Raw genomic sequence first — 72,089 nt, forward strand, 5'->3', positions numbered from 1 at the left:
TCTGTGTTACATCGTTGATTTGAAGGACCAAGTTATACAGTAAACCTGGAATGGGGCATCGGAATCTAATACTGCTGTCCCAGGAAAGGCTAAAAACACTTACTATTAGAAGAGTTACCTCTCTTGTAAATTAGTCAACATTTTGACTTTTGTATTCAATATCGATGCAATTTCTGTGTTTCATCGTTGATTGGAAGATCCAAGGGATACAGTAAACCTGCAATAATGCATCGGAATCTAATACTGCTGTCCCAGGAAAGGCTAAAAGCACGAACTATTAGAAGAGATACTCCTCTTATAAGTAAGTTGACATTTTGATTCTTGTATTCAATATCGATGCAATTTCTGTGTTTCATCGTTGATTTGAAGGTCCAAGGGATACAGTAAACCTGCAATGGTGCATCGGAATCTAATACTGCTATCCCAGGAAATGCTAAAAGCACGAACTACTAGAAGAGTTACTCCTCTTGTAATTAAGTCGACATTTTGCCTTTTGTATTCAATATCGATGCAAATTCTGAGTTTCATCGTTGATTTGAAGGTCCAAGGGATACAGTAAACCTGCATTGGTGCATCGGAATTTAATACTGCTGTCCCAGGAAAGGCTCAAAGCACAAACTATTAGAAGAGTTACTCCTCTTATAAATAAGTCAACGTTTTGCCTTTTGTATTCAATATCGATGCAATTTCTGTGTTTCATCGTTGATTTGAAGGTCCAAGGGAAACAGTAAACCTGCAATGGTGCATCGAAATCTAATACTGCTGTCCCAGGAAAGGCTCAAACACGAACTATTAGAAGAGTTATTCTTCTTATAAATAAGTCGACATTTTGCCTTTTGTATTCAATATCGATGCAATTTCTGTGTTTCATCGTTGATTTGAAGGTCCAAGGGATACAGTAAACCTGCAATGGTGCATCGGAATCTAATACTGCTGTCCCAGGAATGGCTCAAAGCACGAACTATTAGAAGAGTTACTCCTCTTGTAAATAAGTTGACATTTTGCCTTTTGTTTTCAATATCGATGTAATTTCTGTGTTTCATCGTTGATTTGAAGGTCCAAGGGATACAGTAAACCTTCAATGGTGCATCGGAATCCTATAATGCTGTCCCAGGAAAGGCTAAAAGCACGAAGTATTAGAAGAGTTACTCCTCTTATAAATATGTAGTCATTTTGCATTTTGTATTCAATATCGATGCAATTTCTGTGTTTCATCGTTGATTTGAAGGTCCAAGGGATACAGTAAACCTGCAATGGTGCATCGGAATCTAATACTGCTGTCCCAGGAAAGGGTCAAATCACGAACTATTAGAAGAGTTACTCCTCTTAGAAATTGCATCGATATTGAATACAAAAGTCAAAATGTTGACTAATTTACGTGTTTCATCGTTGATTGGAAGATCCAAGGGATACAGTAAACCTGCAATGGTGCATCGGAATCTAATACTGCCGTCCCAGGAAAGGCTCAAATCACGAATTATTAGAAGAGGTGCTCCTCTTATAAATAAGTCGACATTTTGGCTTTTGCATTCAATATTGATGCAATTTCTGTGTTTCATCGTTGATTTGAAGGTCCAAGGGATACAGTAAACCTGCAATGGTGCATCGGCATCTAATACTGCTGTCCCAGGAAAGGCTAACACACGAACTATTAGAAGAGTTACTCCTCTTGCAAAGAAGTCGACATTTTGCCTTTTGTATTCATTATCGATGCAATTTCTGTGTTTCATCGTTGATTTGAAGGTCCAAGGGATACAGTAAACCTGCAATGGTGCATCGGAATCTAATACTGCTGTCATAGGAAAGGCTCAAAACACGAACTATTAGAAGAGCTTCTCCTCTTATAAATATGTCGACATTTTGCCTTTTGTATTCAATATCGATGCAATTTCTGTGTTTCATCGTTGATTTGAAGGTACAAGGGATACAGTAAACCTGCAATGGTGCATCGGAATTTAATACTGCTGTCCCAGGAAAGTCTCAAAACACGATCTATTAGAAGAGTTACTCCTCTTATAAATAAGTCGTCATTTTGCCTTTTGTATTCAATATCGATGAAATTTCTGTGTGTCAGCGTTGTTTTGAAGGTCCAAGGGGTACAGTAAACCTGCAATGGTGCATCGGAATCTAATACTGCTGTTCCAGGAATGGCTCAAAGCACGAACTATTAGAAGAGTTACTCCTCTTGTAAATAAGTCGACATTTTGCCTTTTGCATAAATATCGATGCAATTTCTGTGTTTCATCGTTGATTTGAAGGTCCAAGGGATACAGTAAACCTGCAATAGTGCATCGGAATCTAATACTGCTGTCCCAGGAAAGGCTAAAAGCACGAACTATAAGAAGAGTTACTCCTCTTAAAAATAAGTAGACATTTTGATTCTTGTATTCAATATCGATGCAATTTCTGGGTTTCATCTTTGATTTGAAGGTCCAAGGGATACAGTAAGCCTGCAATGGGGCATCGGAATCTAATACTGCTGTCCCAGGAATGGCTAAAATTACGAACTATTAGAAGGGTTACTCCTCTTATAAATAAGTCGACATTTTGCATTTTGTATTCAATATCGATGCAATTTCTGTGTTACATCGTTGATTTGAAGGTCCAAGGGATACAGTAAACCTGCAATGCTGCATCGGCATCTAATACTGCTGTCCCAGGAAAGGCTCAAAGCACGAACTATTAGAAGAGTTACTTGTCTTGTAAAGAAGTCGACATTTTGCCTTTTGTATTCAATATCGATGCAATTTCTGTGTTACATCGTTGATTTGAAGGACCAAGTTATACAGTAAACCTGGAATGGGGCATCGGAATCTAATACTGCTGTCCCAGGAAAGGCTAAAAACACTTACTATTAGAAGAGTTACCTCTCTTGTAAATTAGTCAACATTTTGACTTTTGTATTCAATATCGATGCAATTTCTGTGTTTCATCGTTGATTGGAAGATCCAAGGGATACAGTAAACCTGCAATGGTGCATCGGAATCTAATACTGCTGTCCCAGGAAATGCTAAAAGCACGAACTATTAGAAGAGTTAGTCCTCTTGTAAATTAGTCGACATTTTGCCTTTTGTATTCAATATCGAAGCAATTTCTGTGTTTTATCGTTGATTTGAAGGTCCAAGGGATACAGTAAACCTGCAATAATGCATCGGAATCTAATACTGCTGTCCCAGGAAAGGCTAAAAGCATGAACTATTAGAAGAGATACCCCTCTTATAAGTAAGTTGACATTTTGATTCTTGTATTCAATATCGATGCAATTTCTGTGTTTCATCGTTGATTTGAAGGTCCAAGGGATACAGTAAACCTGCAATGGTGCATCGGAATCTAATACTGCTATCCCAGGAAATGCTAAAAGCACGAACTACTAGAAGAGTTACTCCTCTTGTAATTAAGTCGACATTTTGCCTTTTGTATTCAATATCGATGCAAATTCTGAGTTTCATCGTTGATTTGAAGGTCCAAGGGATACAGTAAACCTGCATTGGTGCATCGGAATTTAATACTGCTGTCCCAGGAAAGGCTCAAAGCACAAACTATTAGAAGAGTTACTCCTCTTATAAATAAGTCAACGTTTTGCCTTTTGTATTCAATATCGATGCAATTTCTGTGTTTCATCGTTGATTTGAAGGTCCAAGGGAAACAGTAAACCTGCAATGGTGCATCGAAATCTAATACTGAGGTCCCAGGAAAGGCTCAAGCACGAACTATTAGAAGAGTTATTCTTCTTATAAATAAGTCGACATTTTGCCTTTTGTATTCAATATCGATGCAATTTCTGTGTTTCATCGTTGATTTGAAGGTCCAAGGGATACAGTAAACCTGCAATGGTGCATCGGAATCTAATACTGCTGTCCCAGGAATGGCTCAAAGCACGAACTATTAGAAGAGTTACTCCTCTTGTAAATAAGTTGACATTTTGCCTTTTGTTTTCAATATCGATGTAATTTCTGTGTTTCATCGTTGATTTGAAGGTCCAAGGGATACAGTAAACCTTCAATGGTGCATCGGAATCCTATAATGCTGTCCCAGGAAAGGCTAAAAGCACGAAGTATTAGAAGAGTTACTCCTCTTATAAATATGTAGTCATTTTGCATTTTGTATTCAATATCGATGCAATTTCTGTGTTTCATCGTTGATTTGAAGGTCCAAGGGATACAGTAAACCTGCAATGGTGCATCGGAATCTAATACTGCTGTCCCAGGAAAGGGTCAAATCACGAACTATTAGAAGAGTTACTCCTCTTAGAAATTGCATCGATATTGAATACAAAAGTCAAAATGTTGACTAATTTACGTGTTTCATCGTTGATTGGAAGATCCAAGGGATACAGTAAACCTGCAATGGTGCATCGGAATCTAATACTGCTGTCCCAGGAAATGCTAAAAGCAAAACTATTAGAAGAGTTACTCCTCTTGTATATTAGTCGACATTTTGCCTTTTGTATTAAATATCGATGCAATTTCTGTGTTTCATCGTTGATTTGAAGGTCCAAGGGATACAGTAAACATGAAATGGTGCATCGGAATCTAATACTGCTGTCCCAGGAAAGGATCAAAGCATGAACTATTAGAAGAGTTTCTCCTCTTATAAATATGTCGACATTTTGCCTTTTGTATTCAATATCGATGCAATTTCTTTGTTTCACAGTTGTTTTGAAGGTACAAGGGATACAGTAAACCTGCAATGGTGCATCGGAATCTAATACTGCTGTCCCAGGAATTTCTCAAAGAACGAACTATTAGAAGAGTTACTCCTCTTATAAATAAGTCTACATTTTGCCTATTGTATTCAATATCGATGCAATTTCTGTGTTTCATCGTTGATTTGAAGGTCCAAGGGATACAGTAAACCTGCAATGGTGCATCGGAATCTAATACTGCCGTCCCAGGAAAGGCTCAAAACACGAATTATTAGAAGAGGTACTCCTCTTATAAATAAGTCGACATTTTGGCTTTTGCATTCAATATTGATGCAATTTCTGTGTTTCATCGTTGATTTGAAGGTCCAAGGGATACAGTAAACCTGCAATGGTGCATCGGCATCTAATACTGCTGTCCCAGGAAAGGCTAACACACGAACTATTAGAAGAGATACTCCTCTTGTAAAGAAGTCGACATTTTGCCTTTTGTATTCATTATCGATGCAATTTCTGTGTTTCATCGTTGATTTGAAGGTCCAAGGGATACAGTAAACCTGCAATGGTGCATCGGAATCTAATACTGCTGTCATAGGAAAGGCTCAAAACACGAACTATTAGAAGAGCTGCTCCTCTTATAAATATGTCGACATTTTGCCTTTTGTATTCAATATCGATGCAATTTCTGTGTTTCATCGTTAATTTGAAGGTACAAGGGATACAGTAAACCTGCAATGGTGCATCGGAATCTAATACTGCTGTCCCAGGAAAGTCTCAAAACACGATCTATTAGAAGAGTTACTCCTCTTATAAATAAGTCGACATTTTGCCTTTTGTATTCAATATCGATGCAATTTCTGTGTGTCATCGTTGTTTTGAAGGTCCAAGGGATACAGTATACCTGCAATGGTGCATCGGAATCTAATACTGCTGTCCCAGGAAAGGCTCAAAGCACGAACTATTAGAAGAGTTACTCCTCATGTAAATAAGTCGACATTTTGCCTTTTGCATAAATATCGATGCAATTTCTGTGTTTCATCGTTGATTTGAAGGTACAAGGGATACAGTAAACCTACAATGGTGCATCGGTATCTAATACTGCTGTCCCAGGAAAGTCTCAAATCACGAACTATTAGAAGAGTTTCTCCTCTTATAAATATGTCGACATTTTGCCTTTTGTATTCAATATCGATGCAATTTCTGTGTTTCATCGTTGATTTGAAGGTCCAAGGGATACAGTAATCCTGCAATGGTGCATCGGAATCCAATACTGCTGTCCCAGGAAAGACTAAAAGCACGAACTGTTAGAAGAGTTACTCCTCTTATAAATAAGTCGACATTTTGATTATTGTATTTAATATCGATGCAATTTCTGTGTTTCATCGTTGATATGAATGTCCAAGGGATACAGTAAACCTCCAATGGTGCATCGGAATCTAATACTGCTGTCCCAGGAAAGGCTAAAAGCACGAACTATTAGAATAGTTAATCCTTTTATAAATAAGTCGACATTTTGCCTTTTGTATTAAATATCGATGCAATTTCATTGTTTCATCGTTGATTTGAAGGTAGAAGGGATACAGTATATCCGCAATGGTGCATCGGAATCTAATACCGCTGTCCCAGGAAAGGCTAAATGCACGAACTATTAGAAGAGTTACTCCTCTTGTAAATTAGTCGACATTTTGCCTTTTGTATTCAATATCGATGCAATTTCTGTGTTTCATCGTTGATTTGAAGATCGAAGGGATACAGTAAACCTGCAATAATGCATCGGAATCTAATACTGCTGTCCCAGGAATGGCTAAAACACGAACTATTAGAAGAGTTACTCCTCTTATAAATAAGTCGACATTTTGATTCTTGTATTCAATATCGATGCAATTTCTGTGTTTCATCGTTGATTTGAAGGTCCAAGGGATACAGTAAACCTCCAATGGTGCAACGGAATCGAATACTGCTGTCCAAGGAAAGGCTCAAAGCACGAACTATTAGAAGAGTTTCTCCTCTTATAAACATGTCGACATTTTGCATTTTGTATTCAATATCGATGCAATATCTGTGTTTCATCGTTGATTTGAAGATCCAAGGGATACAGTAAACCTGCAATGGTGCATCGGAATGTAATACTGCTGTCCCAGGAAAGTCTCAAAACACGAACTATTAGAAGAGTTACTCCTCTTATAAATAAGTGGACATATTGCCTTTTGTATCCATATCGATGCATTTTCTGTGTGTCATCGTTGTTTTGAAGGTCCAAGGGATACAGTATACCTGCAATGGTGCATCGGAATTTAATACTGCTGTCCCAGGAAAGGCTCAAAGCACGAACTATTAGAGGAGTTACTCCTCTTGCAAATAAGTCGACATTTTGCCTTTTGTATTCAATATCGATGCAATTTCTGTGTTCCATCGTTGATTTTAAGGTCCAAGGGATACAGTAAACCTGCAATGGTGCATCGGAATCTAATACTGCTGTCCCAGGAAAGGCTCAAAACACGAACTATTAGAAGAGTTACGCCTCTTGTAAATAAGTCGACATTTTGCTTTTTGTATTCAATATCAATGCAATTTCTGTGTTTTATTGTTTATTTGAAGGTCCAAGGGATACAGTACACCTGCAATGGTGCATCGGAATCTAATACTGCTGTCCCAGGAAAGGCTCAAAGCATGAACTATTAGAAGAGTTACTCCTCTTGTAAATAAGTCGACATTTTGCCTTTTGAATTCAATATCGATGCAATTTCTGTGTTTCATCGTTGATTTGAAGGTACAAGGGATACAGTTAACCTGAAATGGTGCATCGGAAACTAATACTGCTGTCCCAGGAAAGTCTCAAAACACGAACTATTAGAAGAGTTACTCCTATTGTAAATAAGTCGAGATTTTGCCTTTTGTATTCAATATCGATGCACATTCTGTGCTTCATCCTTGATTTGAAGGTCCAAGGGATACAGTAAACCTGCAATGGTGCATCGTAATCTATTACTGCTGTCCCAGGAAAGGCTCAAAGCACGAACTATTAGAAGAGTTATTCCTCTTGTAAATAAGTCGACATTTTGCCTTTTGTATTCAATATCAATGCAATTTCTGTGTTTCATCGTTTATTTGAAGGTCCAAGGGATACAGTACACCTGCAATGGTGCATCGGAATATAATTCTGCTGTCCCAGGATATGCTAAAAGCACGAACTATTAGAACAGTTACCCCTCTTGTAAATTAGTCGACTTTTAGCCTTTTGTATTCAATATCGATACAAATTCTGTGTTTCATCGTTGATTTGAAGGTCGAAGGGATACAGTAAACCTGCAATGGTGCATCGGAATCTAATACTGCTGTCCCAGGATATGCTAAAAGCACGAACTATTAGAACAGTTACTCCTCTTATAAATAAGTCGACATTTTGATTCTTTTATTCAATATCGATGCAATTTCTGTGTTTCATCGTTGATTTGAATGTCCAAGGGATACAGTAAACCTGCAATGGTGCATCGGAATCTAATACTGCTATCCCAGTAAAGGCTAAAACACGAACTATTAGAATAGTTACTCCTCTTGTAAATAAGTTGACAATTTTTCTTTTGTATTCAATGTCGATGCAATTTTTGTGTTTCATCGTTGATTTGAAGGTCCAAGGGATACAGTAACCTGCAATGGTCCATCGGAATGAAATACTGCTGTCCCAGGAATGGCTAAAAGCACGAACTATTAGAAGAGTTATTCCTCTTTTAAATAAGTCGGCATTTTGCGTTTTGTATTCAATATCGATGCAATTTCTATGTTTCATCGTTGATTTGAAGGTCCAAGGGATACAGTAAACGTGCAATGGTGCATCGGAATCTAATACTGCTGTCCCAGGAAAGGCTAAAAGCACGAACTATTAGTAGAGTTATTCCTCTCATAAATAAATAATTGACATTTGGCATTTTGTATTCAAATCGATGCAGTTTCTGTGTTTCATTGTTGATTTGAAGGTCCAAGGGATACAGTAAACCTGAAATGGTGCATCGGAATCTAATACTGCTGTCCCAGGAAACGCTCAAAGCACGAACTATTAGAAGATGTTCTCCTCTTATAATTAAGTCGACATTTTGCCTTTTGTATTCAATATCGATGCAATTTCTGTGTTTCATCGTTGATTTGAAGGTCCAAGGGATACAGTAAACCTGAAATGGTCCATCGGAATCAAATACTGCTGTCCCAGGAAAGGCTAAAAGCACAAACTATTAGAAGAGTTACTCCTCTTGTTAATAAGTCGATATTTTGCGTTTTGTATTCAATATCGATGCAATTTCTGTGTTTCATCGTTGATTTGAAGGTCCAAGGGATACAGTATACCTGCAATGGTGCATCAGAATGTAATACTGCTATCCCAGGAAAGGCTCAAAGCATGAAGTATTAGATGAGTTACTCCTCTTATAAATAAGTCGACATTTTGCCTTTTGTATTCCATATCGATGCAATTTCTGTGTTTCATCGTTGATTTGAAGGTCCAAGGGATACAGTAAACCTGAAATGGTCCATCGGAATCAAATACTGCCGTCCCAGGAAAGGCTATAAGCACAAACTATTAGAAGAGTTACTCCTCTTGTAAATAAGTCGATATTTTGCGTTTTGTATTCAATATCGATGCAATTTCTGTGTTTCATCGTTGATTTGAAGGTCCAAGGGATACAGTAAACCTGCAATGGTGCATCGGAATCTAATACTGCTGTCCCAGGAAAGGCTAAAATCACGAACTATTAGAAGAGTTACTCCTCTTGTAAATAAGTCGACATTTGCCCTTTTGTATTCAATATCGATGCAATTTCTGTGTTTCATCGTTGATTTGAAGGTCCAAGGGATACAGTAAACCTGCAATGGTGCATCGGAATCTAATACTGCTGTCTCAGGAACGTCTCAAAGCACGAACTATTAGAAGAGTTACTCCTCTTATAAATAAGTCTACATTTTGCCTTTTGTATTCAATATCGATGCGATTTCTGTGTGTCATCGTTGTTTTGAAGGTCCAAGGGATACAGTAAACCTGCAATGGTGCATCGAAATCTAATACTGCTGTCCCAGGAAATGCTAAAAGCACGAACTATTAGAAGAGTTACTCCTCTTGTAGATTAGTCTACATTTTGCGTTTTGTATTCAATATCGATGCAATTTCTGTGTGTTATCTTTATTTTTGAAGGTCCAAGGGATACAGTAAACCTGCAATGGTGCACCGGAATCTAATACTGCTGTCCCAGGAAAGGCTAAAAGCCCGAACTATTAAAAGGGTTACTCCTCTTATAAATAAGTCGACATTTTGCCTTTTGTATTCAATATCGATGCAATTTCTGTGTTTCATCGTTGATTTGAAGGTCCAAGGGATACAGTAAACCTGCAATGGTGCATCGGAATTTAATACTGCTGTCCAAGGAAAGGCTAAAAGCACGAACTGTTAGAAGAGTTACTCCCCTTATAAATAAGTCGACATTTTGCATTTTGTGTTCAATATCGATGCAATTTCTGTGTTTCATCGTTGATTTGAAGGTCCAAGGGATACAGTAAACCTGAAATGGTGCATCGGAATCTAATACTGCTGTCCCAGCAAAGGCTAAAGCACGAACTATTAGAAGAGTTACTCCTCTTATAAATAAGTTGACATTTTGCCATTTGTATTCAATTTCGATGCGATTTGCTTGTTTCATCGTTGATTTGAAGGTCCAAGGGATACTGTAAACCTGCAATGGTGCATCGGAATCTAATACTGCTGTCCAAGGAAAGGCTCAAAGCACGAACTATTAGAAGAGTTACTCCTCTTGTAAATAAGTCGACAATTTTCTTTTGTATTCAATATCGATGGAATTTCTGTGTTTCATCGTTGATTTGAAAGTTCAAGGGATACAATAAACCTGCAATGGTCCATCGGAATCAAATACTGCTGTCCCAGGAAAGGCTAAATGTACGAACTATTAAAAGAGTTACTCCTTATGTAAATAAGTCGACATTTTGCGTTTTGTATTCAATATCGATGCAATTTCTGCGTTTCATCGTTGATTTGAAGGTCCAAGGGATACAGTAAACCTGAAATGGTGCATCGGAATCTAATACTGCTGTCCCAGGAAACGCTCAAAGCACGAACTATTAGAAGATGTTCTCCTCTTATAATTAAGTCGACAATTTTGCCTTTTGTATTCAATATCGATGCAATTTCTGTGTTTCATCGTTGATTTGAAGGTCCAAGGGATACGGTAAACCTGCAATGGTGCATCGGAATCTAATACTGCTGTCACAGGAAAGTCTCAAAGCACGAACTATTACAAGAGTTACTCCTCTTATAAATAAGTCGACATTTTGCCTTTTGTATTCAATATCGATGCAAATTGTGTGTGTCATCGTTGTTTTGAAGGTCAAAGGGATACAGTATACCTGCAATGGTCCATCAGAATCTAATACTGCTATCCCAGGAAAGGCTCATAGCACGAAGTATTAGAAGAGTTACTCCTCTTATAAATAAGTCGACATTTTGCTTTTTGTATTCAATATCGATGCAATATCTGTGTTTCATCGTTGATTTGAAGATCCAAGGGATACAGTAAACCTGCAATGGTGCATCGGAATGTAATACTGCTGTCCCAGGAAAGGCTCAAAGCACGAACTATTAGAAGAGTTACTCCTCTTGTAAATAAGTCGATATTTTGCCTTTTGTATTCAATATCGATGCAATTTCTGTGTTTCATCGTTGATTTGATGGTCCAAGGGGTATAGTAAACCTGCAATGGTGCATTGAAATCGAATCTGCTGTCCCAGGAAAGGCTCAAAGCACGAACTATTGGAAGAAATACTCCTCTTGTAAATAAGTCGATATTTTGCCTTTTGTATTCAATATCGATGCAAATTCTGTGTTTCATCGTTGATTTGAAGGTCCAAGGGATACAGTAATCCTGCAATGGTGCATCGGACCTAATACTGCTGTCCCAGAAAAGGCTCAAAGCACGAACTATTAGAAGAGTTTCTCCTCTTGTAAATAAGTCGACATTTTGCTTTTTGTATTCAATATCGATGCAATTTCTGTGTTCCATCGTTGATTTGAAGCTCCAAGGGATACAGTAAACATGCATTGGTGCATTGGTGCATCGGAATCTAATACTGCTGTCCCTGGAAAGGCTCAAAGCACGAACTATTAGAAGAGTTACTCCTCTTATAAATAAGTCAACGTTTTGCCTTTTGTATTCAATATCGACGCAATTTCTGTGTTTCATCGTTGATTTGAAGGTCCAAGGGATACAGTAAACCTGAAATGGTCCATCGGAATCAAATACTGCTGTCCCAGGAAAGGCTAAAAGCACAAACTATTAGAAGAGTTACTCCTCTTGTTAATAAGTTGATATTTTGCGTTTTGTATTCAATATCGATGCAATTTCTGTGTTTCATCGTTGATTTGAAGGTCCAAGGGATACAGTATACCTGCAATGGTGCATCAGAATGTAATACTGCTATCCCAGGAAAGGCTCAAAGCATGAAGTATTAGATGAGTTACTCCTCTTATAAATAAGTCGACATTTTGCCTTTTGTATTCCATATCGATGCAATTTCTGTGTTTCATCGTTGATTTGAAGGTCCAAGGGATACAGTAAACCTGAAATGGTCCATCGGAATCAAATACTGCCGTCCCAGGAAAGGCTAAAGCACAAACTATTAGAAGAGTTATTCCTCTTGTAAATAAGTCGATATTTTGCGTTTTGTATTCAATATCGATGCAATTTCTGTGTTTCATCGTTGATTTGAAGGTCCAAGGGATACAGTAAACCTGCAATGGTGCATCGGAATCTAATACTGCTGTCCCAGGAAAGGCTAAAATCACGAACTATTAGAAGAGTTACTCCTCTTGTAAATAAGTCGACATTTGCCCTTTTGTATTCAATATCGATGCAATTTCTGTGTTTCATCGTTGATTTGAAGGTCCAAGGGATACAGTAAACCTGCAATGGTGCATCGGAATCTAATACTGCTGTCTCAGGAACGTCTCAAAGCACGAACTATTAGAAGAGTTACTCCTCTTATAAATAAGTCTACATTTTGCCTTTTGTATTCAATATCGATGCGATTTCTGTGTGTCATCGTTGTTTTGAAGGTCCAAGGGATACAGTAAACCTGCAATGGTGCATCGAAATCTAATACTGCTGTCCCAGGAAATGCTAAAAGCACGAACTATTAGAAGAGTTACTCCTCTTGTAGATTAGTCTACATTTTGCGTTTTGTATTCAATATCGATGCAATTTATGTGTGTTATCTTTATTTTTGAAGGTCCAAGGGATACAGTAAACCTGCAATGGTGCATCGAAATCCAATACTGCTGTCCCAGGAAAGGCTAAAAGCACGAACTATTAGAAGAAATACTCCTCTTGTAAATAAGTCTACATTTTGCGTTTTGTATTCAATATCGATGCAATTTCTGTGTTTCATCGTTGATTTGAAGGTCCAAGGGATACAGTAAACCTGCAATGGTGCATCGGAATCTAATACTGCTGTCCCAGGAAAGGCTAAAAGCACGAACTATTAAAAGAGTTACTCCTCTTATAAATAAGTCGACATTTTACCTTTTGTATTCAATATCGATGCAATTTCTGTGTTTCATCGTTGATTTGAAGGTCCAAGGGATACAGTAAACCTGCAATGGTGCATCGGAATTTAATACTGCTGTCCAAGGAAAGGCTAAAAGCACGAACTATTAGAAGAGTTACTCCTCTCATAAATAAGTTGACATTTTGCCATTTGTATTCAATTTCGATGCGATTTGTTTGTTTCATCGTTGATTTGAAGGTCCAAGGGATACTGTAAACCTGCAATGGTGCATCGGAATCTAATACTGCTGTCCAAGGAAAGGCTCAAAGCACGAACTATTAGAAGAGTTACTCCTCTTGTAAATAAGTCGACAATTTTCTTTTGTATTCAATATCGATGGAATTTCTGTGTTTCATCGTTGATTTGAAGGTTCAAGGGATACAATAAACCTGCAATGGTCCATCGGAATCAAATACTGCTGTCCCAGGAAAGGCTAAAAGCACGAACTATTAAAAGAGTTACTCCTTATGTAAATAAGTCGACATTTTGCGTTTTGTATTCAATATCGATGCAATTTCTGCGTTTCATCGTTGATTTGAAGGTCCAAGGGATACAGTAAACCTGAAATGGTGCATCGGAATCTAATACTGCTGTCCCAGGAAAGTCTCAAAGCACGAACTATTAGAAGAGTTACTCCTCTTATAAATAAGTCGACATTTTGCCTTTTGCATTCAATATCGATGCAATTTCTGTGTTTCATCGTTGATTTGAAGGTCCAAGGGATACAGTAAACCTGCAATGGTGCAATGTAATCTAATACTGCTGTCCCAGGAAAGGCTCAAAGCACGAACTATTAAAAGAGTTACTCCTCTTGTAAATAAGTCGACATTTTGCCTTTTATATTCAATATCGATGCAATTTCTGTGTTTCATCGTTGATTTGAAGGCCCAAGGGATACAGTAAACCTGCAATGGTGCATCGGAATCTAATACTGCTGTCCCAGGAAAGGCTAAAAACACGAACCATTAGAAGAGTTACTCCTCTTGTAAATTAGTCTACATTTTGCGTTTTGTATTCAATATCGATGCAATTTCTGTGTGTCATCGTTGTTTTGAAGGTCCAAGGGATACAGTGAACCTGCAATGGTGCATCGAAATCCAATACTGCTGTCCCAGGAAATGCTAAAATCACGAACTATTAGAAGAGTTACTCCTCTTGTAAATTAGTCGACATTTTGCCTTCTGCATTCAATATCGATGCAATTTCTGTGTTTCATCGTTGATTTGAAGGTCCAAGGGATACAGTAAACCTGCAATAATGCCTCGGAAACTAATACTGCTGTCCCAGGAAAGGCTAAAAGCACGAACTATTAGAAGAGTTACTCCTGTTGTAAATAAGTCGACATTTTGATTCTTGTATTCAATATCGATGCAATTTCTGTGTTTCATCGTTGATTTGAAGGTGCAAGGGATACAGTAAACCTGCAATGGTCCATCGGAATCAAATACTGCCGTCCCAGGAAAGGCTAAAAGCACGAACTATTAGAAGAAAAACTCCTCTTGTAAATAAGTCTCCATTTTGCGTTTTGTATTCAATATCGATGCAATTTCTGTGTTTCATCGTTGATTTGAAGGTCCAAGGGATACAGTAAACCTGCAATTGTGCATCGGAACTTAATACTGCTGTCCCAGGAAAGGCTAAAAGCACGAACTATTAGAAGAGTTACTCCTCTTATAAATAAGTCGACATTTTGCCTTTTGTATTCAATATCGATGTAATTTCTGTGTTTCATCGTTGATTTTAAGGTTCAAAGGATTCAGTGAACCTGCAATGGTGCATCGGAATCTAATACTGCTGTCCAAGGAAAGGCTAAAAGCACGAACTATTAGAAGAGTTACTCCTCTTATAAATAAGTCGACGTTTTGCATTTTGTGTTCAATATCGATGTAATTTCTGTGTTTCATCGTTGATTTGAAGGTCCAAGGGATACAGTAAACCTGAAGTGGTGCATCGGAATCTAATACTGCTGTCCCAGGAAAGGCTAAAGCACGAACTATTAGAAGAGTTACTCCTCTTATAAATAAGTCGACATTTTGCCATTTGTATTCAATATCGATGCAATTTCTGTGTTTCATCGTTGATTTGAAGGTCCAAGGAATACAGTAAACCTGAAATGGTGCATCGGAATCTAATACTGCTGTCCCAGGATAGGCTTAAATCACGAACTGTTAGAAGAGTTACTCCTCTTATAAATAACTCGACATTTTGCCTTTTGTATTCAATATCGATCCAATTTCTTTGCTTCATCGTTGATTTGAAGGTCCATGTGCTACAGTAAACCTGCAATGGTGCATCGGAAGCTAATACTGCTGTCCCAGGAAGGGCTTGAAGCACGAACTATTAGAAGAATTACCTGTCTTGTAAATAATTCGACATTTTGCTTTTGTATTCAATTTCGACGCAATTTCTGTGTTCATCGTTGATTAGAAGGTCCAAGGGATACAGTAAACCTGAAATGGTGCATTGGAATCTAATACTGCTGTCCCAGGAAAGGCTAAAACACGAACCATTAGAAGAGTTACTCCCCTTATAAATAAGTCAACATTTTGCCTTTTGTATTCAATATCGATGCAATTTCTGTGTTTCATCGTTGATTTGAAGGTCCTAGAGATACAGTAAACCTGCAATGGTGCATCAGAATCTAATACTGCTGTCCCAGGAAAGGCTCAAAGCACGGACTATTAGATAAATTACTCCTCTTGTAAATAAGCCGACATTTTGCGTTTTGTATTCAATATCGATGCAATTTCTGTGTTTCATCGTTGATTCGAAGGTCCAAGGGATACAGTAAACCTGCAATGGTGCATCGGAATCTAATACTGCTGTCCCAGAAAAGGCTCAAAGCACGAACTATTAGAAGAGTTACTCCTCTTGTAAATAAGTCGACATTTTGCCTTTTGTATTCAATATCGATGCAATTTCTATGTTTCATCGTTGATGTGAAGGTCCAAGGGATACAGTAAACGTGCAATGGTGCATCGGAATCTAATACTGCTGTCCCAGGAAAGGCTCAAACACGAACTATTAGAAGTGTTACTCCTCTTGTAAATAAGTTGACATTCTGCCTTTTGTATACAATATCGATGCAATTTCTGTGTTTCATCGTTGATTTGAAGGTCCAAGGGATACAGTAAACCTGCAATGGTGCATCGGAATCTAATACTGCTGTGCCAAGAATGGCTCAAAGCACGAACTATTAGAACAGTTACTCCTCTTGTAAATAAATCGAATTTTTGCCTTATGTAATCAATATCGACGCAATTTCTGTGTTTCATCGTTGATTTGAAGGTCCAAGGGATACAGTAAACCTGCAATGGTGCATCGGAATCTAATACTGCAGCCCCAGGAAAGGCTCAAAGCAGGAACTATTAGAAGAGTTACTCCTCTTGTAAATAAGCCGACATTTTGCCTTTTGTATTCAATATCGTGGCAATTTCTGTGTTTCATCGTTGATTTGAATGTCCAAGGGATACAGTAAACCTGCAATGGTGCATCGGAATCTAATACTGCTGTCCCAGGAAAGGCTCAAAGCACGAACTATTAGAAGAGTTACTCCTCTTGTAAATAAGTCGACATTTTGCCTTTTGTATTCAATATCGATGCAATTTATGTCTTTCATCGTTGATTTGAAGGTCCAAGGGATACAGTAATCCTGCAATGGTGCATCGGACCTAATACTGCTGTCCCAGAAAAGGCCCAAAGCACGAACTATTAGAAGAGTTTCTCCTCTTGTAAATAAGTCGACATTTTGCTTTTTGTATTCAATATCGATGCAATTTCTGTGTTTCATCGTTGATTTGAAGCTCCAAGGGATACAGTAAACATGCATTGGTGCATTGGTGCATCGGAATCTAATACTGCTGTCCCTGGAAAGGCTCAAAGCACGAACTATTAGAAGAGTTACTCCTCTTATAAATAAGTCAACGTTTTGCCTTTTGTATTCAATATCGACGCAATTTCTGTGTTTCATCGTTGATTTGAAGGTCCAAGGGATACAGTAAACCTGAAATGGTCCATCGGAATCAAATACTGCTGTCCCAGGAAAGGCTAAAAGCACAAACTATTAGAAGAGTTACTCCTCTTGTTAATAAGTTGATATTTTGCGTTTTGTATTCAATATCGATGCAATTTCTGTGTTTCATCGTTGATTTGAAGGTCCAAGGGATACAGTATACCTGCAATGGTGCATCAGAATGTAATACTGCTATCCCAGGAAAGGCTCAAAGCATGAAGTATTAGATGAGTTACTCCTCTTATAAATAAGTCGACATTTTGCCTTTTGTATTCCATATCGATGCAATTTCTGTGTTTCATCGTTGATTTGAAGGTCCAAGGGATACAGTAAACCTGAAATGGTCCATCGGAATCAAATACTGCCGTCCCAGGAAAGGCTAAAATCACAAACTATTAGAAGAGTTACTCCTCTTGTAAATAAGTCGATATTTTGCGTTTTGTATTCAATATCGATGCAATTTCTGTGTTTCATCGTTGATTTGAAGGTCCAAGGGATACAGTAAACCTGCAATGGTGCATCGGAATCTAATACTGCTGTCCCAGGAAAGGCTAAAATCACGAACTATTAGAAGAGTTACTCCTCTTGTAAATAAGTCGACATTTGCCCTTTTGTATTCAATATCGATGCAATTTCTGTGTTTCATCGTTGATTTGAAGGTCCAAGGGATACAGTAAACCTGCAATGGTGCATCGGAATCTAATACTGCTGTCTCAGGAACGTCTCAAAGCACGAACTATGAGAAGAGTTACTCCTCTTATAAATAAGTCTACATTTTGCCTTTTGTATTCAATATCGATGCGATTTCTGTGTGTCATCGTTGTTTTGAAGGTCCAAGGGATACAGTAAACCTGCAATGGTGCATCGAAATCTAATACTGCTGTCCCAGGAAATGCTAAAAGCACGAACTATTAGAAGAGTTACTCCTCTTGTAGATTAGTCTACATTTTGCGTTTTGTATTCAATATCGATGCAATTTATGTGTGTTATCTTTATTTTTGAAGGTCCAAGGGATACAGTAAACCTGCAATGGTGCATCGAAATCCAATACTGCTGTCCCAGGAAAGGCTAAAAGCACGAACTATTAGAAGAAATACTCCTCTTGTAAATAAGTCTACATTTTGCGTTTTGTATTCAATATCGATGCAATTTCTGTGTTTCATCGTTGATTTGAAGGTCCAAGGGATACAGTAAACCTGCAATGGTGCATCGGAATCTAATACTGCTGTCCCAGGAAAGGCTAAAAGCACGAACTATTAAAAGAGTTACTCCTCTTATAAATAAGTCGACATTTTGCCTTTTGTATTCAATATCGATGCAATTTCTGTGTTTCATCGTTGATTTGAAGGTCCAAGGGATACAGTAAACCTGCAATGGTGCATCGGAATTTAATACTGCTGTCCAAGGAAAGGCTAAAAGCACGAACTATTAGAAGAGTTACTCCTCTTATAAATAAGTCGACATTTTGCATTTTGTGTTCAATATCGATGCAATTTCTGTGTTTCATCGTTGATTTGAAGGTCCAAGGGATACAGTAAACCTGAAATGGTGCATCGGAATCTAATACTGCTGTCCCAGCAAAGGCTAAAGCACGAACTATTAGAAGAGTTACTCCTCTTATAAATAAGTTGACATTTTGCCATTTGTATTCAATTTCGATGCGGTTTGTTTGTTTCATCGTTGATTTGAAGGTCCAAGGGATACTGTAAACCTGCAATGGTGCATCGGAATCTAATACTGCTGTCCAAGGAAAGGCTCAAAGCACGAACTATTAGAAGAGTTACTCCTCTTGTAAATAAGTCGACAATTTTCTTTTGTATTCAATATCGATGGAATTTCTGTGTTTCATCGTTGATTTGAAGGTTCAAGGGATACAATAAACCTGCAATGGTCCATCGGAATCAAATACTGCTGTCCCAGGAAAGGCTAAAAGCACGAACTATTAAAAGAGTTACTCCTTATGTAAATAAGTCGACATTTTGCGTTTTGTATTCAATATCGATGCAATTTCTGCGTTTCATCGTTGATTTGAAGGTCCAAGGGATACAGTAAACCTGAAATGGTGCATCGGAATCTAATACTGCTGTCCCAGGAAAGTCTCAAAGCACGAACTATTAGAAGAGTTACTCCTCTTATAAATAAGTCGACATTTTGCCTTTTGCATTCAATATCGATGCAATTTCTGTGTTTCATCGCTGATTTGAAGGTCCAAGGGATACAGTAAACCTGCAATGGTGCATCGGAATCTAATACTGCTGTCCGAGGAAAGGCTCAAAGCAAGAACTATTAGAAGAGTTACTCCTCTTGTAAATAAGTCGACATTTTGTTTTTTGTATTCAATATCGATGCACATTCTGTGCTTCATCGTTGATTTGAAGGTCCAAGAGATACAGTAAACCTGCAATGGTGCAATGTAATCTAATACTGCTGTCCCAGGAAAGGCTCAAAGCACGAACTATTAAAAGAGTTACTCCTCTTGTAAATAAGTCGACATTTTGCCTTTTATATTCAATATCGATGCAATTTCTGTGTTTCATCGTTGATTTGAAGGCCCAAGGGATACAGTAAACCTGCAATGGTGCATCGGAATCTAATACTGCTGTCCCAGGAAAGGCTAAAAACACGAACCATTAGAAGAGTTACTCCTCTTGTAAATTAGTCTACATTTTGCGTTTTGTATTCAATATCGATGCAATTTCTGTGTGTCATCGTTGTTTTGAAGGTCCAAGGGATACAGTGAACCTGCAATGGTGCATCGAAATCCAATACTGCTGTCCCAGGAAATGCTAAAATCACGAACTATTAGAAGAGTTACTCCTCTTGTAAATTAGTCGACATTTTGCCTTCTGCATTCAATATCGATGCAATTTCTGTGTTTCATCGTTGATTTGAAGGTCCAAGGGATACAGTAAACCTGCAATAATGCCTCGGAAACTAATACTGCTGTCCCAGGAAAGGCTAAAAGCACGAACTATTAGAAGAGTTACTCCTGTTGTAAATAAGTCGACATTTTGATTCTTGTATTAAATATCGATGCAATTTCTGTGTTTCATCGTTGATTTGAAGGTGCAAGGGATACAGTAAACCTGCAATGGTCCATCGGAATCAAATACTGCCGTCCCAGGAAAGGCTAAAAGCACGAACTATTAGAAGAAAAACTCCTCTTGTAAATAAGTCTACATTTTGCGTTTTGTATTCAATATCGATGCAATTTCTGTGTTTCATCGTTGATTTGAAGGTCCAAGGGATACAGTAAACCTGCAATTGTGCATCGGAATTTAATACTGCTGTCCCAGGAAAGGCTAAAAGCACGAACTATTAGAAGAGTTACTCCTCTTATAAATAAGTCGACATTTTGCCTTTTGTATTCAATATCGATGTAATTTCTGTGTTTCATCGTTGATTTTAAGGTTCAAAGGATTCAGTGAACCTGCAATGGTGCATCGGAATCTAATACTGCTGTCCAAGGAAAGGCTAAAAGCACGAACTATTAGAAGAGTTACTCCTCTTATAAATAAGTCGACGTTTTGCATTTTGTGTTCAATATCGATGTAATTTCTGTGTTTCATCGTTGATTTGAAGGTCCAAGGGATACAGTAAACCTGAAGTGGTGCATCGGTATCTAATACTGCTGTCCCAGGAAAGGCTAAAGCACGAACTATTAGAAGAGTTACTCCTCTTATAAATAAGTCGACATTTTGCCATTTGTATTCAATATCGATGCAATTTCTGTGTTTCATCATTGATTTGAAGGTCCAAGGAATACAGTAAACCTGAAATGGTGCATCGGAATCTAATACTGCTGTCCCAGGAAAGGCTTAAATCACGAACTGTTAGAAGAGTTACTCCTCTTATAAATAACTCGACATTTTGCCTTTTGTATTCAATATCGATCCAATTTCTTTGCTTCATCGTTGATTTGAAGGTCCATGTGCTACTGTAAACCTGCAATGGTGCATCGGAAGCTAATACTGCTGTCCCAGGAAGGGCTTGAAGCACGAACTATTAGAAGAATTACCTGTCTTGTAAATAATTCGACATTTTGCTTTTGTATTCAATTTCGACGCAATTTCTGTGTTCATCGTTGATTAGAAGGTCCAAGGGATACAGTAAACCTGAAATGGTGCATTGGAATCTAATACTGCTGTCCCAGGAAAGGCTAAAACACGAACCATTAGAAGAGTTACTCCCCTTATAAATAAGTCAACATTTTGCCTTTTGTATTCAATATCGATGCAATTTCTGTGTTTCATCGTTGATTTGAAGGTCCTAGAGATACAGTAAACCTGCAATGGTGCATCAGAATCTAATACTGCTGTCCCAGGAAAGGCTCAAAGCACGGACTATTAGATAAATTACTCCTCTTGTAAATAAGCCGACATTTTGCGTTTTGTATTCAATATCGATGCAATTTCATTGTTTCATCGTTGATTCGAAGGTCCAAGGGATACAGTAAACCTGCAATGGTGCATCAGAATCTAATACTGCTGTCCCAGGAAAGGCTCAAAGCACGGACTATTAGATAAATTACTCCTCTTGTAAATAAGCCGACATTTTGCGTTTTGTATTCAATATCGATGCAATTTCTGTGTTTCATCGTTGATTCGAAGGTCCAAGGGATACAGTAAACCTGCAATGGTGCATCGGAATCTAATACTGCTGTCCCAGAAAAGGCTCAAAGCACGAACTATTAGAAGAGTTACTCCTCTTGTAAATAAGTCGACATTTTGCCTTTTGTATTCAATATCGATGCAATTTCTATGTTTCATCGTTGATGTGAAGGTCCAAGGGATACAGTAAACGTGCAATGGTGCATCGGAATCTAATACTGCTGTCCCAGGAAAGGCTCAAACACGAACTATTAGAAGTGTTACTCCTCTTGTAAATAAGTTGACATTCTGCCTTTCGATACAATATCGATGCAATTTCTGTGTTTCATCGTTGATTTGAAGGTCCAAGGGATACAGTAAACCTGCAATGGTGCATCGGAATCTAATACTGCTGTGCCAAGAATGGCTCAAAGCACGAACTATTAGAACAGTTACTCCTCTTGTAAATAAATCGAATTTTTGCCTTATGTAATCAATATCGACGCAATTTCTGTGTTTCATCGTTGATTTGAAGGTCCGAGGGATACAGTAAACCTGCAATGGTGCATCGGAATCTAATACTGCAGCCCCAGGAAAGGCTCAAAGCAGGAACTATTAGAAGAGTTACTCCTCTTGTAAATAAGCCGACATTTTGCCTTTTGTATTCAATATCGATGCAATTTCTGTGTTTCATCGTTGATTTGAAGGTCCAAGGGATACAGTAAACCTGCAATGGTGCATCGGAATCTAATACTGCTGTGCCAAGAATGGCTCAAAGCACGAACTATTAGAAGAGTTACTCCTCTTGTAAATAAGTCGACATTTTGCCTTTTGTATTCAATATCGATGCAATTTATGTCTTTCATCGTTGATTTGAAGGTCCAAGGGATACAGTAAACCTGCATGGTGCAGCGGAATTAAATACTGCTTTCTCAGGAAAGGCTCAAAGCACAAACTATTAGAAGAGTTACTCCTCTTGTAAATAAGCCAACATTTTGCCTTTTTAGTTCAATATCGATGCAATTTCTGTGTTTCATCGTTGATTTGAAGGTCCAAGGGATACAGTAAGCCTGCAATGGTGCATCGGAATCTAATACTGCTGTCCCAGGAAAGGCTCAAAGCACGAACTATAAGAAGAGTTACTCCTCTTGTAAATAAGTCGACTTTTTGCCTTACGTAATCAATATCGATGCAATTTCTGTGTTTCATCGTTGATTTGATGGTCCAAGGGATACAGTAAACCTGCAATGGTGCATCGGAATCTAATACTGCTGTCCCAGGAAAGGCTCAAAGCACGAACTATTAGAAGAATTACTCCTCTTGTAAAAAAGTCGACATTTTGCATTTTGTATTCAATATCGATGCAATTTCTATGTTTCATCGTTGATGTGAAGGTCCAAGGGATACAGTAAACCTGCAATGGTGCATCGGAATCTAATACTGCTGTCCTAGGAAAGGCTCAAAGCACGAACTATTAGATGAGTTACTCCGCTTGTAAATAAGTCGACTTTTTGCATTTTGTATTCAATAGCGATGCAATTTCTGTGTTTCATCGTTGATTTGAAAGTCCAAGGTATACAGTAAACCAGCAATGGTGCATTGGAATCTAATACTGCTGTCCCAGGAAAGGCTCAAAGCACGAACTATTAGAAGAGTTACTCCTCTTTTAAATAAGTCGACATTTTGCCTTTTTAGTTCAATATCGATGCAATTTCTGTGTTTCATCGTTGATTTGAAGGTCCAAGGGATACAGTGAACCTGCTATGGTGCATCGGAATCTAATACTGCTGTCCCAGGAAAGGCTCAAAGCACGAACTATTAGATGAGTTACTCCGCTTGTAAATATGTCGACTTTTTGCATTTTGTATTCAATAGCGATGCAATTTCTGTGTTTCATCGTTGATTTGAAGGTCCAAGGTATACAGTAAACCAGCAATGGTGCATTGGAATCTAATACTGCTGGCCCAGGAAAGGCTCAAAGCACGAACTATTAGAAGAGTTACTCCTCTTGTAAATAAGTCGACATTTGGAGTTTTGTATTCAATATCGATGCAATTTCTGTGTTTCATCGTTGATTTGAAGGTCCAAGGGATACAGTAAACCTGCAATGGTACATCGGAATCTAATACTGCTGTCCCAGGAAAGGCTCAAAGCACAAACCATTAGAACAGTTTTTCCTCTTGTAAATAAGTCGACATTTTGCCTTTTCTATTCAATATCGATGCAATATGTGTGTTTCATCGTCAATGTGGAGCTCCAAGGGATACAGTAAGCCTGCCGTTGTGCATCGGAATCTAATACTGCTGTCCCAGGAAAGGCTCAAAGCACAAACCATTAGAACAGTTACTCCTCTTGTAAATAAGTCGACATTTTGCCTTTTCTATTCAATATCGATGCAATATGTGTGTTTCATCGTCAATGTGGACCTCCAAGGGATACAGTAAACCTGCAGTTGTGCATCGGAATCTAATACTGCTGTCCCAGGAAAGGCTCAAAAACAATTAACTATCAGTTTTGCGTCCGATTCGATAATCTAGACTCACAGAAGGACGACCATAAGGTGCCCGAGGCAGCAATAGACCCATGGAGACAAGTCGGCTGGAGGACGATAAATTGATTCGAGACGCAATTTGAGGGTTCCATCGTCATTAGGAGGCCCTGAAAGTTACAATGAACTACCAGTTTTGCGTGCGATTCAATAATCTAGACTCACAGGAGAACGACCATAAGGTGCCCGAGTCAGCAATAGACCCATGGAGACAAGTCGGCTGAATGAAGATGTATTAAATCGGGGCGCAATTTGAGTGTTCCATCGTCATTAGGAGGCCCTGAACGTTACAATTAACTATCAGTTTTGCGTCCGACTCGATAATCTAGACTCACAGGAAAACGACCATAAGGTGCCCGAGGCAGCAATAGACCCATGGAGACAAGTCGGCTGGAGGACGATGTATTGAATCGGGACGCAATTTGAGCGTTCCATAGTCATTAGGAGGCCCTGATCGTTACAATTGACTATCAGTTTTGCGTCCGATTCAATAATCTAGACTCACAGGAGAACGACCATAAGGTGCCCGAGGCAGCGATAGACCCATGGAGACAAGTCGGCTGGAGGACGATGTATTGAATCGGGACGCAATTTGAGTGTTCCATCGTCATTAGGAGGCCCTGAACGTTACAATTAACTATCAGTTTTGCGTCCGATTTGATAATCTAGACTCACAGAAGAACGACCATAGGTGCCCGAGGCAGCAATAGACCCATGGAGACTAGTCGGCTGGAGGACGATGTATTGAATCGGGACGCAGTTTGAGTGTTCCATCGTCATTAGGAGACCTTGAACTTTACAATTAACTATCAGTTTTGCGTCCGATTCAATAATCTAGACTCACAGGAGAACGACCATAAGGTGCCCGAGTCAGCAATAGACCCATCGAGACAAGTCGGCTGGAGTTCAATGTATTGAATGGGGACGCAATTTGAGTGTTCCATCGTCATTAGGAGGCACTGAACGTTACAATTAACTATCTGTTTTGCGTCCGATTCGCTAACCTAGACTCACAGGAGAACGACCACAAGGTGCCCGAGGCAGCAATAGACCCATGGAGACATGTCGGCTGAATGACGATGTATTGAATCGGGACGCAATTTGAGTGTTCCATCATTATTAGGTCTCAGTGAACGATACAATTAACTATCAGTTTTGCGTCCGCTTCGATAAACTAGTTTCACAGGAGAACGACCATGAGGTGCCCGAGGCAGCAATAGACCCATGGAGACAAGTCGGCTGGAGGACAATGTATTGAATCGGGACGCAATTTGAGTGTTCCATCGTCATTAGGAGGCCCTGAACGTTACAATTAACTATCAGTTTTGCGTCCGATTCGATAATCTAGACTCACAGGCGAACGATCAATAGGTGCCCGAGGCAGGAATAGACCTATGGGGACAAGTCGGCTGGAGGACGATGTATTGAATCGGGACGCAATTTGAGTGTTCCAACGTCTTTAGGAGGCCCTGAACGTTGCAATTAACTATCAGTTTTGCGTCCGTTTCGAAAATCTAGACTTACAGGAGAGCGACCATAAGGTGCCCGAGGCAGCAATAGACCAATGAAGACAAGTCGGCGGGAGGACGATATATTGAATCGGGACGCAATTTGAGTGTTCCATCGTCATTAGGAGGCCCTGAACGTTACAATTAAATATCAGTTTTGCGTCCGATTCGAAAATCTAGACTCACAGGAGAACGACCATAAGGTGCCCGAGGCAGCAATAGACCCATGGAGACAAGTCGGCTGGAGGACGATGGATTGAATCGGGACGCAATTTGAGCGTTCCATTGTCATTAGGAGGCCCTGAACGTTACAATTAACTATCAGCTTTGCGTCCGATTCAATAATCTAGACTCACAGGAGAATGACCATAAGGCGCCCGAGGCAGCGATAGACTCATGGGGACAAGTCAGCTGGAGGACGATCTATTAAATCTCGACGCAATTTGAGTGTTCCATCGTCATTAGGAAGCACTGAACGTTACAATTAACTATCAGTTTTGCGTCCGATTCGACAATCTAGACTCACAGGAGAACGACCATAAGGTGCCCGAGGCAGCAATAGACCCATGGAGACAAGTCGGCTTGAGGACGATGAATTGAATCGCGACGCAATTTGTGTGTTCCTTGGTCGTATGCAGGGTCGGAACGTTAGAATTAAATGTCAGTTTTGCGTCGCATTCGAAAATCTAGTCTCACAGGAGAACGAACATAAGGTGCCTCAGGCAGCAATAGACCATTGGAAAGAAGTCGGCTGGAGGACTATGTATTGAATCTCCACGCAATTTGAGTGTTCCATCGTCATTAGGAGGCCCTGAACGTTACAATTAACTTTCAGTTTTGCGTCCGATTCGATAATCTAGACTCACAGGAGAACGACCATAAGGTGCCCGAGGTAGCAATAGACCCATGGAGACAAGTCGCCTGTAGGACGATGTATTGAATCGGGATGCAATTTGAGTGTTCCATCGTCATTAGGAGGCCCTGAACATTACAATTAACTATCAGTTTAGCGTCAGATTCCATAATCTAGACTCACAGGAGAATGACCGTAAGGCGCCCGAGGCAGCGATAGACTCATGGAGACAAGTCATCTGGAGGACGGTGTATTGAATCGGGACGCAATTTGAGTGTTCCATCATCATTAGGAGGCCCTGATCGTTACAATTATTTATCAGTATTGCGTCCAATTCGAAAATCTAGACTCACAGGAGAACGACCATAAGGTGCCCGAGGCAGCAATAGACCCATGGAGACAAGTCGGCTGTAGGACGATGTATTCAATCGGGTCGAAATTTGAGTTTTCCATCGTCTTTTGAAGGCCCTGAACTTTACAATTGACTATCAGTTTTGCGTCCGATTCGGTAATCTAGACTCACAGGAGAACGACCATAAGGTGCCCGAGGCAGCAATAGACCCATGGAGACAAGTCGGCTGGAGGACGATGTATTGAATCGGGACGCAATTTGAGTGTTCCAACGTCTTTAGGAGGCCCTGAACGTTGCAATTAACTATCAGTTTTGCGTCCGATTCGATAATCTAGACTCACAGGAGAACGACCATAAGGTGCCCGAGGCAGCAATAGACCCATGGAGACAAGTCGGCTGGAGGACGATAAATTGAATCGAGACGCAATGTGAGGGTTCCATCGTTATTAAGAGGCCCTGAACGTTACAATTAACTATCAGTTTTGTGTCCTATTATATAATCTAGACTCAAAGGAGAATGACCATAAGGTGCCCGAGGCAACAATTGACCCATGGAGACAAGTCGGCTGAATGACGATGTATTGAATCGGGACGCAATTTGAGTGTTATATCGTCATTAGGAGGCCCTGAACGTTACAATTAACTATCGGTTTTGCGTCCGATTCTATAATCTAGACTCACAGGAGAACGACCATAAGGTGCCCGAGGCAGCAAATGACCCATGGGGACAAGTCGGTTGGAGGACGATGTATTGAATCTCGTCACAATTTGAGTATTCCATCGTCATTAGGAGGCCCTGAACTTTACAAATAACTATCAGTTTTGCGTCCGATTCGAAAACCTAGACTCACAGGAGAACGACCATAAGGTGCCCGAGTCAGCAATAGACCCATCGAGACAAGTCGGCTGGAGTTCGATGTATTGAATGGGGACGCAATTTGAGTGTTCCATCGTCATTAGATGGCACTGAACGTTACAATTAACTATCAGTTTTGCGTCCGATTCGATAACCTAGACTCACAGGAGAACGACCACAAGGTGCCCGAGGCAGCAATAGACCCATGGAGACATGTCGGCTGAATGACGATGTATTGAATCGGGACGCAATTTGAGTGTTCCGTCATTATTAGGTCTCAGTGAACGATACAATTAACTATCAGTTTTGCGTCCGCTTCGATAAACTAGTTTCACAGGAGAACGACCATGAGGTGCCCGAGGCAGCAATAGACCCATGGAGACAAGTCGGCTGGAGGACAATGTATTGAATCGGGACGCAATTTGAGTGTTCCATCGTCATTAGGAGGCCCTGAACGTTACAATTAACTATCAGTTTTGCGTCCGATTCGATAATCTAGACTCACAGGAGAACGATCAATAGGTGCCCGATGCAGCAATAGACCCATGGAGACAAGTTGGCTTGAGGACGATGTATCGAATCTCGACGCGATTTCAGTGTTCCATCGTCATTAGGAGGCCCTGAACGTTACAATTAACTATCAGTTTTGCGTCCGATTCGATAATCTAGACTCACAGGAGAACGATCAATAGGTGCCGGATGCAGCAATAGACCCATGGAGACAAGTTGGCTTGAGGACGATGTATCGAATCTCGACGCGATTTGAGTTTTCCATCGTCATTAGGAGGCCCTGAACGTTACAATTAACTATCAGTTTTGCGTCCGATTCGAAAATCTAGACTCACTGGAGAACGACCATTAGGTGCCCGAGGCAGGAATAGACCTATGGGGTCAAGTCGGCTGGAGGACGATGTATTGAATCGGGACGCAATTTGAGTGTTCCAACGTCTTTAGGAGGCCCTGAACGTTGCAATTAACTATCAGTTTTGCGTCCGTTTCGAAAATCTAGACTTACAGGAGAGCGACCATAAGGTGCCCGAGGCAGCAATAGACCAATGAAGACAAGTCGGCGGGAGGACGATATATTGAATCGGGACGCAATTTGAGTGTTCCATCGTCATTAGGAGGCCCTGAACGTTACAATTAAATATCAGATTTGCGTCCGATTCGAAAATCTAGACTCACAGGAGAACGACCATAAGGTGCCCGAGGCAGCAATAGACCCATGGAGACAAGTCGGCTGGAGGACGATGGATTGAATCGGGACGCAATTTGAGCGTTCCATAGTCATTAGGAGGCCCTGAACGTTACAATTAACTATCAGCTTTGCGTCCGATTCAATAATCTAGACTCACAGGAGAATGACCATAAGGCGCCCGAGGCAGCGATAGACTCATGGGGACAAGTCAGCTGGAGGACGATCTATTAAATCTCGACGCAATTTGAGTGTTCCATCGTCATTAGGAAGCACTGAACGTTACAATTAACTATCAGTTTTGCGTCCGATTCGACAATCTAGACTCACAGCAGAACGACCATAAGGTGCCCGAGGCAGCAATAGACCCATGGAGACAAGTCGGCTTGAGGACGATGAATTGAATCGCGACGCAATTTGTTTGTTCCTTGGTCGTATGCAGGGTCGGAACGTTAGAATTAAATGTCAGTTTTGCGTCGCATTCGAAAATCTAGTCTCACAGGAGAACGAACATAAGGTGCCTCAGGCAGCAATAGACCATTGGAAAGAAGTCGGCTGGAGGACTATGTATTGAATCTCCACGCAATTTTAGTGTTCCATCGTCATTAGGAGGCCCTGAACGTTACAATTAACTTTCAGTTTTGCGTCCGATTCGATAATCTAGACTCACAGGAGAACGACCATAAGGTGCCCGAGGTAGCAATAGACCCATGGAGACAAGTCGGCTGGAGGACGATGTATTGAATCGGGATGCAATTTGAGTGTTCCATCGTCATTAGGAGGCCCTGAACATTACAATTAACTATCAGTTTAGCGTCAGATTCCATAATCTAGACTCACAGGAGAATGACCGTAAGGCGCCCGAGGCAGCGATAGACTCATGGAGACAAGTCAGCTGGAGGACGATGTATTGAATCGGGACGCAATTTCAGTGTTCCATCATCATTAGGAGGCCCTGATCGTTACAATTATTTATCAGTATTGCGTCCAATTCGAAAATCTAGACTCACAGGAGAACGACCATAAGGTGCCCGAGGCAGCAATAGACCCATGGAGACAAGTCGGCTGTAGGACGATGTATTCAATCGGGTCGAAATTTGAGTTTTCCATCGTCTTTTGGAGGCCCTGAACGTTACAATTGACTATCAGTTTTGCGTCCGATTCGGTAATCTAGACTCACAGGAGAACGACCATAAGGTGCCCGAGGCAGCATTAGACCCATGGAGACAAGTCGGCTGGAGGACGATGTATTGAATCGGGACGCAATTTGAGTGTTCCAACGTCTTTAGGAGGCCCTGACCGTTGCAATTAACTATCAGTTTTGCGTCCGATTCGATAATCTAGACTCACAGGAGAACGACCATAAGGTGCCCGAGGCAGCAATAGACCCATGGAGACAAGTCGGCTGGAGGACGATGGATTGAATCGGGACGCAATTTGAGCGTTCCATTGTCATTAGGAGGCCCTGAACGTTACAATTAACTATCAGCTTTGCGTCCGATTCAATAATCTAGACTCACAGGAGAATGACCATAAGGCGCCCGAGGCAGCGATAGACTCATGGGGACAAGTCAGCTGGAGGACGATCTATTAAATCTCGACGCAATTTGAGTGTTCCATCGTCATTAGGAAGCACTGAACGTTACAATTAACTATCAGTTTTGCGTCCGATTCGACAATCTAGACTCACAGGAGAACGACCATAAGGTGCCCGAGGCAGCAATAGACCCATGGAGACAAGTCGGCTTGAGGACGATGAATTGAATCGCGACGCAATTTGTGTGTTCCTTGGTCGTATGCAGGGTCGGAACGTTAGAATTAAATGTCAGTTTTGCGTCGCATTCGAAAATCTAGTCTCACAGGAGAACGAACATAAGGTGCCTCAGGCAGCAATAGACCATTGGAAAGAAGTCGGCTGGAGGACTATGTATTGAATCCCCACGCAATTTGAGTGTTCCATCGTCATTAGGAGGCCCTGAACGTTACAATTAACTTTCAGTTTTGCGTCCGATTCGATAATCTAGACTCACAGGAGAACGACCATAAGGTGCCCGAGGTAGCAATAGACCCATGGAGACAAGTCGCCTGTAGGACGATGTATTGAATCGGGATGCAATTTGAGTGTTCCATCGTCATTAGGAGGCCCTGAACATTACAATTAACTATCAGTTTAGCGTCAGATTCCATAATCTAGACTCACAGGAGAATGACCGTAAGGCGCCCGAGGCAGCGATAGACTCATGGAGACAAGTCATCTGGAGGACGGTGTATTGAATCGGGACGCAATTTGAGTGTTCCATCATCATTAGGAGGCCCTGATCGTTACAATTATTTATCAGTATTGCGTCCAATTCGAAAATCTAGACTCACAGGAGAACGACCATAAGGTGCCCGAGGCAGCAATAGACCCATGGAGACAAGTCGGCTGTAGGACGATGTATTCAATCGGGTCGAAATTTGAGTTTTCCATCGTCTTTTGAAGGCCCTGAACTTTACAATTGACTATCAGTTTTGCGTCCGATTCGGTAATCTAGACTCACAGGAGAACGACCATAAGGTGCCCGAGGCAGCAATAGACCCATGGAGACAAGTCGGCTGGAGGACGATGTATTGAATCGGGACGCAATTTGAGTGTTCCAACGTCTTTAGGAGGCCCTGAACGTTGCAATTAACTATCAGTTTTGCGTCCGATTCGATAATCTAGACTCACAGGAGAACGACCATAAGGTGCCCGAGGCAGCAATAGACCCATGGAGACAAGTCGGCTGGAGGACGATAAATTGAATCGAGACGCAATGTGAGGGTTCCATCGTTATTAAGAGGCCCTGAACGTTACAATTAACTATCAGTTTTGTGTCCTATTATATAATCTAGACTCAAAGGAGAACGACCATAAGGTGCCCGAGGCAACAATTGACCCATGGAGACAAGTCGGCTGAATGACGATGTATTGAATCGGGACGCAATTTGAGTGTTATATCGTCATTAGGAGGCCCTGAACGTTACAATTAACTATCGGTTTTGCGTCCGATTCTATAATCTAGACTCACAGGAGAACGACCATAAGGTGCCCGAGGCAGCAAATGACCCATGGGGACAAGTCGGTTGGAGGACGATGTATTGAATCTCGTCACAATTTGAGTATTCCATCGTCATTAGGAGGCCCTGAACTTTACAAATAACTATCAGTTTTGCGTCCGATTCGAAAACCTAGACTCACAGGAGAACGACCATAAGGTGCCCGAGTCAGCAATAGACCCATCGAGACAAGTCGGCTGGAGTTCGATGTATTGAATGGGGACGCAATTTGAGTGTTCCATCGTCATTAGATGGCACTGAACGTTACAATTAACTATCAGTTTTGCGTCCGATTCGATAACCTAGACTCACAGGAGAACGACCACAAGGTGCCCGAGGCAGCAATAGACCCATGGAGACATGTCGGCTGAATGACGATGTATTGAATCGGGACGCAATTTGAGTGTTCCGTCATTATTAGGTCTCAGTGAACGATACAATTAACTATCAGTTTTGCGTCCGCTTCGATAAACTAGTTTCACAGGAGAACGACCATGAGGTGCCCGAGGCAGCAATAGACCCATGGAGACAAGTCGGCTGGAGGACAATGTATTGAATCGGGACGCAATTTGAGTGTTCCATCGTCATTAGGAGGCCCTGAACGTTACAATTAACTATCAGTTTTGCGTCCGATTCGATAATCTAGACTCACAGGAGAACGATCAATAGGTGCCCGATGCAGCAATAGACCCATGGAGACAAGTTGGCTTGAGGACGATGTATCGAATCTCGACGCGATTTCAGTGTTCCATCGTCATTAGGAGGCCCTGAACGTTACAATTAACTATCAGTTTTGCGTCCGATTCGATAATCTAGACTCACAGGAGAACGATCAATAGGTGCCGGATGCAGCAATAGACCCATGGAGACAAGTTGGCTTGAGGACGATGTATCGAATCTCGACGCGATTTGAGTTTTCCATCGTCATTAGGAGGCCCTGAACGTTACAATTAACTATCAGTTTTGCGTCCGATTCGAAAATCTAGACTCACTGGAGAACGACCATTAGGTGCCCGAGGCAGGAATAGACCTATGGGGTCAAGTCGGCTGGAGGACGATGTATTGAATCGGGACGCAATTTGAGTGTTCCAACGTCTTTAGGAGGCCCTGAACGTTGCAATTAACTATCAGTTTTGCGTCCGTTTCGAAAATCTAGACTTACAGGAGAGCGACCATAAGGTGCCCGAGGCAGCAATAGACCAATGAAGACAAGTCGGCGGGAGGACGATATATTGAATCGGGACGCAATTTGAGTGTTCCATCGTCATTAGGAGGCCCTGAACGTTACAATTAAATATCAGTTTTGCGTCCGATTCGAAAATCTAGACTCACAGGAGAACGACCATAAGGTGCCCGAGGCAGCAATAGACCCATGGAGACAAGTCGGCTGGAGGACGATGGATTGAATCGGGACGCAATTTGAGCGTTCCATAGTCATTAGGAGGCCCTGAACGTTACAATTAACTATCAGCTTTGCGTCCGATTCAATAATCTAGACTCACAGGAGAATGACCATAAGGCGCCCGAGGCAGCGATAGACTCATGGGGACAAGTCAGCTGGAGGACGATCTATTAAATCTCGACGCAATTTGAGTGTTCCATCGTCATTAGGAAGCACTGAACGTTACAATTAACTATCAGTTTTGCGTCCGATTCGACAATCTAGACTCACAGCAGAACGACCATAAGGTGCCCGAGGCAGCAATAGACCCATGGAGACAAGTCGGCTTGAGGACGATGAATTGAATCGCGACGCAATTTGTGTGTTCCTTGGTCGTATGCAGGGTCGGAACGTTAGAATTAAATGTCAGTTTTGCGTCGCATTCGAAAATCTAGTCTCACAGGAGAACGAACATAAGGTGCCTCAGGCAGCAATAGACCATTGGAAAGAAGTCGGCTGGAGGACTATGTATTGAATCTCCACGCAATTTTAGTGTTCCATCGTCATTAGGAGGCCCTGAACGTTACAATTAACTTTCAGTTTTGCGTCCGATTCGATAATCTAGACTCACAGGAGAACGACCATAAGGTGCCCGAGGTAGCAATAGACCCATGGAGACAAGTCGGCTGGAGGACGATGTATTGAATCGGGATGCAATTTGAGTGTTCCATCGTCATTAGGAGGCCCTGAACATTACAATTAACTATCAGTTTAGCGTCAGATTCCATAATCTAGACTCACAGGAGAATGACCGTAAGGCGCCCGAGGCAGCGATAGACTCATGGAGACAAGTCAGCTGGAGGACGATGTATTGAATCGGGACGCAATTTCAGTGTTCCATCATCATTAGGAGGCCCTGATCGTTACAATTATTTATCAGTATTGCGTCCAATTCGAAAATCTAGACTCACAGGAGAACGACCATAAGGTGCCCGAGGCAGCAATAGACCCATGGAGACAAGTCGGCTGTAGGACGATGTATTCAATCGGGTCGAAATTTGAGTTTTCCATCGTCTTTTGGAGGCCCTGAACGTTACAATTGACTATCAGTTTTGCGTCCGATTCGGTAATCTAGACTCACAGGAGAACGACCATAAGGTGCCCGAGGCAGCATTAGACCCATGGAGACAAGTCGGCTGGAGGACGATGTATTGAATCGGGACGCAATTTGAGTGTTCCAACGTCTTTAGGAGGCCCTGACCGTTGCAATTAACTATCAGTTTTGCGTCCGATTCGATAATCTAGACTCACAGGAGAACGACCATAAGGTGCCCGAGGCAGCAATAGACCCATGGAGACAAGTCGGCTGGAGGACGATAAATTGAATCGAGACGCAATGTGAGGGTTCCATCGTTATTAAGAGGCCCTGAACGTTACAATTAACTATCAGTTTTGTGTCCTATTATATAATCTAGACTCAAAGGAGAACGACCATAAGGTGCCCGAGGCAACAATTGACCCATGGAGACAAGTCGGCTGAATGACGATGTATTGAATCGGGACGCAATTTGAGTGTTATATCGTCATTAGGAGGCCCTGAACGTTACAATTAACTATCGGTTTTGCGTCCGATTCGATAATCTAGACTCACAGGAGAACGACCATAAGGTGCCCGAGGCAGCAAATGACCCATGGGGACAAGTCGGTTGGAGGACGATGTATTGAATCTCGTCACAATTTGAGTGTTCCATCGTCATTAGGAGGCCCTGAACTTTACAATTAACTATCAGTTTTGCGTCCGATTCGAAAACCTAGACTCACAGGAGAACGACCATAAGGTGCCCGAGTCAGCAATAGACCCATCGAGACAAGTCGGCTGGAGTTCGATGTATTGAATGGGGACGCAATTTGAGTGTTCCATCGTCATTAGGAGGCACTGAACGTTACAATTAACTATCAGTTTTGCGTCCGATTCGATAACCTAGACTCACAGGAGAACGACCACAAGGTGCCCGAGGCAGCAATAGACCCATGGAGACATGTCGGCTGAATGACGATGTATTGAATCGGGACGCAAATTGAGTGTTCCATCATTATTAGGTCTCAGTGAACGATACAATTAACTATTAGTTTTGCGTCCGCTTCGATAAACTAGTTTCACAGGAGAACGACCATGAGGTGCCCGAGGCAGCAATAGACCCATGGAGACAAGTCGGCTGGAGAACAATGTATTGAATCGGGACGCAATTTGAGTGTTCCATCGTCATTAGGAGGCCCTGAACGTTACAATTAACTATCAGTTTTGCGTCCGATTCGATAATCTAGACTCACAGGAGAACGATCAATAGGTGCCCGATGCAGCAATAGACCCATGGAGACAAGTTGGCTTGAGGACGATGTATCGAATCTCGACGCGATTTGAGTGTTCCATCGTCATTAGGAGGCCCTGAACGTTACAATTAACTATCAGTTTTGCGTCCGATTCGAAAATCTAGACTCACTGGAGAACGACCATAAGGTGCCCGAGGCAGGAATAGACCTATGGGGACAAGTCGGCTGGAGGACGATGTATTGAATCGGGACGCAATTTGAGTGTTCCAACGTCTTTAGGAGGACCTGAACGTTGCAATTAACTATCAGTTTTGCGTCCGATTCGAAAATCTAGACTTACAGGAGAGCGACCATAAGGTGCCCGAGGCAGCAATAGACCAATGAAGACAAGTCGGCGGGAGGACGATATATTGAATCGGGACGCAATTTGAGTGTTCCATCGTCATTAGGAGGCCCTGAACGTTACAATTAAATATCAGTTTTGCGTCCGGTTCGATAATCTAGACTCACAGGAGAACGACCATAAGGTGCCCGAGGCAGCGATAGACCCATGGAGACAACTCGGCTGGAGGACGATGTATTGAATCTCGTCGCAATTCGAGTGTTCCATCGTCATTAGGAGGCCCTGAATTTTACAATTAACTATCAGGTTTGCGTCCGATTCGATAATCTGGACTCACAGGAGAACGACCATAAGGTGCCCGAGGCAGCAATAGACCCATGGAGACAAGTCGGCAGGAGGACTATGTATTGAATCGGGATGCAATTTCAGTGTTCCATCGTCATTAGGAGGCCCTGAACGTTACAATTAACTATCAGTTTTGCGTCCGATTCGATAATCTAGACTCACAGGAGAGCGACCATAAGGTGCCCGAGGCAGCAATAGACCCATGGAGGCAAGTCGGCTGGAGGACGATGTATTGATTCGAGACGCAATTTGAGGGTTCCATCGTCATTAGGAGGCCCTGAACGTTACAATTAACTATCAGTTTTGCGTCCGATTCGATAATCTAGACTCACAGGAGAACGACCATAAGGTGCCCGAGGCAGCAATAGACCCTTGGAGACAAGTCGGCTGGAGAACGATAAATTGATTCGAGACGCAAGTTGAGGGTTCCATCGTCATTAGGAGGCCCTGAACGTTACAATTAACTATCAGTTTTGCGTTCCATTCGATAATCTAGACTCACAGGAGAACGACCATAAGGTGCCCGAGGCAGCAATGGACCCATGGAGACAAGTCGGCTGAATGACGATGTATTGAATCGGGACGCAATTTCAGTGTTATATCGTCATTAGAAGGCCCTGAAAGTTACAATTAACTATCAGTTTTGCGTCCGATTCGATAATTTAGACTCACAGGAGAACGACCATAAGGTGCCCGAGGCAGCAATAGACCCATGGGGACAAGTCGGTTGGAGGACGATGTATTGAATCGGGACGCAATTTGAGTGTTCCATCGTCATTAGCAGGCCCTGAACGTTACAATTACCTATCAGTTTTGCGTCCGATTCGATAATCTAGACTCAGAGGAGAACGACCATAAGGTGCCCGAGGCAGCAATAGACCCATGGAGACAAGTCGGCTGGAGGACGATGTATTGAATCCGGACGCTATTTGAGTGTTCCATCGTCATTAGGAGGCCCTGATCGTTACAATTAATTATCAGTATTGCGTCCAATTCGATAATCTAGACTCACAGGAGAACGACCATAAGGTGCGCGAGGCAGCAATAGACCCATGGAGACAAGTCGGCTGAATGACGATGTATTGAATCGGGACGCAATTTGAGTGTTATATCGTCATTAGGAGGCCCTGAACGTTACAATTAACTATCGGTTTTGCGTCCGATTCGATAATCTAGACTCACAGGAGAACGACCATAAGGTGCCCGAGGCAGCAAATGACCCATGGGGACAAGTCGGTTGGAGGACGATGTATTGAATCTCGTCTTAATTTGAGTGTTCCATCGTCATTAGGAGGCCCTGAACTTTACAATTAACTATCAGTTTTGCGTCCGATTCGAAAACCTAGACTCTCAGGAGAACGACCATAAGGTGCCCGAGTCAGCAATAGACCCATCGAGACAAGTCGGCTCGAGGACGATGTATTGAATGGGGACGCTATTTGAGTGTTCCATCGTCATTAGGGGGCACTGAACGTTACAATTAACTATCAGTTTTGCGTCCGATTCGATAATCTAGACTCACAGGAGAACGATCAATAGGTGCCCGATGCAGCAATAGACCCATGGAGACAAGTTGGCTTGAGGACGATGTATCGAATCTCGACGCGATTTGAGTGTTCCATCGTCATTAGGAGGCCCTGAACGTTACAATTAACTATCAGTTTTGCGTCCGATTCGAAAATCTAGACTCACAGGAGAACGACCATAAGGTGCCCGAGGCAGGAATAGACCTATGGGGACAAGTCGGCTGGATGACGATGTATTGAATCTTGACGCAATTTGAGTATATCCATCGTCATTAGGAGGCCCTGAACGTTACAATTAACTATCAGTTTTGCGTCCGATTCGAAAATCTAGACTTACAGGAGAGCGACCATAAGGTGCCCGCGGCAGCAACAGACCAATGAAGACAAGTCGGCGGGAGGACGATGTATTGAATCGGGACGCAATTTGAGTGTTCCATCGTCATTTGGAGGCCCTGAACGTTACAATTAGCTATCATTTTTGCGTCCGATTCGATAATCTAGACTCACAGGAGAACGACCATAAGGTGCCCGAGGCAGCGATAGACCCATGGAGACAAGTAGGCTGGAGGAAGATGTATTGAATCAGGGCGCAATTTGAGTGTTCCATCGTCATTAGGAGGCCCTGAACGTTACAATTAACTATCAGTTTTGCAGCCGATTCGATAATCTAGACTCACAGGAGAACGACCATAAGGTGCCCGAGGCAGCAATAGGCACTTAGAGACAACTCTGCTAGAGGACGATGTATTGAATCACGACGCAATTTCAGTGTTCCATCGTCATTAGGAGGCTCTGAACGTTACAATTAACTAGCAGTTTTGCGTCCGATTCGATAATCTAGACTCACAGGAGAACGACCATAAGGTGCCCGAGGCAGCGATAGGCCCATGGAGACAAGTAGGCTGGAGGAAGATGTATTGAATCAGGACGCAATTTGAGTGTTCCATCGTCATTAGGAGGCCCTGATCGTTACAATTAACTATCAGTTTTGCAGCCGATTCGATAATCTAGACGCACAGGAGAACGACCATAAGGTGCCCGAGGCAGCAGTAGATCCTTGGAGACAAGTTGGCTTGAGGACGATGTATTGAATCGGGACGCAATTTTTGTGTTCCATCGCCGTTAGCATGGACGGAAAGTTAGAATTAACTGTCAGTTTTGCGTCGCATTCGAAAATCTAGTCTCACAGGAGAACGAACATGAGGTGCCTCAGGCAGTAATAGACCATTGGAATGTAGTCGCCTGGAGGATTATGTATTGCATCTCGACGCAATTTGAGTGTTCCATCGTCATTAGGAGGCCCTGAACGTTACAATTAACTATCAGTTTTGCGTCCGATTCGATAATCTGGTCTTGCAGGAGAACGACCATAAGGTGCTCGAGGGAGCAATAGATCCATCGAGACAAGTCGGCTGGAGGACGATGTATTGAGCCTCGACGCAATTTGACTGCTCCATCGTCATTAGGAGCCCTGAACGTTACAATTAACTATCTGTTTTGCGTCCGATGAGAAAATCTAGCCTCACAGGAGACGGACCATAATGTGCCCGAGGCAGCAATAGAACCTTGGAGACAAGACGACTGGAGGACGATGTATTGAATCGCGACGCAATTTCTGTGTTCCATCGTCGTTAGCAGGGTCGGAAAATTAGAATTAAATGTCAGTATTGCGTCGGATTCGAAAATCTAGACTCTCAGGAGAACGACCATAAGGTGACTGAGGCAGCATTAGACCCTTGGAGACAAGTCGACTGGAGGACGATGTATTGAATCTCGACGCAATGTGAGTGTTCCATCGTCAATGGAAGTCCCTGAACGTGACAATTAACTATCAGTTTTGCGTCGCATCCGAAAATCTTGTCTCACAGGACAACGACCATAAGGTGCCCGAGGCAGCAATAGTCCCATGGAGACAAGTCGGTTGGAGGACGATGTATTGAATCGGGAGGCAATTTGAGTGTTCCATCGTCATTAGGAGGCCCTGAACGTTACAATTAACTATAAGTTTTGTGTCCGATTCAAAAATCTAGACTCATAGGAGACGGACCGTTATGTGCCCGAGGCAGCAATTTCCTCTCGGAGACAAGTCGGCCGGAGGACGATGTAATGAATCTCGACGCAATTTGTGTGTTCCATCGTCATTAGGAGGCCCTGAACGTAACAATTAAATATCAGTTTTGCCTCCGATTCGATAATCTAGACTCACAGGAGAACGAAAATAAGCTGCCCGAGGCAGTAATAGAACCTTGGAGGCAAGTCGGCTGTAGGACGACATATTCAATCGGAACGCAATTTGAGTGTTCCATCGTCATTAGGAGGCCCTGAACGTTTCAATTAACTATCAGTTTTGCGTCCGATTCGAAAATCTAGACTCACTGAATATGGACCATAAAGTGCCCGAGGCAGCAATAGACCCTTGGAGACAAGACGACTGGAGGACGATGTATTGAATTGCGACGCTATTTGTGTGCTCCATCGTCGTTCGCAGGGTCGGAAAATTAGAATTAAATGTCAGTATTGCGTGGGATTCGAAAATCAAGACTCTCAGGAGAACGACCACAAGGTGCCCCAGGCAGGAATAGACCCTTGGATACAAGTCGGCTGGAGGACGATGTATTGAATCTCGACGCAATGTGAGAGTTACATCGTCATTTGGAGGCCCTGAACGTTACAATTAACTATCATTTTTGCGTCCGATTCGATAATCTAGACGCACAGGAGATCGATCATAAGGTGCCCGATGCAGCAATAGACCCATGGAGTCAAGTCGGCTGGAGGACGATGTATTGAATATCGACGCAATTTCAGTGTTCCATCGTCAGTAGGAGGCCCTGAAAGTTACAATTAACTATCAGTTTTGCGTCCGATTCTATAATCTAGACTCATAGGAGAACGATCATAAGGTGCCCGAGGCAGCAAAAGACCCATGGAGACAAGTCCGCTGGAGGACGATGTATTGAATTGAGGCGCAATTAAAGTGTTCCATCGTCATTTGGAGGCCCTGAACGTTACAATTAACTATCAGTTTTGCGTACGATTCGATAATCTAGACTCACAGGAGAACGATCATAAGGTGACCGAGGCAGCTATAGACCCATGGAAACAAGTTGGCTGGAGGACGATGTATTGAATCGGGTCGCAATTTGAGTGTTCCATCGTCATTAGGAGGCCCTGAACGTTACAATTAACTATCAGTTTTGCGTTCGATTCGATAAACTAGGCTCACAGGAGAACGAACATAAGGTGCCCGAGGCAGCAATAGACCCATGGAGACAATTCGGCTGGTGGACGATGTATTGAATCTCGACGCAATTTGAGTGTTCCATCGTCATTAGGAGGCCCTGGACGTTACAATTAACTATCAGTTTTGCGTCCGATTCGAAAATCTAGACTCACAGGAGAACGACCATAAGGTGCCCGAGGCAGCGATAGACTCATGGAGACAAGTCAGCTGGAGGACGATGTATTGAATCGGGACGCAATTTCAGTGTTCCATCATCATTAGGAGGCCCTGATCGTTACAATTATTTATCAGTATTGCGTCCAATTCGAAAATCTAGACTCACAGGAGAACGACCATAAGGTGCCCGAGGCAGCAATAGACCCATGGAGACAAGTCGGCTGTAGGACGATGTATTCAATCGGGTCGAAAGTTGAGTTTTCCATCGTCTTTTGGAGGCCCTGAACGTTACAATTGACTATCAGTTTTGCGTCAGATTCGGTAATCTAGACTCACAGGAGAACGACCATAAGGTGCCCGAGGCAGCAATAGACCCATGGAGACAAGTCGGCTGGAGGACGATGTATTGAATCGGGACGCAATTTGAGTGTTCCAACGTCTTTAGGAGGCCCTGAACGTTGCAATTAACTATCAGTTTTGCGTCCGATTCGATAATCTAGACTCACAGGAGAACGACCATAAGGTGCCCGAGGCAGCAATAGACCCATGGAGACAAGTCGGCTGGAGGACGATAAATTGAATCGAGACGCAATGTGAGGGTTCCATCGTTATTAAGAGGCCCTGAACGTTACAATTAACTATCAGTTTTGTGTCCTATTATATAATCTAGACTCAAAGGAGAACGACCATAAGGTGCCCGAGGCAACAATTGACCCATGGAGACAAGTCGGCTGAATGACGATGTATTGAATCGGGACGCAATTTGAGTGTTATATCGTCATTAGGAGGCCCTGAACGTTACAATTAACTATCGGTTTTGCGTCCGATTCGATAATCTAGACTCACAGGAGAACGACCATAAGGTGCCCGAGGCAGCAAATGACCGATGGGGACAAGTCGGTTGGAGGACGATGTATTGAATCTCGTCACAATTTGAGTGTTCCATCGTCATTAGGAGGCCCTGAACTTTACAATTAACTATCAGTTTTGCGTCCGATTCGAAAACCTAGACTCACAGGAGAACGACCATAAGGTGCCCGAGTCAGCAATAGACCCATCGAGACAAGTCGGCTGGAGTTCGATGTATTGAATGGGGACGCAATTTGAGTGTTCCATCGTCATTAGGAGGCACTGAACGTTACAATTAACTATCAGTTTTGCGTCCGATTCGATAACCGAGACTCACAGGAGAACGACCACAAGGTGCCCGAGGCAGCAATAGACCCATGGAGACATGTCGGCTGAATGACGATGTATTGAATCAGGACGCAATTTGAGTGTTCCATCATTATTAGGTCTCAGTGAACGATACAATTAACTATCAGTTTTGCGTCCGCTTCGATAAACTAGTTTCACAGGAGAACGACCATGAGGTGCCCGAGGCAGCAATAGACCCATGGAGACAAGTCGGCTGGAGGACAATGTATTGAATCGGGACGCAATTTGAGTGTTCCATCGTCATTAGGAGGCCCTGAACGTTACAATTAACTATCAGTTTTGCGTCCGATTCGATAATCTAGACTCACAGGAGAACGATCAATAGGTGCCCGATACAGCAATAGACCCATGGAGACAAGTTGGCTTGAGGACGATGTATCGAATCTCGACGCGATTTGAGTGTTCCATCGTCATTAGGAGGCCCTGAACGTTACAATTAACTATCAGTTTTGCGTCCGATTCGAAAATCTAGACTCACTGGAGAACGACCATAAGGTGCCCGAGGCAGGAATAGACCTATGGGGACAAGTCGGCTGGAGGACGATGTATTGAATCGGGACGCAATTTGAGTGTTCCAACGTCTTTAGGAGGACCTGAACGTTGCAATTAACTATCAGTTTTGCGTCCGATTCGTTAATCTAGACTTACAGGAGAGCGACCATAAGGTGCCCGAGGCAGCAATAGACCAATGAAGAGAAGTCGGCGGGAGGACGATATATTTAATCGGGACGCAATTTGAGTGTTCCATCGTCATTAGGAGGCCCTGAACGTTACAATTAAATATCAGTTTTGCGTCCGGTTCGATAATCTAGACTCACAGGAGAACGACCATAAGGTGCCCGAGGCAGCGATAGACCCATGGAGACAACTCGGCTGGAGGACGATGTATTGAATCTCGTCGCAATTTGAGTGTTCCATCGTCATTAGGAGGCCCTGAATTTTACAATTAACTATCAGGTTTGCGTCCGAATCGATAATCTGGACTCACAGGAGAACGACCATAAGGTGCCCGAGGCAGCAATAGACCCATGGAGACAAGTCGGCTGGAGGACGATGGATTGAATCGGGACGCAATTTGAGCGTTCCATAGTCATTAGGAGGCCCTGAACGTTACAATTAACTATCAGCTTTGCGTCCGATTCAGTAATCTAGACTCACAGGAGAATGACCATAAGGCGCCCGAGGCAGCGATAGACTCATGGGGACAAGTCAGCTGGAGGACGATCTATTAAATCTCGACGCAATTTGAGTGTTCCATCGTCATTAGGAAGCACTGAACGTTACAATTAACTATCAGTTTTGCGTCCGATTCGACAATCTAGACTCACAGCAGAACGACCATAAGGTGCCCGAGGCAGCAATAGACCCATGGAGACAAGTCGGCTTGAGGACGATGAATTGAATCGCGACGCAATTTGTGTGTTCCTTGGTCGTATGCAGGGTCGGAACGTTAGAATTAAATGTCAGTTTTGCGTCGCATTCGAAAAGCTAGTCTCACAGGAGAACGAACATAAGGTGCCTCACGCAGCAATAGACCATTGGAAAGAAGTCGGCTGGAGGACTATGTATTGAATCGGGATGCAATTTGAGTGTTCCATCGTCATTAGGAGGCCCTGAACGTTACAATTAACTATCAGTTTTGCGTCCGATTCGATAATCTAGACTCACAGGAGAGCGACCATAAGGTGCCCGAGGCAGCAATAGACCCATGGAGACAAGTCGGCTGGAGGACGATGTATTGATTCGAGACGCAATTTGAGGGTTCCATCGTCATTAGGAGGCCCTGAACGTTACAATTAACTATCAGTTTTGCGTCCGATTCGATAATCTAGACTCACAGGAGAACGACCATAAGGTGCCCGAGGCAGCAATAGACCCTTGGAGACAAGTCGGCTGGAGAACGATAAATTGATTCGAGACGCAAGTTGAGGGTTCCATCGTCATTAGGAGGCCCTGAACGTTACAATTAACTATCAGTTTTGCGTTCCATTCGATAATCTAGACTCACAGGAGAACGACCATAAGGTGCGCGAGGCAGCAATGGACCCATGTAGACAAGTCGGCTGAATGACGATGTATTGAATCGGGACGCAATTTCAGTGTTATATCGTCATTAGAAGGCCCTGAAAGTTACAATTAACTATCAGTTTTGCGTCCGATTCGATAATCTAGACTCACAGGAGAACGACCATAAGGTGCCCGAGGCAGCAATAGACCCATGGGGACAAGTCGGTTGGAGGACGATGTATTGAATCGGGACGCAATTTGAGTGTTCCATCGTCATTAGCAGGCCCTGAACGTTACAATTACCTATCAGTTTTGCGTCCGATTCGATAATCTAGACTCAGAGGAGAACGACCATAAGGTGCCCGAGGCAGCAATAGACCCATGGAGACAAGTCGGCTGGAGGACGATGTATAGAATCCGGACGCTATTTGAGTGTTCCATCGTCATTAGGAGGCCCTGATCGTTACAATTAATTATCAGTATTGCGTCCAATTCGATAATCTAGACTCACAGGAGAACGACCATAAGGTGCGCAAGGCAGCAATAGACCCATGGAGACAAGTCGGCTGAATGACGATGTATTGAATCGGGACGCAATTTGAGTGTTATATCGTCATTAGGAGGCCCTGAACGTTACAATTAACTATCGGTTTTGCGTCCGATTCGATAATCTAGACTCACAGGAGAACGACCATAAGGTGCCCGAGTCAGCAATAGACCCATCGAGACAAGTCGGCTCGAGGACGATGTATTGAATGGGGACGCTATTTGAGTGTTCCATCGTCATTAGGAGGCACTGAACGTTACAGTTAACTATCAGTTTTGCGTCCGATTCGATAATCTAGACTCACAGGAGAACGATCAATAGGTGCCCGATGCAGCAATAGACCCATGGAGACAAGTTGGCTTGAGGACGATGTATCGAATCTCGACGCGATTTGAGTGTTCCATCGTCATTAGGAGGCCCTGAACGTTACAATTAACTATCAGTTTTGCGTCCGATTCGAAAATCTAGACTCACAGGAGAACGACCATAAGGTGCCCGAGGCAGGAATAGACCTATGGGGACAAGTCGGCTGGATGACGATGTATTGAATCTTGACGCAATTTGAGTATATCCATCGTCATTAGGAGGCCCTGAACGTTACAATTAACTATCAGTTTTGCGTCCGATTCGAAAATCTAGACTTACAGGAGAGCGACCATAAGGTGCCCGCGGCAGCAATAGACCAATGAAGACAAGTCGGCGGGAGGACGATGTATTGAATCGGGACGCAATTTGAGTGTTCCATCGTCATTAGGAGGCCCTGAACGTTACAATTAGCTATCATTTTTGCGTCCGCTTCGATAATCTAGACTCACAGGAGAACGACCATAAGGTGCCCGAGGCAGCGATAGACCCATGGAGACAAGTAGGCTGGAGGAAGATGTATTGAATCAGGGCGCAATTTGAGTGTTCCATCGTCATTAGGAGGCCCTGAACGTTACAATTAACTATCAGTTTTGCAGCCGATTCGATAATCTAGACTCACAGGAGAACGACCATAAGGTGCCCGAGGCAGCAATAGGCACTTGGAGACAACTCTGCTAGAGGACGATGTATTGAATCACGACGCAATTTCAGTGTTCCATCGTCATTAGGAGGCTCTGAACGTTACAATTAACTAGCAGTTTTGCGTCCGATTCGATAATCTAGACTCACAGGAGAACGACCATAAGGTGCCCGAGGCAGCGATAGACCCATGGAGACAAGTAGGCTGGAGGAAGATGTATTGAATCAGGACGCAATTTGAGTGTTCCATCGTCATTAGGAGGCCCTGAACGTTACAATTAACTATCAGTTTTGCAGCCGATTCGATAATCTAGACGCACAGGAGAACGACCATAAGGTGCCCGAGGCAGCAGTAGATCCTTGGAGACAAGTTGGCTTGAGGACGATGTATTGAATCGGGACGCAATTTTTGTGTTCCATCGCCGTTAGCATGGACGGAAAGTTAGAATTAACTGTCAGTTTTGCGTCGCATTCGAAAATCTAGTCTCACAGGAGAACGAACATGAGGTGCCTCAGGCAGTAATAGACCATTGGAATGTAGTCGCCTGGAGGACTATGTATTGCATCTCGACGCAATTTGAGTGTTCCATCGTCATTAGGAGGCCCTGAACGTTACAATTAACTATCAGTTTTGCGTCCGATTCGATAATCTGGTCTTACAGGAGAACGACCATAAGGTGCTCGAGGGAACAATAGATCCATCGAGACAAGTCGGCTGGAGGACGATGTATTGAGCCTCGACGCAATTTGACTGCTCCATCGTCATTAGGAGCCCTGAACGTTACAATTAACTATCTGTTTTGCGTCCGATGAGAAAATCTAGCCTCACAGGAGACGGACCATAATGTGCCCGAGGCAGCAATAGAACCTTGGAGACAAGACGACTGGAGGACGATGTATTGAATCGCGACGCAATTTCTGTGTTCCATCGTCGTTAGCAGGGTCGGAAAATTAGAATTAAATGTCAGTATTGCGTCGGATTCGAAAATCTAGACTCTCAGGAGAACGACCATAAGGTGCCCGAGGCAGCATTAGACCCTTGGAGACAAGTCGACTGGAGGACGATGTATTGAATCTCGACGCAATGTGAGTGTTCCATCATCAATGGGAGTCCCTGAACGTTACAATTAACTATCAGTTATGCGTCGGATTCGAAAATCTAGACTCACAGGAGAACGACCATAAGATGCTCGAGGCAGCAATAGACACTTGGAGACAAGTGGGCTGGAGGACGATGTATTGAATCTCGACGCAATGTGAGTGTTACATCGTCATTAGGAGGCCCTGAACGTTAATATTATCTATCAGTTTTGCGTCCGATTCGAAAATCTAGAATCACAGGTGACGGACCATAATGTGCCCGAGGCAGCAATTTCCCCTTGGAGACAAGTCGGCTGGACGACGATGTATTGATTCGGGACGCAATGTGAGTGTTACTTCGTCATTAGGCGGCCCTGAACGTTACAATTAACTATCAGTTTTGCGTCCGATTCGTAAATCTAGACTCACAGGGGTCGGACCATAATGTGCCCGAGGCAGCAATTTCCTCTTGGAGAGAAGTCGGCCGGAGGACGATGTAATGAATCTCGACGCAATTTGAGTTTTCCATCGTCATTAGGAGGCCCTGAACGTTACAATTAACTATCAGTTTTGCGCCCGATTCGATAATCTAGACTCACAGGAGATCGATCATAAGGTGCCCGATGCAGCAATAGACCCATGGAGTCAAGTCGGCTGGAGGACGATGTATTGAATATCGACGCAATTTCAGTGTTCCATCGTCAGTAGGAGGCCCTGAAAGTTACAATTAACTATCAGTTTTGCGTCCGATTCTATAATCTAGACTCATAGGAGAACGATCATAAGGTGCCCGAGGCAGCAAAAGACCCATGGAGACAAGTCCGCTGGAGGACGATGTATTGAATTGAGGCGCAATTAAAGTGTTCCATCGTCATTTGGAGGCCCTGTACGTTACAATTAACTATCAGTTTTGCGTACGATTCGATAATCTAGACTCACAGGAGAACGATCATAAGGTGACCGAGGCAGCAATAGACCCATGGAGACAAGTTGGCTGGAGGACGATGTATTGAATCGGGACGCAATTTGAGTGTTCCATCGTCATTAGGAGGCCCTGAACGTTACAATTAACTATCAGTTTTGCGTTCGATTCGATAAACTAGGCTCACAGGAGAACGAACATAAGGTGCCCGAGGCAGCAATAGACCCATGGAGACAATTCGGCTGGTGGACGATGTATTGAATCTCGACGCAATTTGAGTGTTCCATCGTCATTAGGAGGCCCTGGACGTTACAATTAACTATCAGTTTTGCGTCCGATTCGAAAATCTAGACTCACAGGAGAACGACCATAAGGTGCCCGAGGCAGCGATAGACTCATGGAGACAAGTCAGCTGGAGGACGATGTATTGAATCGGGACGCAATTTCAGTGTTCCATCATCATTAGGAGGCCCTGATCGTTACAATTATTTATCAGTATTGCGTCCAATTCGAAAATCTAGACTCACAGGAGAACGACCATAAGGTGCCCGAGGCAGCAATAGACCCATGGAGACAAGTCGGCTGTAGGACGATGTATTCAATCGGGTCGAAATTTGAGTTTTCCATCGTCTTTTGGAGGCCCTGAACGTTACAATTGACTATCAGTTTTGCGTCAGATTCGGTAATCTAGACTCACAGGAGAACGACCATAAGGTGCCCGAGGCAGCAATAGACCCAAGGAGACAAGTCGGCTGGAGGACGATGTATTGAATCGGGACGCAATTTGAGTGTTCCAACGTCTTTAGGAGGCCCTGAACGTTGCAATTAACTATCAGTTTTGCGTCCGATTCGATAATCTAGACTCACAGGAGAACGACCATAAGGTGCCCGAGGCAGCAATAGACCCATGGAGACAAGTCGGCTGGAGGACGATAAATTGAATCGAGACGCAATGTGAGGGTTCCATCGTTATTAAGAGGCCCTGAACGTTACAATTAACTATCAGTTTTGTATCCTATTATATAATCTAGACTCACAGGAGAACGACCATAAGGTGCCCGAGGCAACAATTGACCCATGGAGACAAGTCGGCTGAATGACGATGTATTGAATCGGGACGCAATTTGAGTGTTATATCGTCATTAGGAGGCCCTGAACGTTACAATTAACTATCGGTTTTGCGTCCGATTCGATAATCAAGACTCACAGGAGAACGACCATAAGGTGCCCGAGGCAGCAAATGACCCATGGGGACAAGTCGGTTGGAGGACGATGTATTGAATCTCGTCGCAATTTGAGTGTTCCATCGTCATTAGGAGGCCCTGAACGTTACAATTAGCTATCATTTTTGCGTCCGCTTCGATAATCTAGACTCACAGGAGAACGACCATAAGGTGCCCAAGGCAGCGATAGACCCATGGAGACAAGTAGGCTGGAGGAAGATGTATTGAATCAGGGCGCAATTTGAGTGTTCCATCGTCATTAGGAGGCCCTGAACGTTACAATTAACTATCAGTTTTGCAGCCGATTCGATAATCTAGACTCACAGGAGAACGACCATAAGGTGCCCGAGGCAGCAATAGGCACTTGGAGACAACTCTGCTAGAGGATGATGTATTGAATCACGACGCAATTTCAGTGTTCCATCGTCATTAGGAGGCTCTGAACGTTACAATTAACTAGCAGTTTTGCGTCCGATTCGATAATCTAGACTCACAGGAGAACGACCATAAGGTGCCCGAGGCAGCGATAGACCCATGGAGACAAGTAGGCTGGAGGAAGATGTATTGAATCAGGACGCAATTTGAGTGTTCCATCGTCATTAGGAGGCCCTGAACGTTACAATTAACTATCAGTTTTGCAGCCGATTCGATAATCTAGACGCACAGGAGAACGACCATAAGGTGCCCGAGGCAGCAGTAGATCCTTGGAGACAAGTTGGCTTGAGGACGATGTATTGAATCGGGACGCAATTTTTGTGTTCCATCGCCGTTAGCATGGACGGAAAGTTAGAATTAACTGTCAGTTTTGCGTCGCATTCGAAAATCTAGTCTCACAGGAGAACGAACATGAGGTGCCTCAGGCAGTAATAGACCATTGGAATGTAGTCGCCTGGAGGACTATGTATTGCATCTCGACGCAATTTGAGTGTTCCATCGTCATTAGGAGGCCCTGAACGTTACAATTAACTATCAGTTTTGCGTCCGATTCGATAATCTGGTCTTACAGGAGAACGACCATAAGGTGCTCGAGGGAACAATAGATCCATCGAGACAAGTCGGCTGGAGGACGATGTATTGAGCCTCGACGCAATTTGACTGCTCCATCGTCATTAGGAGCCCTGAACGTTACAATTAACTATCTGTTTTGCGTCCGATGAGAAAATCTAGCCTCACAGGAGACGGACCATAATGTGCCCGAGGCAGCAATAGAACCTTGGAGACAAGACGACTGGAGGACGATGTATTGAATCGCGACGCAATTTCTGTGTTCCATCGTCGTTAGCAGGGTCGGAAAATTAGAATTAAATGTCAGTATTGCGTCGGATTCGAAAATCTAGACTCTCAGGAGAACGACCATAAGGTGCCCGAGGCAGCATTAGACCCTTGGAGACAAGTCGACTGGAGGACGATGTATTGAATCTCGACGCAATGTGAGTGTTCCATCATCAATGGGAGTCCCTGAACGTTACAATTAACTATCAGTTATGCGTCGGATTCGAAAATCTAGACTCACAGGAGAACGACCATAAGATGCTCGAGGCAGCAATAGACACTTGGAGACAAGTGGGCTGGAGGACGATGTATTGAATCTCGACGCAATGTGAGTGTTACATCGTCATTAGGAGGCCCTGAACGTTAATATTATCTATCAGTTTTGCGTCCGATTCGAAAATCTAGAATCACAGGTGACGGACCATAATGTGCCCGAGGCAGCAATTTCCCCTTGGAGACAAGTCGGCTGGACGACGATGTATTGATTCGGGACGCAATGTGAGTGTTACTTCGTCATTAGGCGGCCCTGAACGTTACAATTAACTATCAGTTTTGCGTCCGATTCGTAAATCTAGACTCACAGGGGTCGGACCATAATGTGCCCGAGGCAGCAATTTCCTCTTGGAGAGAAGTCGGCCGGAGGACGATGTAATGAATCTCGACGCAATTTGAGTTTTCCATCGTCATTAGGAGGCCCTGAACGTTACAATTAACTATCAGTTTTGCGCCCGATTCGATAATCTAGACTCACAGGAGATCGATCATAAGGTGCCCGATGCAGCAATAGACCCATGGAGTCAAGTCGGCTGGAGGACGATGTATTGAATATCGACGCAATTTCAGTGTTCCATCGTCAGTAGGAGGCCCTGAAAGTTACAATTAACTATCAGTTTTGCGTCCGATTCTATAATCTAGACTCATAGGAGAACGATCATAAGGTGCCCGAGGCAGCAAAAGACCCATGGAGACAAGTCCGCTGGAGGACGATGTATTGAATTGAGGCGCAATTAAAGTGTTCCATCGTCATTTGGAGGCCCTGAACGTTACAATTAACTATCAGTTTTGCGTACGATTCGATAATCTAGACTCACAGGAGAACGATCATAAGGTGACCGAGGCAGCAATAGACCCATGGAGACAAATTGGCTGGAGGACGATGTATTGAATCGGGACGCAATTTGAGTGTTCCATCGTCATTAGGAGGCCCTGAACGTTACAATTAACTATCAGTTTTGCGTTCGATTCGATAAACTAGGCTCACAGGAGAACGAACATAAGGTGCCCGAGGCAGCAATAGACCCATGGAGACAATTCGGCTGGTGGACGATGTATTGAATCTCGACGCAATTTGAGTGTTCCATCGTCATTAGGAGGCCCTGGACGTTACAATTAACTATCAGTTTTGCGTCCGATTCGAAAATCTAGACTCACAGGAGAACGACCATAAGGTGCCCGAGGCAGCGATAGACTCATGGAGACAAGTCAGCTGGAGGACGATGTATTGAATCGGGACGCAATTTCAGTGTTCCATCATCATTAGGAGGCCCTGATCGTTACAATTATTTATCAGTATTGCGTCCAATTCGAAAATCTAGACTCACAGGAGAACGACCATAAGGTGCCCGAGGCAGCAATAGACCCATGGAGACAAGTCGGCTGTAGGACGATGTATTCAATCGGGTCGAAATTTGAGTTTTCCATCGTCTTTTGGAGGCCCTGAACGTTACAATTGACTATCAGTTTTGCGTCAGATTCGGTAATCTAGACTCACAGGAGAACGACCATAAGGTGCCCGAGGCAGCAATAGACCCATGGAGACAAGTCGGCTGGAGGACGATGTATTGAATCGGGACGCAATTTGAGTGTTCCAACGTCTTTAGGAGGCCCTGAACGTTGCAATTAACTATCAGTTTTGCGTCCGATTCGATAATCTAGACTCACAGGAGAACGACCATAAGGTGCCCGAGGCAGCAATAGACCCATGGAGACAAGTCGGCTGGAGGACGATAAATTGAATCGAGACGCAATGTGAGGGTTCCATCGTTATTAAGAGGCCCTGAACGTTACAATTAACTATCAGTTTTGTGTCCTATTATATAATCTAGACTCACAGGAGAACGACCATAAGGTGCCCGAGGCAACAATTGACCCATGGAGACAAGTCGGCTGAATGACGATGTATTGAATCGGGACGCAATTTGAGTGTTATATCGTCATTAGGAGGCCCTGAACGTTACAATTAACTATCGGTTTTGCGTCCGAATCGATAATCAAGACTCACAGGAGAACGACCATAAGGTGCCCGAGGCAGCAAATGACCCATGGGGACAAGTCGGTTGGAGGACGATGTATTGAATCTCGTCGCAATTTGAGTGTTCCATCGTCATTAGGAGGCCCTGAACGTTACAATTAGCTATCATTTTTGCGTCCGCTTCGATAATCTAGACTCACAGGAGAACGACCATAAGGTGCCCGAGGCAGCGATAGACCCATGGAGACAAGTAGGCTGGAGGAAGATGTATTGAATCAGGGCGCAATTTGAGTGTTCCATCGTCATTAGGAGGCCCTGAACGTTACAATTAACTATCAGTTTTGCAGCCGATTCGATAATCTAGACTCACAGGAGAACGACCATAAGGTGCCCGAGGCAGCAATAGGCACTTGGAGACAACTCTGCTAGAGGACGATGTATTGAATCACGACGCAATTTCAGTGTTCCATCGTCATTAGGAGGCTCTGAACGTTACAATTAACTAGCAGTTTTGCGTCCGATTCGATAATCTAGACTCACAGGAGAACGACCATAAGGTGCCCGAGGCAGCGATAGACCCATGGAGACAAGTAGGCTGGAGGAAGATGTATTGAATCAGGACGCAATTTGAGTGTTCCATCGTCATTAGGAGGCCCTGAACGTTACAATTAACTATCAGTTTTGCAGCCGATTCGATAATCTAGACGCACAGGAGAACGACCATAAGGTGCCCGAGGCAGCAGTAGATCCTTGGAGACAAGTTGGCTTGAGGACGATGTATTGAATCGGGACGCAATTTTTGTGTTCCATCGCCGTTAGCATGGACGGAAAGTTAGAATTAACTGTCAGTTTTGCGTCGCATTCGAAAATCTAGTCTCACAGGAGAACGAACATGAGGTGCCTCAGGCAGTAATAGACCATTGGAATGTAGTCGCCTGGAGGACTATGTATTGCATCTCGACGCAATTTGAGTGTTCCATCGTCATTAGGAGGCCCTGAACGTTACAATTAACTATCAGTTTTGCGTCCGATTCGATAATCTGGTCTTACAGGAGAACGACCATAAGGTGCTCGAGGGAACAATAGATCCATCGAGACAAGTCGGCTGGAGGACGATGTATTGAGCCTCGACGCAATTTGACTGCTCCATCGTCATTAGGAGCCCTGAACGTTACAATTAACTATCTGTTTTGCGTCCGATGAGAAAATCTAGCCTCACAGGAGACGGACCATAATGTGCCCGAGGCAGCAATAGAACCTTGGAGACAAGACGACTGGAGGACGATGTATTGAATCGCGACGCAATTTCTGTGTTCCATCGTCGTTAGCAGGGTCGGAAAATTAGAATTAAATGTCAGTATTGCGTCGGATTCGAAAATCTAGACTCTCAGGAGAACGACCATAAGGTGCCCGAGGCAGCATTAGACCCTTGGAGACAAGTCGACTGGAGGACGATGTATTGAATCTCGACGCAATGTGAGTGTTCCATCGTCAATGGGAGTCCCTGAACGTTACAATTAACTATCAGTTATGCGTCGGATTCGAAAATCTAGACTCACAGGAGAACGACCATAAGATGCTCGAGGCAGCAATAGACACTTGGAGACAAGTGGGCTGGAGGACGATGTATTGAATCTCGACGCAATGTGAGTGTTACATCGTCATTAGGAGGCCCTGAACGTTAATATTATCTATCAGTTTTGCGTCCGATTCGAAAATCTAGAATCACAGGTGACGGACCATAATGTGCCCGAGGCAGCAATTTCCCCTTGGAGACAAGTCGGCTGGACGACGATGTATTGATTCGGGACGCAATGTGAGTGTTACTTCGTCATTAGGCGGCCCTGAACGTTACAATTAACTATCAGTTTTTCGTCCGATTCGTAAATCTAGACTCACAGGGGTCGGACCATAATGTGCCCGAGGCAGCAATTTCCTCTTGGAGAGAAGTCGGCCGGAGGACGATGTAATGAATCTCGACGCAATTTGAGTTTTCCATCGTCATTAGGAGGCCCTGAACGTTACAATTAACTATCAGTTTTGCGCCCGATTCGATAATCTAGACTCACAGGTGTACGACCAATAGGTGCCCTAGGCAGCCATAGACCAATGGAGACAAGGCGGCTGGAGGACGATGTATTGAATCGGGACGCAATTTGAGTGTTCCATCGTCATTTGGAGGCCCTGAACGTTACAATTAACTATCAGTTTTGCGTACGATTCGATAATCTAGACTCACAGGAGAACGATCATAAGGTGACCGAGGCAGCAATAGACCCATGGAGACAAGTTGGCTGGAGGACGATGTATTGAATCGGGACGCAATTTGAGTGTTCCATCGTCATTAGGAGGCCCTGATTGTTACAATTAACTATCAGTTTTGCGTTCGATTCGATAAACTAGGCTCACAGGAGAACGAACATAAGGTGCCCGAGGCAGCAATAGACCCATGGAGACAATTCGGCTGGTGGACGATGTATTGAATCTCGACGCAATTTGAGTGTTCCATCGTCATTAGGAGGCCCTGGACGTTACAATTAACTATCAGTTTTGCGTCCGATTCGAAAATCTAGACTCACAGGAGAACGACCATAAGGTGCCCGAGGCAGCGATAGACTCATGGAGACAAGTCAGCTGGAGGACGATGTATTGAATCGGGACGCAATTTCAGTGTTCCATCATCATTAGGAGGCCCTGATCGTTACAATTATTTATCAGTATTGCGTCCAATTCGAAAATCTAGACTCACAGGAGAACGACCATAAGGTGCCCGAGGCAGCAATAGACCCATGGAGACAAGTCGGCTGTAGGACGATGTATTCAATCGGGTCGAAATTTGAGTTTTCCATCGTCTTTTGGAGGCCCTGAACGTTACAATTGACTATCAGTTTTGCGTCAGATTCGGTAATCTAGACTCACAGGAGAACGACCATAAGGTGCCCGAGGCAGCAAATGACCCATGGGGACAAGTCGGTTGGAGGACGATGTATTGAATCTCGTCGCAATTTGAGTGTTCCATCGTCATTAGGAGGCCCTGAACTTTAAACTATCAGTTTTGCGTCCGATTCGAAAACCTAGACTCACAGGAGAACGACCATAAGGTGCCCGAGTCAGCAATAGACCCATCGAGACAAGTCGGCTGGAGTTCGATGTATTGAATGGGGATGCAATTTGAGTGTTCCATCGTCATTAGGAGGCACTGAACGTTACAATTAACTATCAGTTTTGCGTCCGATTCGATAACCGAGACTCACAGGAGAACGACCACAAGGTGCCCGAGGCAGCAATAGACCCATGGAGACATGTCGGCTGAATGACGATGTATTGAATCAGGACGCAATTTGAGTGTTCCATCATTATTAGGTCTCAGTGAACGATACAATTAACTATCAGTTTTGCGTCCGCTTCGATAAACTAGTTTCACAGGAGAACGACCATGAGGTGCCCGAGGCAGCAATAGACCCATGGAGACAAGTCGGCTGGAGGACAATGTATTGAATCGGGACGCAATTTGAGTGTTCCATCGTCATTAGGAGGCCCTGAACGTTACAATTACCTATCAGTTTTGCGTCCGATTCGATAATCTAGACTCAGAGGAGAACGACCATAAGGTGCCCGAGGCAGCAATAGACCCATGGAGACAAGTCGGCTGGAGGACGATGTATTGAATCCGGACGCTATTCGAGTGTTCCATCGTCATTAGGAGGCCCTGATCGTTACAATTAATTATCAGTATTGCGTCCAATTCGATAATCTAGACTCACAGGAGAACGACCATAAGGTGCGCGAGGCAGCAATAGACCCATGGAGACAAGTCGGCTGAATGACGATGTATTGAATCGGGACGCAATTTGAGTGTTATATCGTCATTAGGAGGCCCTGAACGTTACAATTAACTATCGGTTTTGCGTCCGATTCGATAATCTAGACTCACAGGAGAACGACCATAAGGTGCCCGAGGCAGCAAATGACCCATGGGGACAAGTCGGTTGGAGGACGATGTATTGAATGTCGTCTTAATTTGAGTGTTCCATCGTCATTAGGAGGCCCTGAACTTTACAATTAACTATCAGTTTTGCGTCCGATTCGAAAACCTAGACTCACAGGAGAACGACCATAAGGTGCCCGAGTCAGCAATAGACCCATTGAGACAAGTCGGCTCGAGGACGATGTATTGAATGGGGACGCTATTTGAGTGTTCCATCGTCATTAGGAGGCACTGAACGTTACAATTAACTATCAGTTTTGCGTCCGATTCGATAATCTAGACTCACAGGAGAACGATCAATAGGTGCCCGATGCAGCAATAGACCCATGGAGACAAGTTGGCTTGAGGACGATGTATCGAATCTCGACGCGATTTGAGTGTTCCATCGTCATTAGGAGGCCCTGAACGTTACAATTAACTATCAGTTTTGCGTCCGATTCGAAAATCTAGACTCACAGGAGAACGACCATAAGGTGCCCGAGGCAGGAATAGACCTATGGGGACAAGTCGGCTGGATGACGATGTATTGAATCTTGACGCAATTTGAGTATATCCATCGTCATTAGGAGGCCCTGAACGTTACAATTAACTATCAGTTTTGCGTCCGATTCGAAAATCTAGACTTACAGGAGAGCGACCATAAGGTGCCCGCGGCAGCAATAGACCAATGAAGACAAGTCGGCGGGAGGACGATGTATTGAATCGGGACGCAATTTGAGTGTTCCATCGTCATTAGGAGGCCCTGAACGTTACAATTAGCTATCATTTTTGCGTCCGCTTCGATAATCTAGACTCACAGGAGAACGACCATAAGGTGCCCGAGGCAGCGATAGACCCATGGAGACAAGTAGGCTGGAGGAAGATGTATTGAATCAGGGCGCAATTTGAGTGTTCCATCGTCATTAGGAGGCCCTGAACGTTACAATTAACTATCAGTTTTGCAGCCGATTCGATAATCTAGACTCACAGGAGAACGACCATAAGGTGCCCGAGGCAGCAATAGGCACTTGGAGACAACTCTGCTAGAGGACGATGTATTGAATCACGACGCAATTTCAGTGTTCCATCGTCATTAGGAGGCTCTGAACGTTACAATTAACTAGCAGTTTTGCGTCCGATTCGATAATCTAGACTCACAGGAGAACGACCATAAGGTGCCCGAGGCAGCGATAGACCCATGGAGACAAGTAGGCTGGAGGAAGATGTATTGAATCAGGACGCAATTTGAGTGTTCCATCGTCATTAGGAGGCCCTGAACGTTACAATTAACTATCAGTTTTGCAGCCGATTCGATAATCTAGACGCACAGGAGAACGACCATAAGGTGCCCGAGGCAGCAGTAGATCCTTGGAGACAAGTTGGCTTGAGGACGATGTATTGAATCGGGACGCAATTTTTGTGTTCCATCGCCGTTAGCATGGACGGAAAGTTAGAATTAACTGTCAGTTTTGCGTCGCATTCGAAAATCTAGTCTCACAGGAGACCGAACATGAGGTGCCTCAGGCAGTAATAGACCATTGGAATGTAGTCGCCTGGAGGACTATGTATTGCATCTCGACGCAATTTGAGTGTTCCATCGTCATTAGGAGGCCCTGAACGTTACAATTAACTATCAGTTTTGCGTCCGATTCGATAATCTGGTCTTACAGGAGAACGACCATAAGGTGCTCGAGGGAACAATAGATCCATCGAGACAAGTCGGCTGGAGGACGATGTATTGAGCCTCGACGCAATTTGACTGCTCCATCGTCATTAGGAGCCCTGAACGTTACAATTAACTATCTGTTTTGCGTCCGATGAGAAAATCTAGACTCACAGGAGAACGACCATAAGATGCTCGAGGCAGCAATAGACACTTGGAGACAAGTGGGCTGGAGGACGATGTATTGAATCTCGACGCAATGTGAGTGTTACATCGTCATTAGGAGGCCCTGAACGTTAATATTATCTATCAGTTTTGCGTCCGATTCGAAAATCTAGAATCACAGGTGACGGACCATAATGTGCCCGAGGCAGCAATTTCCCCTTGGAGACAAGTCGGCTGGACGACGATGTATTGATTCGGGACGCAATGTGAGTGTTACTTCGTCATTAGGCGGCCCTGAACGTTACAATTAACTATCAGTTTTGCGTCCGATTCGTAAATCTAGACTCACAGGGGTCGGACCATAATGTGCCCGAGGCAGCAATTTCCTCTTGGAGAGAAGTCGGCCGGAGGACGATGTAATGAATCTCGACGCAATTTGAGTTTTCCATCGTCATTAGGAGGCCCTGAACGTTACAATTAACTATCAGTTTTGCGCCCGATTCGATAATCTAGACTCACAGGTGTACGACCAATAGGTGCCCTAGGCATCCATAGACCAATGGAGACAAGGCGGCTGGAGGACGATGTATTGAATCGGGACGCTATTTGAGTGTTCCATAGTCATTAGTAGGCCCTGAACGTTACAATTAACTATCAGTTTTGCGTCCGATTCGATAATCTATACTCACAGGAAAACGACCATAAGGTGCCTGTTGCAGCAATAGACCAATGGAGACAAGTCGGCTTGAGGACGATGTATTGAATCTCGACGCAATTTAAGTGTTCCATCGTCATTAGGAGGCCCTGAACGTTACAATTAACTATCAGTTTTGCTTCCGTTTCGAAAATCTAGACTCACAGGAGACGGACCATAATGTGCCCGAGGCAGCAATTTCCTCTTGGAGACAAGTCGGCCGGTGGACGATGTAATGAATCTCGAAGCAATTTGAGTGTTCCATCGTCATTAGGAGGCCCTGAACGTTACAATTAACTATCAGTTTTGCGTCGGATTAGATAATCTAGACTCACGGGAAAACGACCATAAGGTGCTCGAGGCAGCAATAGACCCATGGAGAGAGGTCGGCTTGAGGACGATGTACAGAATCGGGACGCAATTTGTGTGTTACATCGTCGTTAGCAGGGTCGGAACGTTAGAATTAAATGTCAGTTTTGCGTCGCATTCGAAAATCTAGTCTCACAGGAGAACGAACATAAGGTGCCTCAGGCAGAAATGGACCATTGGAAAGAAGTCGGCGGGAGGAATATGTATTGAATCTCGACGCAATTTGAGTGTTCCATCGTCATTAGGAGGCCCTGAACGTTATAATTAACTATCAGTTTAGCGTCCGATTAGATAATCTAGACTCGCAGGAGAACGACCATAAGGTGCCCGAGGCAGCAATAGAACCATGGAGGCAAGTCGGCTGGAGTACGATGTATTGAATCGGGACGCATTTTGAGTGTTCCATCGTTATTAGGAGGCCCTGAACGTTACAACTAACTATCAGTTTAGCGTCCGATTCGATAATCTAGAGTCACAGGAGAACGACCACAAGGTGCCCGAGGCAGCAATAGAACCTTGGAGGTAAGTCAGCTGGAGGACGATGTATTGAATCTCCACGCAATTTGAGTGTTCCATCGTCATTAGGAGTCCCTGAACGTTACAATTAACTATGAGTTTTGCATTCAATTCGATAAGTAGACTCACAGGAGAACGACCATAAGGTGCCCGAGGCAGCAATAGACCCATGGAGACAAGACGGCTGGTGGACGATGTATTGAATCTCGACGCAATTTCAGAGTTCCATCGTCATTAGGTGGCCACGAACGTTACAATTAACTATCACTTTTGCGTCCGATTCGAAAATCTAGACTCACAGGAGAACGACCATAAGGTGCCCGAGGCAGCAATAGACCCACGGGGACAAGTCGGCTGGAGGACGATGTATTGAATCGGGACGCAATTTGAGTGTTCCATCGTCATTAGGATGCCCTGAACGTTACAATTAACTATTAGTTTTGCGTCCGATTCGATAATCTCGATTCACAGGAGAACGACCATAAGACGCCCGAGGCAGCTATAGACCCATGGAGACAAGTCGGCTTGAGGACGATGTATTGAATCGGGACGCAATTTGTGTGTCCCATCGTCGTTAGCAGTTTCGGAACGTTAGAATTAAATGTCAGTTTTGCGTCGCATCCGAAAATCTTGTCTCACAGGACAACGACCATAAGGTGCCCGAGGCAGCAATAGTCCCATGGAGACAAGTCGGTTGGAGGACGATGTATTGAATCGGGAGGCAATTTGAGTGTTCCATCGTCATTAGGAGGCCCTGAACGTTACAATTAACTATCAGTTTTGTGTCCGATTCAAAAATCTAGACTCACAGGAGACGGACCGTTATGTGCCCGAGGCAGCAATTTCCTCTCGGAGACAAGTCGGCCGGAGGACGATGTAATGAATCTCGACGCAATTTGTGTGTTCCATCGTCATTAGGAGGCCCTGAACGTAACAATTAACTATAAGTTTTGCGTCCGATTCGATAATCTAGACTCACAGGAGAACGAAAATAAGCTGCCCGAGGCAGTAATAGAACCTTGGAGGCAAGTCGGCTGGAGGACGACATATTCAATCGGAACGCAATTTGAGTGTTCCATCGTCATTAGGAGGCCCTGAACGTTTCAATTAACTATCAGATTTGCGTCCGATTCGAAAATCTAGACTCACTGAATGTGGACCATAAGGTGCCCGAGGCAGCAATAGACCCTTGGAGACAAGACGACTGGAGGACGATGTATTGAATTGCGACGCTATTTGTGTGCTCCATCGTCGTTCGCAGGGTCGGAAAATTAGAATTAAATGTCAGTATTGCGTGGGATTCGAAAATCAAGACTCTCAGGAGAACGACCACAAGGTGCCCCAGGCAGGAATAGACCCTTGGAGACAAGTCGGCTGGAGGACGATGTATTGAATCTCGACGCATTTTGAGTGTTCCATCGTCATTTGGAGGCCCTGAACGTTACAATTAACTATCATTTTTGCGTCCGATTCGATAATCTAGACTCACAGGAGATCGATCATAAGGTGCCCGATGCAGCAATAGACCCATGGAGTCAAGTCGGCTGGAGGACGATGTATTGAATATCGACGCAATTTCAGTGTTCCATCGTCAGTAGGAGGCCCTGAAAGTTACAATTAACTATCAGTTTTGCGTCCGATTCTATAATCTAGACTCATAGGAGAACGATCATAAGGTGCCCGAGGCAGCAAAAGACCCATGGAGACAAGTCCGCTGGAGGACGATGTATTGAATTGAGGCGCAATTAAAGTGTTCCATCGTCATTTGGAGGCCCTGAACGTTACAATTAACTATCAGTTTTGCGTACGATTCGATAATCTAGACTCACAGGAGAACGATCATAAGGTGACCGAGGCAGCAATAGACCCATGGAGACAAGTTGGCTGGAGGAAGATGTATTGAATCGGGACGCAATTTGAGTGTTCCATCGTCATTAGGAGGCCCTGAACGTTACAATTAACTATCAGTTTTGCGTTCGATTCGATAAACTAGGCTCACAGGAGAACGAACATAAGGTGCCCGAGGCAGCAATAGAGCCATGGAGACAATTCGGCTGGTGGACGATGTATTGAATCTCGACGCAATTTGAGTGTTCCATCGTCATTAGGAGGCCCTGGACGTTACAATTAACTATCAGTTTTGCGTCCGATTCGAAAATCTAGACTCACAGGAGAACGACCATAAGGTTCCCGAGGCAGCAATAGACCCATGGAGGCCAGTCGGCTGGAGGACGATGTATTGAATCACGACGCAATTTCAGTGTTCCATCGTCATTAGGAAGCCCTGAACGTTACAATTAACTATCAATTTTGTGTCCGATTCGAAAATCTAGACTCACAGGAGAACGACCATAAGGTGCCCGAGGCAGCAATAGACCCATGGGGACAAGTCGGCCGGAGGATGATGTATTGAGTCGGGACGCAATTTTAGTGTTCCGTCGACATTGAGAGGCCCCTGAACGTTACAATTAACTATCAGTTTTGCGTCCGATTCGATAATCTACTCTCACAGGAGAACGACCATAAGGGGCACGAGGCAGCAATAGACCCATGTAGACAAGTCGGCTGGAGGACGATATATTGAATCGGAACGCAATTTGTGTGATCCATCGTCTTTAGGAGGCCCTGAACGTTACAATTAACTATCTGTTTAGCGTTCGATTCGAAAATCTAGACTCAGAGGAGAACGACCATAAGGTGCCCGAGGCAGCAATAGACCCATGGAGACAAGTCGGCTGGAGGACGATGTATTGAATCAGGACGCAATTTGAGTGTTCCATCGTCATTACGAGGCCCTGAACGTTACAATTATCTATTAGTTTTGCGTCCGATTCGATAATCTAGACTCACAGGAGAATGACCATAAGGTGCTCAAGGCAGCAATTGATCCATGGAGACAATTCGGCTGGAGGACGATGTATTGAGTCTCGACGCAATTTGAGTGTTCCATCGTCATTAGGAGGCCCTGAACGTTACAATTATCTATCAGTTTTGCGTCTGATTCGAAAATATAGACTCACAGGTGACGGACCATAATGTGCCCGAGGCTGCAATTTCCTCTTGGAGACAAGTCGGCCGGAGGAAGATGTAATGAATCTCGACGCAATTCGAGTGTTCCATCGTCATTTGGAGGCCCTGAACGTTACAATTTTCTATCAGTTTTGCGTCCGATTCGATAATCTAGACTCACTGGAGAACGATCATAAGGTGCCCGTGGTAGCAATAGACCCATGGACACAAGTCGGCTGAATGACGATGTATTGAAACGGGAGGCAATTTGAGTGTTCCATCGTCATTAGGTGGCCCTGAACGTTACAATTAAGTATCTGTTTAGCGTCCGATTCGAAAATCTAGACTCACAGGAGAACGACCAATAGGTGGCCGAGGCAGGAATATACCCATGGAGACAAGTCGGCTGGAGGACGATGTATTGAATCGGGACGCAATTTGTGTGTTCCATCGTCGTTAGCAGGGTTGGAACTTTAGAATTAAATGTCAGTTTTGCTTCGCATTCGAAAATCTAGTCTCACAGGAGAACGAACATAAGGTGCCTCAGGCAGCAATAGACCATTGGAAAGAAGTCGGCTGGATGACTATGTATTGAATCTCGACGCAATTTGAGTGTTCCATCGTCATTAGGATGCCCGGAACGTTACAATTAACTATCAGTTTTCCGTCTGATTCGATAATCTAGACTCACAGGAGAACGAACATAGGGTGCCCGAGGCAGCAATAGAACCTTGGAGGCAAGTCGGCTGGAGGACGATGTATTGAATCGGAACGCAATTTGAGTGTTCCATCGTCATTAGGAGGCCCTGAACGTTACAATTAATTATCAGTTTTGCGTCCGATTCGAAAATCAAGACTCCCAGGAGAACGACCATAAGATGCTCGAGGCAGAGATAGACACTTGGAGACAAGTCGGCTGGAGGACGATGTATTGATTCTCGACGCAATGTGAGAACCACATCGTCATTAGGAGGCCCTGAAAGTTACAATTAATTATCAGTTTAGCGTCCGATTCGAAAATCTAGACTCACAGGAGACGGACGATAATGTGCCCGAGGCAGCAATTCCCTCTTGGAGACAAGTCTGCCGGAGGACGATGTAATGAATCTCGACGCAATTTAAGTGTTCCATCGTCATTAAGAGGTCCTGAACGTTACAATTAACTATCAGTTTTGCGTCCGATTCGATAATCTAGAATCACAGGAAAACGACCATAAGGTGCCTGAGGCAGCAATAGACCCATGGAGACAAGTCGGCTGGAGGACGATGTATTGAATCGGGACGCAATTTGAGTGTTCCATCATCATTAGGAGGCCCTGAACGTTACAATTAACTATCAGTTTAGCGTCCGATTCGAAAATCTAGACTCACAGTAGACGGACGATAATGTGCCCGAGGCAGCAATTTCCTCTTGGAGACAAGTCTGCCGGAGGACGATGTAATGAATCTCGACGCAATTTGAGCGTTCCACCGTCATTAGGAGGTCGTGAACGTTACAATTAACTATCAGGTATGCGTCCGATTCGATAATCTAGACTCACAGGAGAACGACCATATGGTGCCCGAGGCAGCAATAGACACATGGAGGCAAGTCTGCTAGAGGATGATGTATTGAGTCGGGACGGAATTTGAGTGTTCCATCGTCATTAGCAGGCCCTGTACGTTACAATTAACTATCAGATTTGCGTCCGATTCGATAATCTAGACTCACAGGAGAACGACGATAAGAAGCCCGAGGCAGCAATAGACCCATGGAGGCAAGTCGGCTGGAGGACGATGTACTGAATCGGGACGCAATTTGAGTGTTCCATCGCCATTAGGAAGCACTGAACGTTACAATTAACTATCAGTTTTGCGTCCGATTCAAAAATCTAGACTCACAGGAGCACGAACACAAGGTGCCCGAGGCAGCAATAGACCCTTGGAGACAAGTCCGCTGGAGGACGATGTATTGAATCGGGACGCAAGTTGTGTGTTCGATCGTCGTTAGCAGGGTCGGAACGTTATAAATAAATGTCAGTTTTGCGTTGCATTCGAAAATCTAGTCTCACAGGAGGACGAACATAAGGTGCCTCAGGCAGCAATAGACCATTGGAAAGAAGTTGGCTGGAGGACTATGTATTGAATCTCGACGCAATTTGAGTTTTCCATCGTCATTAGGAGGCCCTGAAAGTTACAATTAACTATCAGTTTTGCGTCCGATTCAATAATCTAGACTCACAGGAGAACGACCATAAGGTGCCCGAGGCAGTTAAGTCCCATGGAGACAAGTCGGCTGGAGGACGATGGATTGAATCGGGACGCATATTGAGTGTTCCATCGTCATTAGGTGGCCCTGAACGTTACAATTAACTATCAGTTTTGCGTCCGATTCGAAAATCTAGACTCACAGGAGAATGACCATAAGGTGCCCGAGGCAGCAAAAGACCCACGGGGACAAGTCGGCTGGAGAACGATGTATTGAATCTAGACGCAATTTGAGTGTTCCATCGTCATTAGGAGGTCCTGAACGTTACAATTAACTATCAGTTTTGCGTCCGATTCGACAATGTAGACTAGCAGGAGAACGGCCATAAGGTACCCGAGGCAGCAATAGACCGATGGAGACAAGTCGGCTGGAGGATGATGTATTGAGTCGGGACGCAATTTGAATGTTCCATCGTCATTAGGAGCCCTGAACGTTACAATTAACTATCAGTTGTGTGTCCGATTCAAAAATCTAGACTCACAGGAGACGGACCATTATGTGCCCGAGGAAGCAATTTCCTCTCGGAGACAAGTCGGCCGGAGGACGATGTAATGAATCTCGACGCAATTTGTGTGTTCCATCGTCATTAGGAGGCCCTGAACGTAACAATTAACTATCAGTTTTGCGTCCGATTCGATAATCTAGACTCACAGGAGAACGAAAATAAGCTGCCCGAGGCAGCAATAGAACCTTGGAGGCAAGTCGGCTGGAGGACGATATATTCAAACGGGAAGCAATTTGAGTGTTCCATCGTCATTAGGAGGCCCTGAACGTTACAATTAACTATCAGTTTTGCGTCCGATTCGATAAACTAGGCTCACAGGAGAACGAACATAAGGTGCCCGAGGCAGCAATAGACCCATGGTGACAATTCGGCTGGTGGACGATGTATTGAATCTCGACGCAATTTGAGTGTTCCATCGTCATTAGGAGGCCCTGGACGTTACAATTAACTATCAGTTTTGCGTCCGATTCGAAAATCTAGACTCACAGGAGAAAGACCATAAGGTTCCCGAGGCAGCAATAGACCCATGGAGGCCAGTCGGCTGGAGGACGATGTATTGAATCACGACGCAATTTCAGTGTTCCATCGTCATTAGGAAGCCCTGAACGTTACAATTAACTATCAATTTTGTGTCCGATTCGAAAATCTAGACTCACAGGAGAACGACCATAAGGTGCCCGAGGCAGCAATAGACCCATGGGGACAAGTCGGCCGGAGGATGATGTATTGAGTCGGGACGCAATTTTAGTGTTCCATCGACATTGAGAGGCCCCTGAACGTTACAATTAACTATCAGTTTTGCGTCCGAATCGATAATCTACTCTCACAGGAGAACGACCATAAGGGGCACGAGGCAGCAATAGACCCATGTAGACAAGTCGGCTGGAGGACGATATATTGAATCGGGACGCAATTTGTGTGATCCATCGTCTTTAGGAGGCCCTGAACGTTACAATTAACTATCTGTTTAGCGTTCGATTCGAAAATCTAGACTCAGAGCAGAACGACGATATGGTGCCCGAGGCAGCAATAGACCCATGGAGACAAGTCGGCTGGAGGACGATGTATTGAATCAGGACGCAATTTGAGTGTTCCATCGTCATTACGAGGCCCTGAACGTTACAATTATCTATTAGTTTTGCGTCCGATTCGATAATCTAGACTCACAGGAGAATGACCATAAGGTGCTCAAGGCAGCAATTGATCCATGGAGACAATTCGGCTGGAGGACGATGTATTGAGTCTCGACGCAATTTGAGTGTTCCATCGTCATTAGGAGGCCCTGAACGTTACAATTATCTATCAGTTTTGCGTCTGATTCGAAAATATAGACTCACAGGAGACGGACCACAATGTGCCCGAGGCTGCAATTTCCTCTTGGAGACAAGTCGGCCGGAAGAAGATGTAATGAATCTCGACGCAATTCGAGTGTTCCATCGTCATTAGGAGGCCCTGAACGTTACAATTATCTATCAGTTTTGCGTCCGATTCGATAATCTATACTCACAGAAGAACGACCATAAGGTGCCCGAGGTAGCAATAGACCCATGGAGACAAGTCGGCTGAATGACGATGTATTGAAACGGGAGGCAATTTCAGTCTTCCATCGTTATTAGGAGGCCCTGAATGTTACAATTAACTATCGGTTTTGCGTCCGATTCGATAATCTACTCTCACAGGAGTACGACCATAAGGTGCCCGAGGCAGCAATAGACCCATGGAGACAAGTCGGCTGGATAACGATATATTGAATCGGGACGCAATTTGTGTGATCCATCGTCATTAGGAGGCCCTGAACGTTACAATGAACTATCAGTTTTGCGTCCGATTCAATAATCTAGACTCACAGGAGATTGACCATAAGGTGCCCGAGGCAGCAATACACCCATGGAGACAAGTCGGCTGGAGGACGATGTATAGAATCGGGACGCAATTTGAGTGTTCCATCGTCATTACGAGGCCCTGAACGTTACAATTAACTATCAGTTTTGCGTCCGATTCGATAATCTAGACTCACAGGAGAATGACCATAAGGTGCTCGAGGCAGCAATAGATCCATGGAGACAAGTCGGCTGGAGGACGATGTATTGAGTCTCGACGCATTTTGAGTGTTCCATCGTCATTAGGTGGCCCTGAACGTTAAAATTAACTATCAGTTTTGCGTCTGATTCGAAAATCTAGACTCACAGGCGTCGGACCATAATGTGCCCGAGGCTGCAATTTCCTCTTGGAGACAAGTCGGCCGGAGGAAGATGTAATGAATCACGACGCAATTCGAGTGTTCCATCGTCATTAGGAGGCCCTGAACGTTACAATTTTCTATCAGTTTTGCGTCCGATTCGATAATCTAGACTCACAGGAGAACGACCATAAGGTGCCCGAGGTAGCAATAGACCCATGGACACAAGTCGGCTGAATGACGATGTATTGAAACGGGAGGCAATTTGAGTGTTCCATCGTCATTAGGTGGCCCTGAACGTTACAATTAAGTATCTGTTTAGCGTCCGATTCGAAAATCTAGACTCACAGGAGAACGACCAATAGGTTGCCGAGGCAGGAATATACCCATGGAGACAAGTCGGCTGGAGGACGATGTATTGAATCGGGACGCAATTTGTGTGTTCCATCGTCGTTAGCAGGGTCGGAACTTTAGAATTAAATGTCAGTTTTGCTTCGCATTCGAAAATCTAGTCTCACAGCAGAACGAACATAAGGTGCCTCAGGCAGCAATAGACCATTGGAAAGAAGTCGGCTGGATGACTATGTATTGAATCTCGACGCAATTTGAGTGTTCCATCGTCATTAGGATGCCCGGAACGTTACAATTAACTATCAGTTTTCCGTCTGATTCGATAATCTAGACTCACAGGAGAACGAACATAGGGTGCCCGAGGCAGCAATAGAACCTTGGAGGCAAGTCGGCTGGAGGACGATGTATTGAATCGGAACGCAATTTGAGTGTTCCATCGTCATTAGGAGGCCCTGAACGTTACAATTAACTATCAGTTTTGCGTCCGATTCGAAAATCTAGACTCCCAGGAGAACGACCATAAGATGCTCGAGGCAGAAATAGACACTTGGAGACAAGTCGGCTGGAGGACGATGTATTGATTCTCGACGCAATGTGAGAACCACATCGTCATTAGGAGGCCCTGAACGTTACAATTAATTATCAGTTTAGCGTCCGATTCGAAAATCTAGACTCACAGGAGACGGACGATAATGTGCCCGAGGCAGCAATTTCCTCTTGGAGACAAGTCTGCCGGAGGACGATGTAATGAATCTCGACGCAATTTAAGTGTTCCATCGTCATTAGGAGGTCCTGAACGTTACAATTAACTATCAGTTTTGCGTCCGATTCGATAATCTAGAATCACAGGAAAACGACCATAAGGTGCCTGAGGCAGCAATAGACCCATGGAGACAAGTCGGCTGGAGGACGATGTATTGAATCGGGACGCAATTTGAGTGTTCCATCATCATTAGGAGGCCCTGAACGTTACAATTAACTATCAGTTTTGCGTCCGATTCGAAAATCTAGACTCACAGGAGCACGAACACAAGGTGCCCGAGGCAGCAATAGCCCCTTGGAGACAAGTCTGCTGGAGGACGATGTATTGAATCGGGACGCAATTTGGGTGTTCCATCGTCATTAAGAGGCCCTGAACGTTACAATTAACAATCAGTTTTGCGTCCGATTCGATAATGTAGATTCAAAGGAGAACGACCATAATGTGCCCGAGGCAGCAATAGACCCATGGAGACAAGTCGGCTGGAGGACAATGTATTGCATCGGGACGCAATTTGAGTGTTCCATCGTCATTAGGAGGCCCTGAACGTTAAAATTAACTATCAGTTTTGCGTCCGATTCGATAATCTAGAATCACAGGAAAACGACCATAAGGTGCCTGAGGCAGCAATAGACCCATGGAGACAAGTCGGCTGGAGGACGATGGATTGAATCGGGACGCATATTGAGTGTTCCATCGTCATTAGGTGGCCCTGAACGTTACAATTAACTATCAGTTTTGCGTCCGATTCGAAAATCTAGACTCACAGGAGAATGACCATAAGGTGCCCGAGGCAGCAAAAGACCCACGGGGACAAGTCGGCTGGAGAACGATGTATTGAATCTAGACGCAATTTGAGTGTTCCATCGTCATTAGGAGGTCCTGAACGTTACAATTAACTATCAGTTTTGCGTCCGATTCGACAATGTAGACTAGCAGGAGAACGACCATAAGGTACCCGAGGCAGCAATAGACCGATGGAGACAAGTCGGCTGGAGGATGATGTATTGAGTCGGGACGCAATTTGAATGTTCCATCGTCATTAGGAGCCCTGAACGTTACAATTAACTATCAGTTTTGTGTCCGATTCAAAAATCTAGACTCACAGGAGACGGACCATTATGTGCCCGAGGAAGCAATTTCCTCTCGGAGACAAGTCGGCCGGAGGACGATGTAATGAATCTCGACGCAATTTGTGTGTTCCATCGTCATTAGGAGGCCCTGAACGTAACAATTAACTATCAGTTTTGCGTCCGATTCGATAATCTAGACTCACAGGAGAACGAAAATAAGCTGCCCGAGGCAGCAATAGAACCTTGGAGGCAAGTCGGCTGGAGGACGATATATTCAAACGGGAAGCAATTTGAGTGTTCCATCGTCATTAGGAGGCCCTGATTGTTTCAATTAACTATCAGTTTTGCGTCCGATTCGAAAATCTAGACTCACAGAATACGGACCATAAAGTGCCCGAGGCAGCAATAGACCTTTGGAGACAAGACGACTGGAGGACGATGTTTTGAATTGCGACGCAATTTGTGTGTTCTATCGTCGTTCGCAGGGTCGGAAAATTAGAATTAAATGTCAGTATTGCGTCGGATTAGAAAATCTAGACTCTCAGGAGAACGACCACAAGGTGCCCGAGGCAGCAATAGAGCCTTGGAGACAAGTCGGCTGGAGGACGATGTATTGAATCGGGACGCAATTTGAGTGTTCCATCGTAATTAGGAGGCCCTGAACGTTACAATTATTTATCAGTTTTGCGTCCGATTCGATAATCTAGACTCCCAGAAGAACGACCAAAAGGTGCCCGAGGCAGCAATAGACCCATGGAGACAAATGGGCTGGAGGACGATGTACTGAATCGGTACGCAATTTGAGTGTTCCATCGTCATCACGAGACCCTGAACGTTACAATTAACTATCAGTTTTGCGTCCGATTCGAAAATCTAGACTCACAGGAGAACGACCATAAGATGCTCGAGGCAGCAATAGACCCTTAGGGACAAGTCAGCTGGAGGACGATGTATTGAATCTCGAAGCAATGTGAGAACCACATCGTCATTAGGAGGCCCTGACCTTTACAATTAACTATCAGTTTTGCGTCCGATTCGATAATCTAGACTCACAGGAGAACGACCATCAAGTGCCCGAGGCAGCAATAGACCAATGGAGACAAGTCGGCTGGAGGACGATGTATTTATTCTCGACGAAATGTGAGCGTTCCATCGTCATTAGGAGGCCCTGATCGTTACAATTAACTATCAGTTTTGCGTCGGATTCGAAAATCTGGACTGACAGGAGAACGATAATAAGATGCTCGAGGCAGCAATAGACCCTTGGAGACAAGTCGGCTGGAGGACGATGTATTGAATCTCGACGCAATGTGAGAGTTACATCGTCATTAGGAGGCCCTGAATGTTACAATTAACTATCAGTTTTGCGTCCGATTCGATAATCTAGACTCCCAGGAGAACAACCATAAGATGCTCGAGGCAGAAATAGACACTTGGAGACAAGTCGGCTGGAGGACGATGTATTGATTCTCGACGCAATGTGAGAACCACATCGTCATTAGGAGGCC

This window comes from Schistocerca cancellata, unplaced genomic scaffold (genome assembly GCF_023864275.1).
Source record: "Schistocerca cancellata isolate TAMUIC-IGC-003103 unplaced genomic scaffold, iqSchCanc2.1 HiC_scaffold_426, whole genome shotgun sequence".
Lineage (NCBI taxonomy): Eukaryota > Metazoa > Arthropoda > Insecta > Orthoptera > Acrididae > Schistocerca > Schistocerca cancellata.